Here is a 72089-nt window from a genome sequence, read left to right on the forward strand (position 1 = left end):
CATGTTAGCTCAAAGCTTGAATTGTATCAACACATTGTTTCTCCTCCCCTTGCTCTGAGCAAAAAGATTTTGCACTGGAGTTATTAATCTGTGTAATTTAATGTAGTTAACTTACCAAGGAGTCTGTGAATAAGTGTAAACTTTACCACATTAATTTCTCTAATTCATCTCTGACCTCCACCTACTCTCTCTAAGATTTGAGAAAATTAGAACACAACATGAGTCACGATAACCACAATCTTTCTGATTATAGACCACAGAGTTTTTCAGGGGTCATTAAAGCCCTGATTCCACTCTTTATGGAATCAGATAACTGCCAATAAGGGCACCTTTTGAATACACCAACTACTACAAAACCTTATAGTTAAAGTAGGCTTGGGGAAAAATTCACACGTGCCTTTTTGTACTCATTTTAAGAATATTTCAGTTAAAAAATTAAATAGTCGCAGGTACAATAAAGAATGCATAATAAGCAAATGTGCAATTATACTGAGGCCACAAGCTTTCTGGAAAACGTTAACTGGTATATGTCAGTAAAATGTAAGTTAGTAAGCATCCTTCTCAACTGCATGAAAGATGTTAAATCAGAACGCTGGATTTCTGTAAAGTATGCCTGTTGAATGACCACAAAAATATACTCCTTTTTCTGTAGCTAACTAGAGAAAGCAAGACACAGTCAGACAAAGGGGCTATTGACCATTAATTTTTGACTTCAAAGGGTTAGCTCCTCAAATGGAGGCTCAGAGATCTTTCTAAATGATGGACAGAAAATCATGTCTCTTGTCCAAAACCACACTACTAACATCCAAGCAAACAAGCATTCTTCTTACACTGTTTTGTGCATGAGTAAGATAAAGAGTATTTCTCAGCTTAAGGTGGTCAAGGCAGACTAGACAATTGTTATTTTAAAAAGCAGAAAGTACTAAAGGAAAAAGAAAATTAATTTGTAACAAAAGTCAACCGCAAACAATGAATGACTACACAAAAACTCTAGCTAATGAAAGATGTTTCCTTCTTTATTACTGTGTAATACTTCTTTCACAGAAACATGGTATTTACAAATATACACATATAGACCGCTGATCATAAAATGTTACTGAAGAATTAGTCAAAAAAATCAATTTACAAAAACCAAAAACTTTCCAAAGATATTCTGGCTGAAAAAGTTTAATGAAACTTCAAGGAGACGTTTCTGTACAGAAAGATAGGTTTTAGCTCCTCGAGTTCTGGTAATATTAGACAGGTTGTGAACCAAGTGAGCTAAGCTCAGCTGTACATTTGAGATGAGGCAGTTTTTTCTATATTGTTCTTTTTCACACAATTTCTTGATGGTCAGTTCAACAGGTCTCAGGAGGCACTAGTTTGTATGTTTTTGGAAGCCGCAAGCATTGCTCTCACTTTGGCCATAAGATCCTGTAGAAAATAAAAGAAAAATGATCAGACGTGCCTGGGCTTTGAACAGAGCTAAAGCATGTGACTGCAAAAACCTGCACAAAAGGGTTATCTTATCCTCCAGTCACACAGAATACTTAAGACTTGTGATCATCAGATATTAACAGTCCCTAGGATAAATGAGTGAAACAATCTGTAGAAAGTTCCTGTGACAGCAACTGAAGTCTGTTTTTACTACAACACTACAAAGTGCTCTGCATAAGTATTTAGAGCAGTTTCTATACAACAAAACACAGAAGCCACATTAACCAAAACGGAAAGAAACTATGACCGTATCTTTGCGAAAACTGTAATGAACACACACCTACTAACCACTGAAGGTTTATAAAAGAAAAGACAGAAAGCTGGTAAGAAGAGAGTGCTAACAACTACTCTGTAACAGAAAGCTTTTTTGGTTTGCTTTGTAAACGTGAACCAAAGATTTACAAAGCAACAGTATTTTTACATATGACAGTGACTGAAACATTAATGCTGCTGTGAAACCAAACAGCAATATTCAGTCTTGTCTGAGTATCCAGCAGGAACAGCATTAGGAAAGGAAATGAAATTTCATGTAAATGGCATCGAATAATTGGGTTGCAAAAATTGATCACAAAATAAAAAGTGTCTATCAGTAATGAATTAAAGTTACTTAAAACATTTCTTCACAAATGCAATATAAATGAATTAAAATCCTTAGTTCTTATAAATAATTTTTCATCTGAAGTTCTCAAAACACTTCATGAGGAATTCAGCATCATTATTCCACTCTACAGATGGGAGGATTTCAATGAGAAAAGATAGTTAATTGGTCAGGGTCAGCCAGCACACTGGCAGCAAAATAATCTTGCTAATAATTAGGTAAATTACATTTCTTTGGGCCCTTAAAGATAAAAAGATGCTAAACTAATATATGTTGGGAAATACCTCACAGATTCACAAAAACTTCACTCCTTTTTACTTTTTGCAAATAGTAACTAAGAACTGTATTCTAATTTAGTAATGTTTCCTCCTCTTACAGCTGCACTTCAGGCAAGCAGTCTAACATTAAACTAGCAAATGCTATGCCATAAGCAATATTCAACCCAAGAAATGCATGAACTAACTACCTGAAGGGTATATGTTTTTAAAGGGTGGAATGGAAAGTTTACTCTACTTTGAAGACCATGATGTAGTTCACATCTCATTTCTCAGACCAGAAATTTCCATGTATTTGTTTGGTAGTCTAAGAAGTGCTATGGCATTACTACTCCAGTTTCTTTCTCTGCTATTTTCTATTTTCCTGAATATTCTTGTTCCTTGTTTTCTCATAAAAAATGGATCAAATATGGTATGTAAGGTACTAGTCTACTAGTATTAATTCCCAACTACCACTGTTTCCCTAGTGGAACTAAATCTTTGAACAGTATTAATTTATTGAAACAATAATCTATCCATTGAAAAAAATGAGAATATAAGAAGCAACTCTGGTTTTATATTGTAAATTTTCCATAGCATAATTAAGAGCTATCCTCCTCTAAACTTGGCATATTCAATTGAAAGAAAGTTAAATATGCATGAAGACTCTAAGAGGATGAGTGAAATTAGAAATATTAAAGAGTGATACCATGCAGTAGCTTTTAAAAAAGGAATGGAATTATTTTGATGGAGGTTAGGTATCTTAAAACTGCGTTAGAGAAGCTGAATGTATTTAGATTATTGCATATAGAGGCACATACCTGATATGCCATGATTCACAGCAAACTTGAATATATCAACAAAATCATAACAACAATAGTTTGGATGTATAAACAGCAACAAGGGTGAGATACGTGAGTTGAAGATACTGCTTAATGCAAAGGATACACTTCAGTTTGCAAGAAGACATATTTTTCCTCTACTGCCAACACTACAAACTCAGCCTTTGCCAAGGTATTTCTCCTTCCTTCTTTCCTCCACAAAACTTGTTAAGAGCACTACATGGTAAGATGGGCTCTCAGCAATACCCGCTATTGGTAACCGAGGTATTGTAGCATAATGTGGACTTTCATACCTTAAAAGTGGATATACTGCAGCATAATGAATTTACCTTGATCTTTAGGGGCTTGATTAAACTTGAAAGGACAGTAGCTAGAGAAGCAACAAAATTGTTTTTCTCATAGGCAAACAGATTGACAATAAACATGTCTCTATGTCATACGCAAAGCTCAGAATTGTACAAGGTAGTAAGAGAAGAAAACAATATGATGGACACACTTTCTTAGGCAACATACTCTAAATTTGTTTATTTGTACCTGAGTGATTTTACTCTGCACTGAAGACACAATTGCTGAAGAGATTTGGCCATCTTTTTCCTGAGAAACTCCCCTAAAAATTAGAATTAGAAATTTATAGTAAATGTTTTAAAAATGCATTTCACTCACCATCACAGTTTTGGGTTTTATGTACAAGTCTCTCTTATCTTAGTCAACAGTTCTTTCATTGAACTAGAAGCCATGATAAGTCACAGTCAGAAGAGTCACTCATACAACTGAGACAGAGAAATCTGAGCAGCAGTCTAGGAATTTTTAATAGGACTGTTCTACATTCTGTAAAATAATTTAATTATGAATCTTGCACACACATTACAATTCAAACCACTCTATTAGAATTCTACTTCAGAGTTATCCCATTTAGTGAGAGTTTCCAATTTCTAACTTAGAATTAAGTTGCACAATTTTCTGCACCAGTTTCACTGTAAGAGTATGTCAAGATGTTTACTCCAGTAGGCAACAGAGAGCCAATGTCTTCATTAGACTGAAGCACGTAATGCTGTCCTCCCACTGTCTGCTACTTCTAACATGCACACATTACACACACACAGAGCTCCTCACCATACAAGTTGGGTCAAAAGACACAGTCAGGAGACATCAGTGGTGCAGTATTACAGTAAAAGAGCGTATTACCTGGAGCGTTCCTGGCTGGATTCTCTGCTCTCCACAGGAGAGACACTAGTTGAATGTACAGAATTTTTGTGTGTGGATGGTTTGCCTGGTGACATGGATGGTGAAGGAGACCTAGCTTTGGACTTGGTACGTGATCTAGACCGCCTCTTCTTCTTCTTTTCATGGGGACTTCTGCAAGAAGAAAATATTTTATTGAAAGATATTTAAAGCAGTATTGCATTAGCTCAGTTGAGGTTAATTTTCACACTTCTAAAACCTTATGTAGCCCTCTTCCACAGGATACTTCTCATGAATTCAGCAAGCATTAGAGTCTTACCCCAATACGTCACTTCTATGGCTGTGCAAAATGCTTCCTCAGAAGCTCTTTTTTAACATTATATTAGGTCCTCACATGGAATGTTGCTTCATGGATACACAGGAATTACTGGTCATTATTTGATAGTTTGAAGGATGACAATGAAAAGTCTTTCATTGGAGATTTGCAGAATAACATTGCCAGAGGGAAGTTCCTTCCCAAACAACATCAGACACTTAGAACATAATGAGAAATGTAAGAGTTTATATCCCTTACAATTTTCCTAGCTCATAAATGAACAAACCATGGAATCATAGCTATGCTAGAGATCGACAAGTCAAATCCATAGTTCGTTTGTTTGATTTTTAAAAGAAAATCTCCCCTTTCCTTGTGATCCAATCTATAGCAACAAACCCCAGGCTCAAAATTATAAACAAGCGCTTGCATGCCACTCAAACAAACATAGACCTAGCAACATGTTTTAAGTGCAAACTGTTTATGACTTGGAAATTAGATACACAAATGTTTGTCAGTATGAGAGCCGGAACAAAGGATTTACAGGTACCTGATGTGTTCATTATTGACAGAAGGGGAAAACAGAAGTAGCCTCCTCATATGCAATATTAAGCTCAAAGACAATTCAATTAGAAATATACTAGAGATAGAACTATCAGAAACTTTATATGTGGTTATGAATTTATACCTGTATGATTTACATACCAGTATCGATACTACTGTAATTAGAATTACTAGAGTAGTGCCTTAATTAGAGTTAGGCAATACCTCATTGTAGGCATCTCTCTCTAGCACGCACTGCTAGAAGTCTATTCAGAAGAATGTTGTTGAAGCTTCTAGAACATCTTAAAACACTGTAAAACTTTGAGCTATCTTTTAAGTATTAGATTATTGGTTCCTTTATTTTGATTTTCCTAAGAATTTGCTACTTTAAAAGCAGCTATAACAGATTAAATTCCCATATAAATTCTGTACACCTCTGATGCTTAGAATTTATCATACAAATATCTGATTTTTATATTCAAGACTTAAAATTGCAACATCTCCTTACACTTTTCTTGCATAAATAATCATTAAGTGACAGAAGAAAAACCCCACAGCTCTACTGGCCTCTTAACATTCTCATGACTATACAAAAAACATCAGCTACAAAGTCAGTTATTCCTTGACTAGCTAATTACGTACTGTAATTGCTCAGTTTCTTAAAACATCATAATGCAATCAAACTGTGAACATACTTCATACTTAACTCTTGAAAATCTCAGCAAACATTCATCAAGCAAGAATATTCTACTGTAAGTTTTCTGGTGTTTTTCATCTCAGATTATGATGAACAAACATCATTTAACAGCTGAATGAATGTGTCTATCAATTTTCTATTTTTAGAACAGTCCATTTGCTAAAACTAGGCTCATTTTTTAATATTTTTCTCGCTGCAAAAGCTAGTAGAAAAGAACTATGCATATTCTCTGTGGAAAGTAATTCACTACAGTCTGATTAAAACACTAATTTACATCAGACTTCTTTTTAAAGTGACTAGGATAGCAATTGAGGTACAGGATATCAGAAGAAAAAACAACTGTTATATTTATTCTGAAGTACACTTCATTCTACAAGCAGTGAGCCAGTAATTCCCAGAGAAGACAAAGTAAAGCATAGCTTCCTAGTTCTTACATATTTTCTTCTGGAAATATACCTAAAAATTTACAAGCAATGCTAGCTTTTCAGCATCACAACTGATATCACATTAATGCCCCGAGCAAGTTTAGAATTAATAAATACTGCAATGTTTTAATTTTCAGTCCTCTGACAGTACTGGATTCTAAAGCTTGCCTATTTCTTACTGTAACTATGGTTAATAAAAACCACTCAGCTGACTGCTGCCATGTGAGACTGAAACCTTCTCTCAGCTATCAGGCAAAATATACATTACTCACTCACAGAAAGCCCAAGTAAACTACTTAGCTTTTAACAGACTTTCAGCCGAAACCTTCCTTCCATTACACCACTGTGAAGAATCTACTCCATTACAGAAGATGAAAACTGGTCCATCACAACATCTACATTTTTACTTGAAAATTTAACATGTCAGTCCTAACAGGGCTGAAACAGTAGGCTTTCTGCAATCAGAGCTGCAAAATACCCTCATCTGTGTTTAATTACAATATTCTTTGTTCAGTCTACATTTTTTTTGCACTTCCACATTTTATCATGTAGTGTTTCATTTTCCTGTTTGAGGCCTAACAAAAGTTTACAATTTCTACCTATATAAACAAAATTGTTTAAAGAGGAATCTAGTTTGTTTCACAATTGTCATCATAATCTACCACTTGGAGTGGCCTCTAAAAATAATTTATAGCTTAAAACACTGAATGGTCAAGCAGCAGACACACCAACACTGCATTAAAAGTAGCACAGTGCTGTGAAAAAATTCTCACGTGTGTTCATAGGAAGAAAAACATTTTAAACTTCCGTATCTTTTCTGTTTAACCAAATTTGTATGCTGAATTCCACAGAAGCCTCTATTATCTCAAGTTGATGAATGCAAAAAACTAAATCAGCTGAAGTATAAGATGAAGTTCTCAATTATACATACCACACATCAATTAATTTGAGGCTGTCAAGAGAGGAAAGTTATCTTAAGAAACAATAGAAATTTTTTAATAATCATGAAGTTGAAAGTGATCTCTGCTTCTTATTTCACAAGAGATATGGAGAAGCAGGTTAAAGCCTATATCTTCACCCACAAGAAGAAAAATTCTGTATGCTCAGTTTAGTAACTTCAATGTTTTGTCTATACTTTAGTGTACATATACAAGCATGAAAAAATTTCCACTTCCTTGCATGCTGAAGACACAACATGCTGCAAAACATTAGACACAAAACATTTCAAAGCCCTCTGGGCACACACTTTGCAGATGCTTTTCTTCTGCAAATGGTGAGCTGAAATAATGGTTGGTATGCCGTTTTGATTATAATAGGTTCAGAGAGACTTGATTCCTATTTCACATCCCACTCTGCCAGTAAAATAATTGCTAAATGTAAAGCACACTATTTGCTAAACCAGAGTTTTCTTTTATTTGTGCAGGTATGATATCTGTGCAGGTCAAGCAATACTTGTAGGAATAACATAATACTGCCATGTGACCTCTGCACAGAGGTCACACATATAGCTTGCACAAGCACAGCGTGAGAAAATGTCCCAACAAGAAGCAAATATGAAAGTCCAAAAAAAAATCTGAACTCTCACAGCTAGGAGATAGTAGTGTATTAACGTTCACTGATTTGGTTGTACATTTAGTGTTCAAATATATGCAAGAATGGGGGAAGAACAACAAGTGCTTCTATTATTTTTTTTTCTCCACAGTAGTATTTATCTATTAAAATAAAGGTCCAGAACTTAAAAAACGTTAAGTTCTACCCGGGGAAAATACAACACATCAGGCAATGTTTAAAGTCTCTTATGATGCCAGGACATATCCTTCTCCAGGACCGGGTATACTTACTTGGAACGTGGGCGTTTCCTACTATTTCCAGGACTATTACTGATGCGATAAGCTGTCGGAACACTTCTTTCATCTCTCCGCCTTTCAGGCGTGTGAGCCCTTCTCCTAGGTGACCTTGATCGTGACCTGAGCAGGAAAACAAACATCCAAAAGTTTGCTTTTTGTTACTTATTTCATGACTTTTATTTCAGTGGAATTGTGCTGTCACCAAACGCAAATATAACACCTTTCAAATGCCTATTTATACCAACATGGGGTGTTTAGTCTCCAAGACTTGTCAGTTGCATAAAAATTTCTTACCCATGCATGACATTTAGGATGTAGTTATCCATTGCTTTTCGCTCCCAACAGGGGGGAAAAAAAAGCAATTATTTTTTGGTATTGTGTGCTATTGTCAACTTCTGGATTAGTAGGCGGGAAAGGTTTACTTTGGTCCAGTCACCTTTTGTGGCAACAGTTTACTAACACTGGTATGCAGAAGTCCAATTTGGCTCAAAGCCTGGGATTGTCAGGCTTGACCTTGCCTTCTCAAATTAGTGGTAAGTTTTCAGAACTGCTGCATCACAGGGGTAAATACAAGTTGTTGTTTTCAGCGCATCTCCAACACTGACAAGTCCAGGAAATTTTGTCCCTTGATGCTGCAGAATAATCCTAGCACAGCCAATATTTTCACCTGTGCGAGTGACCAACAACCCCTGATCGGTGTTGTTTGGCACTAGCACTTTGACTTATTTTTCCTAGAAAAGTGAGAAAGCGAAAGAGAAAGAGATCAAGAGGGAAAAAAGAGAGTATGCCCAGTTAAGATCAGAGATCAATTTAAGAGCTTAACTCTTTTTCTCTATAATTCAGAATTGAGTGGATGTGCAAGTAAAACCTGCGTATTTCTTGATAACAAAATAAATGGAATGAGGAAAGTCCTCAGAGATGGAGGGGAGGGGGAAAGATGAAGAAGAGGGCAATTCAGGAACCCAGCTTGGAAAAAGAAAGAAAAAACCAAACCCCAAATCCACCCAAAATTCCTGAGAGTAACAGTTAGTTTTGTCCTCACTAAAATATATAGTTCTAATAATTTTACTTTTATTTGCTTATTTATTTTAAAGCCTATCTTATTTATTTACTATAGGTATGTCATTCCATGTATATCAAAAATTCATGTTCTTGAAAATACCTAATTTGCAGTGACTAAAAGACAAGCCATTTGTGAAATCACTGATCTTCTGCAGACTCACACCATATAATACATATACACACACACTCCTGAGCCATTTCTCTTACACCTACAACAAAAGAGATAACTGAAAATGAAAAAAAGTAATCACAATGGCAGTTAAGTGTTGCAAATTAACTGCTTTGTCACTTAGAAATCTGATCTTTACCAGGCCATTCAGAAGGATTAAAAAAGGAAAAAAAACAACAGATTATAAAGTTTGGGGTCAGTCAGACACCTTGACATTTTACCAGGATTTCCCTCAAAAGAGCTCCAGCAGTCAAATCTTTTCGTTGTCGAAGTTGCCTGATAATTTTCCCGCTCTGTTGCTGCTGCCACTGATGAGCTGCTCAGACTCGGCTCCATGCTCAGTGTCCCTGTGGATGCTGTGAGTCTGTGATACGGAGGCACACACTTCACATTCAGAATAAAATGTCCTAGTTTTGGTATTAACTAGAATCCTGCAAAGGCTCAGTCCCTTAACCAAAAGCTGAACCTTAGTGAAACATGCCTATATGGACCAGCCTAAAAAAAGTCCAAACAATCAGAAAGAAAAAGTCATTAGCTTCATTTTTATGAACTGATGTTTGTGGTTCTACAACATTCTTCCAATCACCAAATGTTAAGAACTTTGGCTACTAGCTTCAAATAATTAAAAACAGCTTAACAGTTTTACTGAAATACATAAATTACTACTTTCATTAGACTGTTATTTCAAAAGGCACTCTATTCCTTTAAAGTTGGTATCACTTGTGTTTAGTAGGGTCCCAAAAGTTTAAGGAGTTAAAAAGCTTGGCATGTCTCATTACAAAATAGGAATGAAAACTATGTGAATAGACACTGCCTCACCAATAATGAGAAAACAATTTTGGAAGGAGAAAAAAAAACCCCACAAACCCAAACAACCTTTTTTTACAAAGAACAGCTACTTGCAATTCTCTTTAATTCCTAACATTGAGGCAAAAAGTCTCACACAAACACACAGGTGTACTCTAATCAAACTTACTGAAACGTAACCTGTTAATACAGTATGCCACTACTAATTGCTGTTTATAACTCATTAACTGGATAAGTGGCTTAGTACTACTCTGTTACTAGACAGTATAAAGAAAAACGATCAATATCAAAGAGAAATTCAGACTTTCCATCTCTACTCCAGTTCAAAATGAACATCCAAATTTCATCTAACCAAATCCCTAAATCATTCAGTATGCACTGAGTGGCTCTGCTTCCCTTCCCCTCCTCTCACATACACACAGAAACCACACTCACACACACAAACACATCATTAGCTTAGATCATGTACTACAAAGGTCTATTGGTAGAAAACTGAGATTCAGATGAACATGGTCATTATTTACATCTACTGCCAACCAGCTGTGAAACCCAGCTTCTCAGCTAGAACAGCACTCTGAAAACTCCAGAGACTGACAACCTACACTTCTTTAAAGAGCCCCACTGGCAGGTACATTTCACAGCAAACTTCTTAATGGTGCTTTGAAGTCAATTAGAAAATAAGACACCGATGAAGCATTTGCTACAGATGACCGAAAGATACCAAAGGCTGTTTTCCAAGACAGATTTAACAAATATGCCCCATCTTTGACATTAAGTACTTATTTGTAATAACTAATTATCTTTTGGGGACTAACAGCTCCAAAGCAATTCATGCTGCAATACCTTACAGCACTTCTGGACAAGGTTTACTATTTCTATGACTTTTGTTTAAGTTTAATCTATCACGTTGGTCTAGAATTAACACTGTACAATACCAGGAGCTTTACGGGACTAATTTTGTTCCAGAAATTTTGTTCCAGAAAATAACATGCATTTATACTGAGAATTGCTGTTAGCACACTATATGCACAATTAAGCCATTATATCTGGGTTCCTTAGGTAGCTACAACTTTTTAAACTTGTTTCTGTAAAATAGGTTTGGTTGTGCTACCCAGAAAAATGAATATTCAAAACATGCTTTGAATCAACTTCATCTTATTTGAACAGAATTTTTCAACTGTAATACTGCTGAAGATGCATTAGAAAACATAAAAAATTGCAACACTACAAAAATTGTATCTTAACACTAAGGACTATTTTAAAATGGAGCAGAGCCTGTAGACCTCTAACAACTCAAAAATAAATGATAAACAAGTGATATAAAATGGTATACAGAGAAGTATATTGCAGAGTTCGTCTGTAGGATTTCTAAGCACAATATACATTTTGGAAAAAAAATAAAGATACTCAAATCAAAAAGGAAGAGCTTGAAAAGTATACTGAACAACACTTGAATAAAGAACAAAGAAAATTACTTCAAATTTCTGTGTTTAACTTCACTTCCCATGACTTATTCCCTATTAACTTGTCACAGTAAGTTATATGGTAAAAGCGATTTTTAATCTTACTTTTTGAAACAACTTATACCTTAAATAGCAACTATTCAATGTGTTTTTAAACAGAAGCTCAACTAACATCTATATGGAAACCTCACAAAACTTAAGGCTTTACGACTGCTCCCCAAATACCACTGCATGTGTTGAGTGGTCATTATTACAGTTTAGAGATTACAATTCACTATCAACTGAATGCAATACAGCCCAACGAAAAATTGTGAAACAAGCACAGCTCCTCTTTTGGCTGTCACAGTTAACTTAAATATAATAGTTTAAAGAACTTCAAATCCAAAATACTTATTTTCACTGTGCAGATAGGTCAAACCTAATAAGCTACTCTACGAAAGTTACGAAAGTTTATTAAGAAAAAGATCTTGCTTGTTATTCTAAATTACTTGATTAACAGGAACTGAAGCAGTAATTACTACAGAAACAGAAAATTCCAGCTCTTTTCAGTCCACACTTGAGGTAAAATAAAGCATCAATAATCACTTTATATTGAGATTTGTAGGTTAGAATACACATTTTGAACAGATTAAAATAAGGCAACAAAATCTCAAACGCATAATATCAGATTGAGACATTCAAATAAAGCAGTTACTCAAAATAGGGATGTTCCAGTATAATTTAGCATTGATGTCTACACAATAAAGACTATCTCTAAGCACCATCCACTTAATACAAGATGAACACATTAACCTCTACAAATAAATAGTTTACACTTTATCCCAGGAGGGTATGACTCTTTCTATCACTACTCATTCAGTAGTAAGCTGTAACATCCAATGTTTTTGGGAATCTAGGAAAAAAATACTGTTCTAAATGAAGCACTGGGAAAACTGAAGAGCAAAGAGATGTGAAAGGTGCCATGTTTTGAATGAGACAAGACAATTCATGAAAAGAATTTTCTCTGAATCAACACTAGATATATAAATAAATCTTAAAAAGAGAAAGAAAAAGTACTCCTATTTTCTAACTAGGCAACAACATTTGCCCTTTTCTGGCAATCACTAAGACAAGGCATTGTTTTTACCTAAACATTTGAGAGACAAAACACATCAGTATCTGACTGGGTTATGAATCAGCCTCCCACTCTTCATTACTCTACAAATTTTCCAGTTTCAGGAGCAAGAGCTTTAATTTTGGAAATACAGTGAGTATGTTAAGGCATAGCAAACACCTTCAATAAAGCAAACCTTCAATCAACACTATTTCTTGTATAACGTGAGACCACATGGACCCTAATTAGAAAGGCAGGGCTAGAAAAGACTTCAAGAAATAAGAATATTCAGTGTTCTCCAAACTATAATTCTTGATACAGAAACTTCCCAAAATGGAGTGTTCATAAGCTGTATTAACTACCTTTACCACTGAGACACTATGAAAAGCTTTCTAGTCTGTTATCATTTTAAACCCATTACTTATTGTCCACACCCCAAGGACTGAAGAAGAATGTTCTATTCCCTCTTTTTTGGTGTACATGAAGACTCATTTCATCTTCCTTCAGTCTTCTGAAATAGTCATTCCAACTATCTCCTTTTTTTAAATTCTGAAAATTTTTGATGATTCCCTCTAGACTTCCTCCAGCTGGTCTAATTTCTTCTAAAGGATGCACAAAACTGGACACAGTACTCTAGCTGAGGCCAAACAGAACATCTTCCAGACAAGGAGACACTTGATGCATCCTGCATAAGACTTGCTTATCTTTACTGACTATGTTAAAAGTAAACTAATACATTCACTATATTAAGTATCAGCTGCAGGAGAAAGGTATGCATTACAGTTGAATTACAAGAGGTCCTTGGGCAGAAGTTTAGATTTAGCCATATTTTTGTGAAATGGTAAAGATAGGAAGGTACATTCAGATTTCCAACAGGTCTCCCATGTGATATAATTGCCACTAAAAGCATTTCATATGGCCTGCGAAAAGCTCAAAGGGAATGGGCACCCACTCAGCACTGATGATACTGCCTTAAGTTCTCAGAAACTTTCTGAATGGGAAGCCCTGTACTGTTCAGCTCTAACTTCTGTCAAGTATTATAATGTGCAAAATGTTTTCAGTGCAAGACATGGTGCAGTTGTTCTGAAACAATTTTAAAATTCAGCCAGCCAGCATCAATCTTACTGGACTTTTCAGGTTGTAGAATTCAACAGCTGATCTAGGAAATCCAACCAGATTTAATCAGGTGTTGATTCATGATGTTAAAGCTTTTATGTGTCTGTTATTTGATTTGTGCCAGGAGGCACACTCCAGATGGCACACAAAGATTAGCTCCAGTAGATTAACTGTTCTTGGTGATTTTTGTGTAATTTCTCCATCACCTGAACTATGGCCACCAAAAAAACCCAACAACCAAAATATGAGACTATCCACTATGTATGTGGTAGACTGTTGCTTTTCTTTTCACCAGCAGAACCAAATGCAGACCAACTGGTGGAAGTATTCAAGCCTCTATAAAGGATCAGTTATCCTTCTGAAGTCACTGAAGACATATCAAACTGAACTTGCAAGTTCCCATTAATCTGGTTACTGCCCGATGCAAACTCATGCAACATGCAGGATTATCTTTATTCTATATTGAGTAGCATACCCAAGTACTGGCAAGGATCTTCTCAGATGATTCTTTGTCCTTTTCAAGGTACCACAGAAGATGATTTAATTTTTTTTAGCATTACTACAATGTTTCTCTTTGGTTTTACCACATACCAATAAAATAATGCATAAATATATGGAATCCAGCTTGGATGAAGTGACATGAGAGGTTCAAGTGAAGATATGGCTTGACAGGGAGTTGAAAAGATGAATGATTCACCTGAGGAGACTTTTCTCCAAGATATTTTTAACTCTGAGAAGACTTGTATTCACTTCTTAAGCAAGGAAAGCTTCATCCAGCATCATTCCCTTTATGCGCTGGTAAGCACAGACAAGGAATGGCACACCGTATTTTGGAATGGGCCTCATAACACAGAGCATCATGACTGCCTGTTGTCAAATAAGCAGCATGTCAGACTGATCATTTCAGCCCAAGTTACGTTAATTTAACTCCTTGCATCTTTGAACAGCAAAGATGTCTTCAGCAAAGTATCATATTTAACCTTAAAAATCTAGTATAAAATAAAAAGCTGTAATGTGTTAACACTTATATTAGTGTAGTTAGACATTTTGTTAAACAAACAAAAAAATGGACAAGGAAAATATATGATAAGAAGTTTTGTCACACCACCATAAAGGCCTAGAAGCTGCTTTTCAGGAAGAAGCATATGTCATAGGCACGGCCACAAAGGTAAAGAAATGTATGATTTTGCATGCATCACATACATATATAGCTGTGGTACTACTTATACACACACTTCATTTGAACTACAAGTCACTTAAACACTGTTCTGAAGCATGATCCACAGAATGCAACTTGAAGACACCCTTCCTGCTGACCACAATAACTGCTATATGGCAGCGCATTCAGATATGACAAATTTTACAGACCATAAACTTTAAAAGTGCCTAGACCCAAATGCCTTAGATGTAATTAACAGTATTAACACTATATATATCATCTTATAGCTGGATAATTAATATAGTGAATTTAATCTCATTAATGATTAGCATTAACTGCACTGGGCTACATTCTTCTATGGTCTCCCTTCCTCATCAACTCTGTTTTCACCCTTCCTGGATTCATGTTATATCTCTCCTGACACCATATTTTTTCACATACTACCCAACTGCTTTCTCCCCTGGGCTTTGTTGTTCAACCACCAGGTTCTCTACCTCCATTTTTTATCTTAATATTGTCTGGTTACTTTGCTCCATCAACAGCCACAGACTTATTAGCAAGTTTGCTTCCTGCTATAATCACATTCCTACGTATTATCACCAGGTATTTTACAGACTGGAGTGAAAAAGCACTTACTGTTACAAATTTTGCACTACTATGTAATTAGAAATTAACAATTCATTATTTCATTCAAACTATTTTCAAAAGACCTTCCACATTTGATGACATTTATTTACTATTCTCAAGGTTACTATAGCCTTTGTAATGGATACGAAGACGCTTACGTAATGGAAGAAGTGCAGAAATGTTTTAAATGTTAGCCCACACAGAACTCTAAAGATTATGTTTGGTTTCCAAACCCACCTTGAATGTCTGACAGTTCTATAGGCAGTGGGAAGTGAGTGCTTTGCTTTTGAATGTGATCTAGATCTGGACTTAGATGATGAATGATACTTGAATGGTGATCGAGATCTTGTCCGAGATCTTTTCTTGTGTTTTTTTCTTTTCTTTTCTTTTTCTTCATCCCTAGGGAGATCTCTGCTTTTGCTTGAAGGCCTTTCTGCTTGTTTAACTTCTAAGGTGGGTAAAGTTCTGACTGCGGTCACAGGACATGGTATACTATTGACACTCTGAAATCAAAGGTAAACAAAAGAACAGTGTTAAGTTTTCAAAGTTGCATGCAAATTTTTAATTTGAGAAAGTCTTGTAAGTGTGGTCAACATGTAAACATCTCTAGTTCTTTATACTAAACAGAGGGCTACATCTACTCTTGTGCGTACATGTGCATGTACATACATGCACACTCTGGCAAAGAAACTTAAGATATCCTGCTCGGTAGTCTTGCCAATATACAATATAGTTTTTTTTGCAGAAATGCTGGATAATGAGTACAACAGCAAGGCAAATAATAAGTAACAATCACCTTACCTTTTTTGACTCATGAAAGTGTCTGAGAAATACATCCATCTTAAGAAAGTAGTTGTTAAATCAATAACAATCTAACCTCCCACGAAACCTCACAGTGCTGAATATTATGTAAAGTGTGTGTAAGTAAGGCTGACATCTTCAAAAACATGCATCTAGTAGTATTTAATGGAGGCATACACAGTTCCCCAAAGATACACATTCAAGTTGGGATATGCATGCTAAGACTGTCAGCCTAACTAGGACATAGTCCTGAAGTTTTCATCTTTAGTTTTTAGAAGAAATGTGTCCTAAAAAATCGGTATTATCAGATATATTTCCATCTATTTATTTCTTTTATTTAAAAAAGGATGAACCTGAAAATACAATCAGGAACTACTGACATTCAAAGTTAAGTTTTAGTGTCACTTTCATCCCTGAACTGCATTGTTTAGATTACAACATCAAGGAAAACAGTAAAATGAATTAGTGCCAATACAAATTATTTCTGTACTTTGCAAAATAAATGTTTTGCATGTAATGGGTTGGGAAGATCACAAAAATTATTAATCTCTAAAATAGAACAGGTCCATGCACAATTCATGTTCAGTGAGTAATTCTGACTGCAGTCAGTTAAGCAAAACATACCATACTCCAAGAAATTTTCAAATTATCTCTTATACCTGAGAGAATTCTGCTCAATACCTTATTTAGAATAATTCAAGTTGGGCACTATAGATACGCTCCTCATTTCAAAGCCTGTCATTCCCCCAGATGCCATTCCAAGGCAACTGGAGAAATCTGTTTCCCTCTGTCATAATTTCTGCTCCACCTGGTCTGACACTTCCACTGTTTGATAGAAGAATGCTTATCGTGGTTGGAATAAAAAGTAATACATTAAAACCTGAAATATTCAAGTTTGAAACAGCTGATCTTTCCCTTTCTTTTTACCCTTCTCCTACTGTGAACATGTCAAGGCAATAATTGACCAGATTTGAATAATTGTAAATCCAGCTTTGCTTCAAGTTAGAGAGCCACAACACTTTTCTGAGCTTTAACTGGTAACTGCTATCACAATATTTACAAAAACAGCAATAAAGCAGCACTAAAGTAGTTTGCTTCAAGGATTATAAACATTTTATGGCATGATCATTTGAGTGACTGGTTTACCAGAGGCCCATTTGCAATTTCACTAACTTCACAATCCACGTGTAATTGCAGGCACCTCATCTCCAAACTTCAGAGTTTCCTAAGAGACCGCCACAGCTGACTTTTGTTCCTTGACAATGTTATTCATTTCTTTATACAGTATCTCAGTCTTCGCTTTGAACACTACTGAATATGTAATAGACTGGTTTGCCTTGAAGTAGGCACCTCTAATAGCTTGAAACGAAATAGCTGTAGGCAAAGTAGAATTAAGAGGAAAACAAGAGAGGGAAGAAAAAACCAACGCTTTTCTGAACCCAAGTTCACTTGGCTGCATAAAACATCATACCACTGCCAAAAAAGAAATTAATAAATGAATGACACATTTATTTTTAGCTGACACATCCAAGATTGGTCAGAAGAACCCCACAATGCTAAGCACCCCTGTATATCCACCAAAAGCATCAGATGCTGAAACCATGGGCTCTCCTTGACTTTCAGGACACCTACACTAGAGTGACAGCACTGTCCAGGTATCTCTGAGAAAAGTACAGCTGCGAGCTGGCTGGCTGGAGATTCAGACACCACTGCTTCAGGTTACTAATGAATCATATTTGGAAAGCCATGCACAAGTAACTTTACCTACCCTCAGGTGAATATGTAGGTTCTGGAGTGCAAGACAACAGCTAACAGACAGGGAGAAGTCACCTACCCCTCCAAACCTACACAACACAGCACTGCAACCAGGCGCTCACGGGACAGTTGTCAGGTCACAACAGCATGATCAACTGTGAACAAATCTGCTGATTCCCTCCGTGGCAACTCTGGTTGCCACTCAAGAAAAAAAATCACCAGAAAAATGACCTGAATTCACCATCAGAGTAGAACATAGAGCTCACTGAAAGAACATCAGCAAGTTGCCAGGCCACAAAGAAAAATTCTAGGTGTATAAATAATGCTGCTGAATAAAAATATTTGGAAAAAAATAAACTTAGTGTCCAGCAAATAGAAGAAGCTGTCAGTACTTTGTGTTTTCATCAGCGAAAGCTCATCTAGGTAAATTAAGGTAATGGGAACTAAAATTGGAGGCATGAACGCAGGGGGAAAAAAAAAAAAATAAAAATCTCAAAGCAAGCACAGATACTAGGAGATTATTAAGCATTTCCAAAAGGCAGAAACACTGTTTTACTGACCAGACTGCAAATCTGCAGGCCAGTAGAGCACAGATTTGTAAAGCTTGGCAACAAACTGGCTACCTGATGCGTTTTATTATGCATCCTGAGGGCTGAGAGATTTGAATTTTTTGAGAGCTCTTCTAAGAAGTTACACTGCAAATATTCAGATAGCATTCACTGAATCTCACTTCTTTGTCCATTTTGGGTAACATCACATTTTTTTAGCCCTTATTAAACACTATCGTTTCAGACAATTTCACTGGTAGAGTTGTTCTTCAGCATTTTATTTGCATGACTGAAGCAAATCCAACTAAAATAACGCTTTTTACAGTAAACACTTGCTATAAAAAATGTTTCAGAGATACCTTTTGGGAAAACAAAGATGATTCAACAACTCTTGTTTAGCAGGAATGGGTTAGGAAAGAGGTCTGTACCAGGAAGAATTTATAGCTATATGAGAACAGAAATGAGCACTTCAGTTCATTACAAGACATTTGCATATTTGCAGTATTCATAAGACCAGAATACACATTAGTTATTCTGGGGTTACACTACTTAATCAACACACAAAGCCAACATCAGCAGTGAACCGAAAGGTGCTTATTGCAACAGAACAAAACACTAGCATTGCTCCTGCTATAAACAAAATCAACTGGTAAAGAACATTATCAATAACGTTACTAACACTTTTACAACTGGCTAATATTTTTTCCTGTTCTAAACAGCTGAATTTTGCACTAATTTGAATCCTGTGTTACATCAAAATTGGAAAGAGTGAAGAATGTCAGAACTGTGCAGAGTTAAGCCACAATTCTTTTACTTCATTCTTTTCTACCACCATACCTTTTTTTTACCACAGGTTTCCCAAAGCTCATGGTGAAGTATTCCCTGACTAAGAATAAGCAACTGTCTACCAGCAATGGAAGTGTATGATTGCTCTGTGCATCGAAGAGAGCAGCTACTGCTTTTAGAAGTTTGCCAGTCCTAGCCTCAATAAATTGACCCAAAATGATTAAATAGAAGTGATAAAAACATTTCCTATAGAACAAATTAAATACTCAATACTCAAAGACTCAACAGTTTCATCAGGGTTTAGCTGCTGCACTGAAATACAGCTATTAACAGTACACTGACCATGGTAAGTTCTTCAAAAAGAGACAGAAATTTGCATTCTCAGTTTTGAAGGGCCAACTGTAAAGAAATTAGTGGCTGTGAATCTCTTTGCCGTATGGATCAATATGCCTTTGTATCTTAAGTACTGTGAAGACTAAAGATCAAGGCATAGAACATTCTTAGCTCCCTCACCTGTCTTAATTAAGTTAGCAGCTCCTGATATTTACCTTTTTTCACCTATCAAATATCAATTAAAGTATTTACAGTATGAAGAATTGCAACTCTCATGTAGTTTTCAATAGCAGGGTTCTTACAATAAAAGTTCCAAATGCCAGCAAGCTATCTACCCCCCAAATTCCATATTAGTATATAACATTTTGTTTTATGTTTTAATTTATCCTTTTGAAAAGGCAACATTCCCTTCCATGCTAAACAGAAGATAAAGATATCTATATTCTGAAAAAAAAAAATAAAGAAAGAAATGAATGGCCCTGAAAGAATTTTTTCTTTAAACACTTATTGGATGGATTTAATTAGACAATTACATTTTGCTCACAAATTAACAGTAAGAAAATATGCTAGGATAAAATTATATGTTATTATTCCAAAGAGGTATGTACTAATATCTACAGTCCAAAAGAAGTAGGATCAACTACGGCAGTAAGTGTGAAAGATAGACACTATCCACAGTTGTTGATAACCCTGTTATGCTTGGCAAAACTTGAATAGCATCTTATTTTTAAACATGGCACACTTCTATTTCACTTGTAAACAGACTACTTTCCATGGAAAAACACAAAAATAAAATTGTTACATACAGGACAAAAGGACAAGCCATCTAAAGAAACAAACGATGAAACAGGGCTTCAAAACAGGGAAGATGAAAGAGTCAGAAAAAGTCAAGTTTTGCTTTGTACTATAGAATCTTTATATTCAGAGGCACAATGGCAGATGACATTTGAGACAAAGCCATTAAAATAGAGTTACTTTCAAATCATGTGATTGTCTGGTTTTGCAGCATTATGACTGTAGATTTCTCTCCTTGTTTAAATCTAAGGTTTATACAGGTAACAGTTTGGGTATAACCAACTGTCTTTTACGTGCATATCAAAGTACTACCACCCCTAAAGCATTTCAGACATAGGATAAAATATGAGAGATTAGCAGAATGTTCTGTATTAGAAAGCCACCAGGCACACTATTGGTTAAATCATGACCTGCAGACAAAAATCAATGAACAATGCTGCTCAGATGGACAGGGTTAGGGAAAACATTTGCAAACAACATTTTAACCCCTGAAAAAGGTGACAAAAATGTTACAGGCCTAATATACCAAGTGTACCGTACCAAGGCCCTAGTAGCAAGGGTGAACTTGTATTCAGAATTCAACTTGTGCCAATGGCCAGCACATTTGCTTTATTAAGCTGGAAGAAAAAAAAAAAAGGAAAACAAAACAAACATACCATCTTAATGTGAGCTCTTCCAATGCCTAATCTACTTAATTCAGGTTTTGGTAAATATATATAGGAATGCATACAACTAGCCTTTATTCTACTTATATATAAACATATAAAAATATAAATGTCATCTTAATTTTTAAAATTTAAATTAATTTTAATAATTTGGAAGAAGGTTTGCATTTCAGATTATGGAAGACCTTACTTTGCTTAAAAATAAAAAGAGCACTTCAATGTAGCACTCCAGATAACCTGGCATACTCCAGCTCTGCACATCTAGAAGAACTGCAGTTGTTAAAACTACAGGTTGCCTGCTGGTGTAGGTCAAAGAACCTGCCTACGTTCATGGCAGAATGATGGCAACTTCCCTTCACTGGCACTACCTGACAGATGTGCCCGTTGGACTGATTTTCTTGTTACAAAGTGTCTAGAAATTATACATGTAAACACAAGAAGTGGGATGCCACCCAGCTACTGTTTACCCATAGCCTAAAAATGGGCAAAGACTTCACTAGCTACAACATTATTGAAAGCAGATCAGTTGGAAACTGAGCTAAGTTACATGTTTTCCAAGTACCAGTTGGAGGAAATATTATCCATAACTGTACTGTTGTAATGCATGCAAGAATGGTGAGAAGCCATTTGTGAAAAGCTGTGTTGCTTCATTGCTCAAGCTCATTTTTTCAGCCTTTTGTTCCTCTTGCTTGATTTCACTTTAAGGAAAAACAGGAAACCATATGAAAGAAATAATTCAGCTATGGAAAAAGTAGATCGGACTATTTTTAAGATTCAGCTGAAGCAAAAAAAGCTTAAAAGTGCTATGTTCTGTGGTATTGACTGTCCTATACATGCAGTTAGTAGAATCAATTTTGTTCAAAAATATATTCTCAGTACCAGCATTTCTTTCAAGAAATACTAGGTACCAGGAAAACCTGACAGAGGTCAAAAAAGCTTTGCTCATTTAATGCATTTCTATACAGTGTGATAAGCAGGTTTTCAGCACAAACGTACACCGTGTATACAAATAAATAGCATTACTAGTTTTTATACAGTTATTAGGCAGGGGCAATCTCATGAGAATTATGCATTTCCCATGGACATTCTCAACTCCACTTCATGCTTTATTATACATCTCAGTCACTACTCGGTTATTTTGAGACACATTTTTAGCTACAAAAATCATTCCACTACATTAACTCTATGACCACTGCATATCAACCTTTGTTTCCTGGATTCCTCACTGGATCCGCCTTCCCCCAAAACAGGAGATGAAATATATTAAGTGATATTTTTGGTGTACTTAATTTTTTTCCTTTGATTTCTGAAATTTCCCCAATTAGTTCCACTGTCCAAACTACAAAACTAATTTTACAGATTTCTTGACATTTTTTATACCCCTTTTTTTTTTTTTTAAGTTACAGCCACTGTAGTTAGTTCTTGCTACTTTTGCAATCAGTGTTTTTAAATGCATCTTTCAGTTTCTGAAACATGACTGAAAAAGCTTAAAAAACCCAGGTACTACGTATTTATTTATAAACTAATTTAGACATCATGATGCAGCTTACTGGATTCTCAGTGTATATACAACAAAGGTTAACAACTTCGCAATACGATTTCGCTTATCTTTCTCCAGTAAAAGTTCTTGAATCAAATGGGATGTTATGAACAGGCAAACCAGGCAAGTAGAGCAAAAGGCAGATTAAGCATTGGAACGAACATAGATGGAAGCTTTTTCAAATATGCCAAATGGAAAGACAACAGCTTGAAAGACATTCATACTTCAAACATTTATATGCAAAATTCTATACGCATCTATCTATATAAATATATATGTGTGTCAATAAGCAAATTACACTTAGGTGGAATATTACTTCCAAAGACATTATGGCATTTTAGACTGTTCATTTACACAGTACTAGCATTCCTAACACAAGAGTCAATTTTATTTCAAAAAGCAAGGTCACGTCAGCAACATTTAAATATATATTTGAAATTCTAAATACACCCTATTATAAAGAAAGCACCTCCAAACCATTTCTAGTGGTAAGAAGCAGGGAAACTGGTTACTTTACAATTCTTAAATACAGTGGATTTTTTACGTGAGAAGAAGACATGCCTTCTCTGAAACTGTACTTATGTGGGAGAAGGAAAAATGTTTTTAGCAAATCAGTTTACTGAGAAGTGGGTTTTTCTTGAAAAGTTCACTTGCAATATAATTCCAAAACCAGGAAACTGAGGTTTCACTTCCCAACAATATCTGTATTTGTGATGTGCATGAAAGGTCTGACCACAGCATATACAGACAAACAAAAGAATTTCAATCTGGCTTGTGAAGGATCCTGCAACAATACACCAAGATGCATAAATTTCCAGCCCTATTTAGGTTAAGTTTCAAGAAACTACATAGTCTACACCAAATCCTATTCCTGATTTCTCCCCACAGCTCTTTAGAGCTATTGCAGTGAAGACATAAGTCTAAGGTGACTTTGTTGAAAATGGATTTTGATAATTTTTCTTCCATTATGAAAAGAGATTGTTTGGGCTTGTTGGAGGCATCCGTACAGGTGCTGGAAACACAGACTCCCCCATCTTTTAGCAAGCACGCATCAGATCATACTGGATTGGGATGCACTTACGATAAAATGCTTAGGTTGAATAAAAATGAGTAACGCTCCTGAAAGTAAAATTATCACTTCTTAAGTTAGGACAAGCACTATAGTGGCATAAAGAGAGAGCAGCTCAGTGAAAAAGCTGGAAAAGGGGAAAAGAAAAAAGAAAGAACAGAAACCAAGTAGGAAAATAGCCTATTATCCTCTTTGGATGAAGTTAAGCAATTAGGAACTTAAATGGAAAATACACTATGTAAATGGGAAACTGACTCTTCGATAAAAAACCTGCAGACAGAGAGAAAACCTGCCAAAACCTGCAGATTGAGAGAAAAGCTTCAGGACAGCACTACGATGCATGAACAAATGAATACCTGAAGGATTTTCCTGTAAAATAAATTCAACTCCCTCATGTAGGCTTTTAAAATTGTAGTTACTTTATTGAGATCAGAAATGGTTTATGTAAAACACCTTATTTCTTTGGTATTTTAAACAGCATTTTCTGTTTATTAGTAGGAAAAAAAGCAAATGTGTGGCTTTGATCAACACAGGTTTTTAGAGTTTCGTTTTAAATTTCATTAATGAAGTTTCATTACTAAAGTCTTTTGGCCGAAGATTCCTCTTTAACTTTGCTTACTCAAAAATTCTTATACAACCGATTTCTAGAGGCTCTACCCAAATGATGTTTTTATCATAACTACTCATCATCAGACTGACTAGTTATAGTTCTGTTCACTGCAGAAGATAATGCCAACTAACTGATTAGCAATTAATTCTGCATGATAAATCCTCTTTGTGATAAATTCTAGTAATCCAATGTATGGCCATGAGAAATTAGCTTTTAATTTCCTTTGGAAACAACAGCCCAAACAGCCAAATGGCAAGAGACCTTACTAGCAATTTTATTGTGTTCTTAAAACCTAGTAAGTCATCAGTACCCAGGTTACTCTTAGATTTGGCCTAAGAGTGCAATATCATGATGACCTACTCAAACCAGAGCTTCTGAAAGCCCTCAAACTGACATTACCCTAGTATTACCTATTGTGGTTGACTGTCCAAACCACGAAAATGGGTATAAATGGACAAGAGAATTACAAGGCAGAAGGAAGATGGAAAGCAGTCTGCCTCTGCCACATGACTGTTTTCTAGTAGTTTTCTAGAAAGAAGCAGAGGGTTCAAATTTCTAACACAACTATCAAAAATCTTTCTTTGAAAGAAAGTACAGGAGTAATAACACTACAATTTTATTTGCTACAGAAAGATACTTGCTTCTACTCTCCAAAATAAGAGATTCTGCCATGGTCATTTCATGATCAAATAGGCACAGGCAGTGTGCCTACTTCCAGTTCTCTGGAAGACAGCTAGCAGAATAATTAGCCCCTCAATTATTTCACAGTGAGTTTTTTCAATTATTTCACCGTGAGTTTTTTGTTTTGACTCTTCATTGACTATGTTTAGTGAATAGCATGCATACATATATTTGTTTGAATTTTGTGCCACTATCTGCAAATTTACCTTATTTTAAAAAATCACACCCTCATAATAAAACAAAATCTTTTATAACTGCCATACTAAACTTGGGCCTAAAAATCAAACAACAAAACCCAGCAGAACAGGTGCAAAGTAAACCTTAAAGTAAGCTCAGTTGCCTGTGAATCATTTCTGAATTTGAAGATGTTTACTCACTTCAGAATACACATTAAATATCACAATAGATACCCAAACACTCTTGAAAGGTAAGCATTCTAATTCATGGACCACTAGTACAGAGTTAAACTTGCAGGCTCATTTTCCTTTCTGTAACTGGCTAACTGACCTTTGAATTATGCATCATATTTCTCTACCAGTTCTTTAATGACAGATGAGACTCATACGTAACATAAATTAAAAATATTATCAGTGTTTAAAATTCAAATTTCTCCCCATTTAGAAAAGCTTCTATCTCTTCAGGCAACTTCATAACATACCCTCGGATTCACACTCTATAGGTAAGTTTTCTGCTAGCTTTATGGTAAAGAGAAATTAGTTTCCGGCTTACCTCATTACTGAAGGAATTCTCTTCAATTTTCTCTGTTTCTGCCTCTGCCAGAGGGTTTTTCAGTGTCTGTAAGAACAGTGCAGCTTTCCTTTTGCGCTCTGCTTGTAGCTGCTTTTCTTTCGATTCTTTGGAGGCCTGTGCAAGCTTCTCTCTTGCTGCAGCTGCTAATCTGTCCTCTAGTTTCTGCTTTGCTAAGAAAGACAATTAAGCATAGAGTGAGTCACGCTTGGGGAACTTATGTTTCCTTGAAACAAACACACACCCCCCAACACAAACAACCAAACAGCCTACCCAACCATTCTCAAACCTCTCTAATAAGTCCATTCAAAGACATAATAAGGACATACCAGCTTGAAATTATGAAATTCCAAGCATCTTAATTCATAGAAATACCATTTGCTTGATGAAAAGCAGTACAGGTGAAGTAAAAATTTTTAAGCTTAAAGAAAATTACATAAAAATCCAATCCTGAAAATCCAGGTCACTTGTCCTTTCCTATTTACAAAAGCTATCTAAAAAAGTAGTACTGTAAATTCAGAAGCTTTTTCTTGTTAAAGTGATGCAAACTCCATTTTGATCTTTTCACAGATTCGATCTTTACCTTACGTTTTCCAGCCCTATTTACTTACATCTTAAAATGTTTACACAAAAGGCTGCTTCAGAATTTTCAGAAACTGTTTTACCATTGTAACACCCAACAGTTACCGTTATGTGACTACAGAAAGAGAATAAACCAGTTTATGCATCTAACGGATATTTTGTCTAACCTTTCTCATCTTACACTTCCACTTTTGTGTTCTGTGCATGTACACGAGAACTGGGTTTTTTTGGTCGATTTCACAGTTTTTCCAACACTTAACTTTTTCCAAACATGTTTTACGCTTAATTTTTATTATCATACAAAGTATTTCATATTTGCTTTAGATATGTATCACCATAGCATACCCTGTGCTACTGAAGTTTACAAAGGAACTGATACTTAAGAGCAAAAAAAAGCATTTTGAAAATGAAAAATTGAATTCCTGTGGCATACTCATAGTTGTAAGAGAAATATTAAGTTTTTAAGCTGGTAAACACTGACAGCATCTCCACTTTATTAAACATTTTCTGCTGTAAAACAGCCTTGGGGAGGAATGGGGGAAATTTGATCCCTTTAAAAGATCATTTCATTCCAATTCACATGGCATACACTTCTGCCCTTACGTACATAAACACAGTAACAGGAAAAACCCATACAAAGACTTAATGGCATTGCATTGTAAGAGTAACAAAACATCAACAAGGTGATATTAGTCTATATGGGAGTGCTATATAACTGAAAAATAGCTTGAAGCGTTTCATTGTTCTCTGAAGAAAATGAGGAACGGACATGCCTTTTTCTGGGCTCTGTTAATGCAATCTGGAAACTACAGGTTTAGTATTTTACCTGGAGATTGTAATGGAAAAACAAAATAAAATTCAGAAAGATCATGCATTAGGGCAAAGTACTCAGCTCCAGTGTGATAAAATTTGATTTTAGCTGGGCAACCAATGAAGATTTCATTCTTAATAAGAAGCAGGAAACTGTGAGAAAAGAACTCTGATTCCTGTTAACATGACATAGTAAAGATTGAAAATACCTAAAATGCCATACTTATAGTTTGCCTGAAGGACTCAATCTTTCTTTTTGTTTTCAGTGTAACATGGGATACCTTGTTTAGCTTCCAACTCCTCCTGTGTAAGTTGAGGTTTTTTCTCTTCAGCAGCAGTACAAGGAGTGGCAACAGCTGGAGAATGGTTTGAAGCACTATTAGCATTCTCTTGGCCTTCCTTGCCCTCTTCTTCCTCCTCATCACTGTCATCATCTAATTTCACACGGTTTTTCTCCAAAGGAAGAAGGTCATTTTCTTTGGCCTTGATTGCAAAGCTTATTGGAGCAAACGATGCTGTGAATGAACGGTAAGATTTTACATATCATTAGACTACAGTAGAAAGCAAGTTGAATTTCTTGACTTTATCCATTACTCACGCAGACTACACCACAAAAAAAAGAAACTTCTATCATCCTTATGCTAATTATTTTTGGGAAAATGACAACACAATCCTTTTTTTTTTTTAAACAAATGTTGGAAACTTCATTTGCCTTGTAAAGATGTTTCTCAAAGTCTTTTTCTAACACTTTAGTAGCAGCAGGGAAAAAAGAAAGATACTTTAAACCATCTCAGGAATTAAGTTTCCTGAGACAAGATAAATATCTCAAATTCTGTCCCAAATAGATTTTATTTTCGGTACTATTTCTTTTCCCAAATGAACAATCTACTCTTCCAGGCTTAAGATGAAAACGCCCTGTGCTCAGGCTCCTATCTGACACGCTACAGTACGATACGGTCCCTTATGCTTCCTTCACACTAAATTGGTGGTTTGCACAACAATAGCATTTGGCAGGCTCACAGAACAGTACTTAAAGACTTATTTCCATCTATATGAAAATTAATTACTTTGGGGAGTTAACAACATTTCATTACAGGAGATATAAATGCAAAAGCTAAGTACTTTTCCCCAAATGTCTTAGCTAGTCTTGCTGTAGCAAGATTGGTGGTCAACTATTCCTTTCAAGCAGCCCCTGCTACTCCAACACAAGAGGACAGCACAACACACTCATGCCAGCACACTCAAAGGAAAAAGAATGCCTGTAAAAAAACATAGAATACCACAATAAAAAGGAAATTGTGGATCATTTCAAGCTAGGTTGTATTAATGGATCTTCAAAAAATATTAAGAATAGCTAATATATAAGTCTGAACTAATCCTTTTCCCTCACAGAATTTTCCTTGGAACATTTTTTGAGAACCATTTTCTGAAAAAAAAAAAATACAGAATTTATCTCTAAACCATTTGTCCAAAATGCAGCTTCTAAGAGTAAAGACTGAAATTTCTCACACATTTCAGCAAAGCAACCTACTACGATACGGTCTGCTGCAATATTTATCTTTCTCAGGATGCCTTTTGCATATATATTCTATCGAATTTCAATCAGGGAAATTTAAATACAATAATTAAATTACATACCAAGGTTCATAAAATATAAACTTTGCATCTTGTAATTCCAGGTTAAGGAAACAGGCTCAGAAATAAAGAACTTAAGAATTCCAAGAGAAGAGATATTATAATAGTGATTTTCCAACTTTTTCGTCTGACAGAACAAATCCTAAAATGGGGTTTTACTCGCTCAGAGGCAGAAGAAAAATCTAGTGGTGGATGTTACGTCTGTCTTGCAACCAAGCAGTGTATTTAGATTACAAGAAAGTGGGATTTGTATCATATTAGAGGAAATGAAAATAAGTTTATAGGAACAGGATTGTCATGAAATGACTCACTGGTTACACTCCATCATCTAAATTTGAGCAGATTATTATTACTAAAGCATGGGGTCCAGTTTGCCATTTATTAATAATACAACAACAAGCAACAGTATCATTTTCTGTTGTATATTACATTCTCTTAATAGTGCATCTTTGAAGGCAGGGAAGATTGCTTCTTCCCTGCGGAAGCTACTCAATCTGCCCAGAGAAGAAACTGCAGAGCATGGACAGCCTGGAAACTATGCCAAACAGTCTGGAGCTTGCAGCCCGTGGATAGGGAAAGAAATTGTAGAGAGGAGCAGAAAGAGAGAAGAATTTCCAGGGACCACAAGGAGTAGATAAACTTATCAGCAATTAAGAAAGCCACTGAAGTGGCAGGAAGGCAGTACCCATCCATAGGACCACAGGTAAGAGTGTTTTTCCTGGTGGGTTGGTTTTTTTTTTGTTGTTGTTGTTTTTTGTTGTTGGTTTTTTTTGGTTTTTTTTGTTGTGGTTTTTTTTGTTGTTGTTTTTTTTTGTTGTTGTTGGTTTTTTTGGTTGTGTTTTTTTGTTGTTGTTTTTTTTTGTTGTTGTTGTTTTTTTTGGTTTTTTTTGGTTGTGTTTTTTTGTTGTTTTTTTTGTTGTTGTTTTTTTGTTTGGGTTTTTTTGTTTGTTTTGGGTTTTTTTGTTTTTTTTTTTTTTAATCAGTGGCTTTCAGTTCTAGTTAATAGATTTAACTTTCTAGTTTTAACTGAAAAGAAGAAATTTTAAGATAACTTTTCCCAATAGGCAGGGAAATTAGTTCCCAGGTATAAATCATTGCTTCTCCAACTCAGGACACTAATAGTGTGTTAGCTGACTTTGTTTGACTGGCTTCCAAGAGATCCTCCCATTTTGTCTCTCTGCTGGTATGACTGCAAGAGGAAAAACATTCCAGGGTCTTTTTTTCCATTATGACTAACGTCTAACACAGGAAGACTGAGCAGCTAAGTAATAAGCCTAGCGCACTTCCTCCATATGCATAGTTTCAAATAAGACTACTGCATTTATTCAGAAGGAATAACTTCTTTCTTGCACAGAGCTTGTAACTGTCAAGTTTAAAACGACAAAAACGAGATTCTGCTGGGGTCACTGATGAAAGCCTTCAACTTTGCACAAAACTGAAATAAACCCATTTATACTGTCAGACCATAAATACCTGATAGTTGGATAATAAAGAAATATGAAAGTAATCAAATTACTTATTTCAGTCCTTTTTTGATGCTTTCAGTGAAAATATTTTCTGCATTACATTCTTTTCCCTACTTTCCCCCTGCCTCTTTTTTTCCCTCAACTATACTCAACAAATATTTTCACGCCCAACAAACCACGCTAACATACCTTTCACCAATTTACCATCACTGACAGCTTTAGAGGGAGGAACATCCTTTTTAGTTCCTGGAACTCCCTTAGCACTTGGCTCAGATGCATCTTCAGGTGCATGTTCATCTGCAAATTGAGTCTCGCTTGGTGTATCACCGGCAGTATCTGCTGGAACATCTTCAGATGAAGATACTCCCTTTTCAAAAGAAATGTGCAATCTTAATAACTAGGTAGTTCATGAAAGAATTAAAGCAGTGTCTGTGGAGCTGAAATTTTGCCAGCCATTTCAAAAATCAGCTAATCACATATCAGATAATTTTACATCAATAAGCACTCATGACCAAAAGTCTGCTTCTTATAAATAATGTACTACCTCATGTAAATCCACAAGCTGCAAAAACTACAGACCTACAGCGAGAATGTGTTGTTATTTTACAGTGAAGAGAATGTTCTTCAGCCGGTACACTTCCGCCAACAACTGTTTTAAAAACTATGTTTTTAAAATTAGACCCTAAAAGCATATACTTTTTTCCCAAAGTATATTTTTTTAGTTCTTGATTTCCAGGGTCTGGGACAAAATCCATTAAAGTTAATTCACAGGAACAGAATAAAAGCTTATGACATTTTTTCCTAATGTACAATTGCACGATACCTTCTTTACAAAGCCAAGTTTTACAGGGATCAGAGGTTAATGTGCTTGATTTGTTCCAACATTTTGCTGAAGAACATTGGGCCTATCAATGTTTTTTGTGGCATTAAATTGATACAGTACTGTGCGGAGATTCGAATTTCAAGACATTAAAGAATTACTGGTTCTACTATTACATGACTTGCATCATTCAAGATGATCTCTAAACTCACAGTATAAAAATTTTAAGTTGTATACTGTAGAAAATTAAAAATATGTACATGGTGAGTCAGGTGATGACATTAAGTAATTTAACACTTAAATGAGCCTCTCTCAATAGTTTGGTTGTTTTCCACCAGCTGCTGTTAAGTATACCTAATGTTGAAATGCCAGGTATTGAAGAGATCCTTTCATTGCTCCCTGCAGCCATTCCCTGACCAACAGAACTAATTTCTGAAAATTCTCAAAGGGGAAAAACACAAGGAAATCAAGGACTTAATTCTGTATTTACTGAAGCCAGTAGTACAATTTCTTATTAACTTTAATGGCCAAAAGGAGAACAATCAGTTGCATTAGTTGCCTATATGTACATTACTAAAGCATAAAGATAATATTGAAATCATTATTCTAAAAAATTAAAGAGAATGACATTATCTACAAAACCATGCAGTAGGAAAATATGCACTGCTACATGTGACCTCAAGGGACTTAAACCAGTTTCTGCTTGCTTCTTAGCAGTACTCATTTGAACATTTAAAATGTATCCTTTATTATTATACTTTGGCTAGTGTACAATTTCCCCCCAAAATAAATGTTAACAAGTGCTTATTAATTATGTAAGTATTATGAATTCAACCCACTGGTTTGCAAGTAAGAAATTCTAGAATAACAGTCAGCATTGTGGTACAGGACAATTTTGCATGTAATTTATCAGCTGAATAAGATCGTATTTACCACAGCTTATCTTTAAAACTATTAAAACAAAATATTAGACACAAGTGTTTCAAACAGCAACTAGTATTGAATTTCTTCATTTTCCACAAAGCGATTTTGAGGAGTTTACCCACAGGCCTACCTTCTTCAGTTTAAGGCTCCCCAATCTAAGCCTTGAGATGACAAATGACATAGGGCCTAAAAAAAAAATAGCTCTTTCCCATGAAAAGTTAACATCAGATAATGTATTTCTGATACTATTTGCAATTTTCTTTTCAATACGAGAACAATCTAATGAGATTAGCTAACATGAGAATAGTTAAAAACAAGGATGCCAAGTCTGGGTATCATCTTCTAATAACATGAACTAGGAGAAGCAAAGCAAGTAGGAAGCTGATGTGAGATTCTGAAGCTCCGGTATTGTTTCAGTCAATCATGACAGGACTCTTCTTTAGAACAACCTCCCTCAGAAAAAAGCATGTCAGAAAAGTAGCCTAGCTACTGTGCTATTGTTCTACAAAGAACCATGAGGCATATGAGAAGGTATGGCTGTTAAAAAGTTATACCTAACCTTTCTGACAGCAGAACACTAATCCCAATCCTACAAAGCTCGAAACCTTCACAAAGCACATATTTCCTTGTATAGAAAGCTGAAAGATTTTCAGGTTGCTATTTTATATTAAAACCACACTGAGTGGCTGCTTATACTAAAAAGCAAGAACTAAATATCACACCACTTCACATAGCCTTCTTTAAATGCTATACAAAACTAAAAAGCAACAAAAAAAGCATTCACATCCTTTGCTGAACAACCATAATTCAGTGTTCCATTTCTAAAATGTCTCATGGTAACACAACAGATAAGCAAGTCCCCTTTCTCACTTACGCTGCATTTTTAATATACACAAACACACATGTACCTGACAGCTGTCACTGCTCTCTTTTTGAAGGAAGAACTGTTTTTTAAATTCATAATAAGCATTATACTGGTGCCACGGTTGCAGGAACTCAAATCTGTTAAAAGAAAAATGAATATGTGAAAATGCACAGAAACATAGTAAATACCAACAATCCTTTGTCACCTAATTTTCTCTAGCAAATGGAATGCCATTTGATGTTTGGAAGCACTGTAACTTATGCCTAAACTTACAGAGGATACACATTCAGAGCATGCTTTCTAGAGACACTTTGTTAGGTTGGTTGTTTTGAGGATTTGGGCAATAATGCTTTGGCATTACCTTTAAGACAGTCCCTGAATTTCAATTTAAAAAAATTATAGCACTTCTCTTCTTAAGATCCGCATGTCCTGGTAATATATTTAAAAATGAAAACCTCAACTTTTAAAATAGAAGTTAAAATAACGTTTTCTCTTACCTGAGATCATTCTTTGCACGAACACTGGTTTCAAATTTTATTCCATTCCTAGCAACATACTCAGCTAGCTTATCAATAACAGGCTGGATATCGGGGGGTGGAGGTATAATGGCAACCACTGGAGCAATTGTGCTGAAAACATTAAAAGTACATTATTTTTATAAATAGAACATACATATCTTTCAGACTCTTGCTTTAATAAAAAAAACCCAAAACATTACATAGAGGCTTGCTCTCTGGGTTCATTCTGCAGTTAAAACAACTTGATTTTCCATCATGCAAAAACTTCATAGTAGCTAAGTAAGAATAACCACGTACAGTGTCAAAGACCAAAGTGGTGGTAATCAAAGCTGTATAAACACTGGTGAATGCTACTGACGATCACCAACAACACAACCCTTACTAAAAACTTCATACTGAAGTGCAGGAAAGAGACCCCTCCAACAAACAAGCAAACGTATATGTGGTACCTTGTAGATGTTGTGGTAGAAGTCAACCCACTGCTGCTATCGGTTGTGTCTGGGGGAGGTGGAGGTGTAGTACCAGGGGGTGGAGGAACTGTTGCTACCCCTGTAGTGCTTGATACAGTCACCCCTGCAGGCAACGCATTGTAGTAGGTGGCAACATCTATTCCTGGAGGTGGAGGCGCGAGGCAATAGGTTCCATCGGGTAGCATATAGTAACTATAATACATGGCTGCCACAGTTGCTATAAAAAGACATATTTAAGAACAAAGTTCTAATTAGAAGAAAAATACCCAATTAAAAAAACCCCAACATTATTGCATCAGTACAAACACATTGAGAATCCAGATTCACACAACACGCTAGAAATGGTATTTAATTTATTGTGTAAATAAAACAAAACAAAAAAAAAAGAAGGCTCCTATTAACATGCTTAGGATGAATAAGAAATATGCAGATTAAGAGGCAGAATCAGAATGTATAGAAGGTCAGTTGGAAGCCAAATAGGCACGAATGGAGAAGTGAACCAGAGAAGACCTATTAAAAAATTAGCTAATATGAAATAATTCTTCCTAATCTAATTCACCTCTGGCAGTTTAACTCAGTTAAAACTATGTATGCATTAAGAAAAAAATGTGCATATATTCAAAACTAACATAGAGAAATTAAACCACTAGTATCACTATATAATATATATTAAACCACTGTTATTGTTAAATATATACACACCTACTAACTAAAACCTCAAAAAGTAGACAGGTTTTGCAATTTAACACCAATACAATGAACAACCGATGTGAGCAAGTTTTCTACACTAGAGGCTTCTACAATTCTAAATATTTGTTTCTTGAGAGTGTAAAGGCTTATGGCTTGCTTTCGTTAAGAACAATATTTGATAATGCTTTAATTAGCATAACACTTTTAAAAGGCAGTTACTTCCTGTAAATCTAAAGAATTTCTGCAGAAAGGCAAATAAACAGAAAGTATTCAGGTAAAATATCTCAAAGTATTTACAGTAAGAGTTTGCATTTCCGGAGGCAAAGTTTAATCAATTTATTATAATGAATTATCCTTTTAAAAGGTTCATAAACATTCCTGTGTGGCAGCATTTACTTTCTGCAAAGAATAAGTTTATAAGGAGAGCAGAATAAAGATCTGTTAAGTTTTAAAGGCAGGGAGTGGAGTTGCAAACTTAACTTGTATTGCTACTAAATTATAATCTCCCAGTTTGCATCGTATACATTCAGATTCAAGCCTGACATGAAAGTAGTTGGAAAAGTGACGAGTGTTATTCTACAGAGATACTTATTCTGATTTTAGTCTTTCTTGAAATAACCAGTAATTTTCAATTTCTCCACAGAAATCTTATTTCAGCTTTATTAAGATTCTCTTCAGGTACAGTTTTAAATAAAAATTACTTTCATGCATATTCCTCTCCATATATTACACTGACACCACCTGTAATCCTTTGGGGGGTTCTGAACTCAGATAATCACGGTGATACTTATTTGCAACAACTTTACTAAAAAAACCAAGAACTTCATCACCACCACCACCCTGAAGTAACACTACTCATTACCTACAAATTTATAATACCATGAAACCCTACTGTAGTGAATGTTGCAATATAATTTCTTCTATCTCAGTAGTGTCAAATGGTAAGTCCCATAAATGAAAAAGTTTCATTTCTGTATTTCTATATAATCAAGGGGTTTCAGAATTCTGAAATTTCAAAATAATTAGAGGCACATAACCCCAATCAAGTTTGACTTCAACTTTTTGAGTGTCAGAATTTACAAAATTTCCAAGAGCTTATACAAGGCCTGCATTAAGTAGCTTTAAAGATAATGGAAACCAGACACATCCAGAGAAGTTAAGATAATGTTGCTAAAAATTTCATAGCAAAGTTTATTCTTAAAAGAGGTTAGAGACAGGATAGTATTTACTTTTATCTGAAATGGTTCAAGAAAAATCTAAGATTAAAGATTTAATAATAATTTGGAGGTAGGAGAAAGTCTTGGTTCTTCAATATCAGGCACAGAAAAAGCAGTTGAGCACACAACTTTCCACACTGCTCACTTATAATTCAAATATATCATTGCTTTTGTTGTTCCTTTGAGAAAAAAAAATAAAATAGGGTATCCTTTATTAAAGAATGCCCTCTGGAGCTATGGAACTTAAAAGTTAGTACTCCCTCTCAGATATTGTAATGAGAAATACACTTTAAAAGATCAGTTTTTAACCTTGAATCTTGCATATTCATGAATTTTATTCTCTACATAACATTGCACCAGCGCTCAGAATAATGGTAAAATAATGAAAAATTATATGAATTGACTGTATAATGAAAAACTTATTTATTTACCATAAAACTACTTCCAAACTTAGAACAGAATGTTGTACTAAAACCTGGTTTTATCACTTCAGTGGGATCCTTCAATTTACATGATTTTACCTTTCCAGATTTTTCTTAGTGTTAGACATTCCAGCAAAACTGTTCAAAGTAAATTTACCATCTGCATTTTGCTTAATTCAGTAAGCTTTTTTTAATGGGAATCTCATGAATTACTGTATAGGACAATTTTATATTCAACAGTGAAGGCCCTCATTAGGCTTCATTAATAGAAATTAATGGAAGTTATCAAAAAACATGGAGGATATTGTGCTAACCATACTCATAGACTAGAGACTTGGCCTCCTGCCTGCCCACCCCCTCCACCCCATTTCTGTTTTCCCTAAGCAGCTAACAATTCCACAGACACTCAGTGGATGAATGTACCTTCAAAGACTCAGGAGATGGAAAAAGAATAAATATCAGTTACGAATGATCAAGTATGAAGCTAACGTATTTTCTTTCCACCAGCATCCACATACAATTCATCAAGACACACCACCAGCTGTCTAATCACAATGCACTTACAATCAGAAGAATATTCTGCTTGTGATGTCTGTACAGCTGCCCCATCTGTTGACTGTGGTGTAGATGAGTTATTATCTGATTGGGCTTTGCGCACCAGTGCTGCAAGTGGATGATCAGGGTCTACTACCTTCAAAGGCTGAAAAGATTTTAAGAATAGAAACAAAATTAAAATTTGAAGCACATATTTAAATCATGATAGTATCAACCTAATTTGGAAAGCAAATCTACGTTAATAATTATCAGTAATATTGTCTAAACAATGAAGTTACTGTTTTTGTAACTCTCACATCAGAATCAACTTCTTTTTTGAAAATTAGTGGAAAACAAAACAAAAAAATACTTTAATGTGGACAGAAATCCACGACATAAAAAAAGCAGGTATTACTCATTTACTGATGAGGCTGCGATAAAACACAGAACCTGACTTATCTAAGTATCAGACACTACCATTCTTCTGAAAGCCTCAAATGTGTACAACCATTTCTCATTCCCATTGTTCTGTCACTGATCATACTCAGAAAACAAAAATAACTAACATACCCCACAAAATTTTCATTAAACTAGTAGTACATTCTGCTGAAATATTATTTGCTGAAACTATTATTCACGTCAACATTTTATCTACTAAAATCTAAAACCAAAACATTCTTTCTCATCCTATATACAGAAGGCATTAAATATCTTAATCCTTCCAGTTTCAATACAGGTTCTGTGGGATAAACCCTTCAGTGATGCCCTCAATACCACAGGACATCAAAACCAAAGATATAATTCCTTACAAATGGAAAAATAACAACTTATGTACTAGATTAAATGTAGCTTGAAAGCTTACCAAAACAGACTTAAATTACTAAGACACAGTCTAGGGGGGGGGAAAAAAAAAATAAATCTTTGTTAACAGATGATCTTAACACCTGCATATTACAATTTTTGTGCCCATGAATCAGATGGTTTACAAGGTAGGAAGTAATTTTAATAGGGTCAATTACCTTCATGAGTTCTTCAAGCCTACTGCATTTTTTAGACGCAAAGAGACTCGGATGCAAATAATTTCCATCATCATCATCGTCGTCATCATCTTCTTCCTCAGATTTGACTCTCGAGTCTAAATAGAAGCAATGTCTGAATTTTATTTGGGTTTGTATTGGGAGAGAAAGATGATACAGGACATACGTGTTCTTAAACTACCATTTACATAAATCTGCTTATACAGGAAGATATTGCTAGCCATCAATAAAACAAAAACCTAAGCGCACAGACCAGCTTTCCATGGGACTAGAGATATATAAGTATTCCTAAAAGCTCCAAGATCATAGCAGCTCTTGTATTTGAAAGTTTCACAAAACAATCTTTCCTTTTAAAAATCTCCCCCAATTTAAGCAAAATTTTGAATCATCACATCAATCTCAGCTGCAGGATAACAGTATTGCCATTGCAACACACCAACAAAATGCAGCTATTTTGCCAAAAAAGACCAGCGGATGTTTCAGTGATTCACATCATGAAGCTATCCATTTGACAAGCAACAACTTACGTTTTTTCTCGTCCGCTTTATTTTCAGAAGGAGCAGCATATCTTCCCTCTTTCATAGCCTTCTGAATGAATTTGTAGTAGGGATTGAGGTAGTGATCAAATCGCAAGAAGTCAAACTGGGAGTTGCGTGCTTGCTTGGCTTTTAGCATGATCTCAAACTGTGCTCCCTGCTTGCAGACAAAGTTTGCAGTTCGTTCTATAATTGCATGCATTTTTGCTGTTGGTGGCTGTGGGAGTAAAATAACATATATTTGTATTCTCAGAAGCAGCTGGTAAAGTGTGTTAGAACTCCAGAGGGAATTAGAAAGAGCAGTAGTTCCCTGCCCCTCAGCTTTCTCTAGCAACTCAGTTTCATAATCACTTCTAACTAGTGAAAGAATATCAGCACTAAAAAAAAAAAAACAGTCCCGATCTTCCCTAGCTGCTCATTAATTTCCTTTTGCAAGATCCACTCCTTCTATCAGCACAACTATTTTTGCCATTGCACACCAAATTGAAGAGGGGAACAAATCCTGGTTGACTTTGATGTAGCAAAAGAATTCTCCTAAGCCAGGTACATTCCACAGCCAGACAGACAGTTTGCTGGCCCAAGAGAGGAGACAGGTCTGTTTCTTGACACAGCAGTGCCAACTTAAAGTGGCCCTCTCTTACAATACCTCAAGGCACTCTGAAGACTCAACATGTAAGGTCTTCCCAACAGCTGTCCTTTATTCTGTTATCATTGAATGTGCAAATATTGTTCCCTGATAGAAAAGCTTGTTACTATGCACTTGCTTGGAAGGAACATGTTGCACCATAAGACCAACGTAAGAACTGCAATTGCTATGTGCTGTCACATTCCCATGAAGAGTCATTTAAGTCATTAAGCAGCATCCATACATTTCCACTCCTGAAATCCCATCTAAGGAGCACTGCCATATCAAACCCAAGAGGTGAAAAGAACAAGAATATAGTTAAAGAATGAATGAACTTCACCATTCACTGTCTTTAATTTCATACTCAGATAGCTCTGTTTTGTCTTGTGCTCAATAAACTGTAGAAATACATATTCTGTGTGCCTATAAAAAATGAAGTGTCACATTAATGATTTGGTTTAGCTTTGCATTTTTATTGGTCTAGATATAGAAGTATGTTGTGAACATCAGAAAATCTTTTTCAGAAGACTGGAAGCACGTGAGACAGTGGTGTTCTATTTAGGGAAAAAAGTCTGAATGTGATCAAACAGCACATTTTTAGAAATTATTTTCAGCCGATTGGATCTTTTACTAGAACAACATGTTCAATATCAAAAATAATTAGTTGTGTCAAGTTTTACTTATCCCTCTAAAACACTACCAAAGATTACTTTAATTAGAGGCAATGAAGTTCTCAACAAGCTGATAACATTTTATGCATTGCCAGTTTCACTGTTTAATCATACATGAAGTTTCTCTATTTCTGCGGTTCTTAACAGAAATACAAAATACACTTAAGGCTGAGAGACTCATAAACAAAGCTGCAAATCAGCAAGGAAGCTCAAGAACTATTTTATCTGAAATTACTATCTGGTCTTGAATTTGAAACTGATACCACTATAAGCTCTGGAATACAGGCACTATGCATATTAATATGCTTTTAATTGACTTCTAAGATTACTAACACCACTGATCTACAAAACCTTAGAAACTTTATAAAGTGAAAAACACTGAATGGCAAACAGAGATGCAGCTGTCATAGATACGTTCTAGTTTGGTATTACATTTAATAAAAACACTAAACATTTAAACTGAGAAGAACTGTTATAACTTCTGAAATTCGAGAATACTTGCCAGAGCTGAGAAAAAATCCTTCTGAAAAATACTCCAATGCCATAAATGCTATCAGGTAGTCAGATAGTCTGTTCTAATCTTTAATTATTATTGTAATTAAAAGCTTTTCATGAACGAGTCTCCCTTACTGCTAGTTAAGCAACTATCCTCCAATCTTCAGTAAGCCTGCAAAATAATTTTAAGTCTTATGTTGCCTCTCAGTACTCTCATCCGGAGAAAAAGCAATTTGCAATCTCTCCTCGTAACTTTAACTGATAACTTCCTCTTGCAGCCCACTTCCAGAGCAACCATGCACTTCTTAAAATGCAACAGGCAAGAACAGTCACCTTTGCCCATAACCCTGACATCAACAGTTTTAACCAGTGCAAGACCTCCTGCATCCTCAAGCCAACTCTCCTATTTGAAGTTCCAGAATGACATTGCTGCTGCAGTTGGAGCTGCCATACACTGAACATTCAACAGCCCACTACAGCCTCTGGATCTTTTTTGCAGTAATGCTGCCTAACTATTTAGTCTGCATTTAACATCTGCACTTTGGACTGCTCTGTATTACAAGAACTATTTTACATTTGTCTTTATTGAACTGCACCTTGCAGATTGTGAACAAAGTCTCCAAGTTAGCAAGCTGATTCTCGAATTTCATCTTATTTCCAAGCACTACAGTTTCCTCCCCAAAATGATTCAAAGTTTACAAGTGTCCTCCCCCTGCCATAACCATCTACAAGTGCCATGTCTTTTAACTTGAATGTTAATTAGCAGTAAACTCAGGAATGACCTAGAACATTTCTACAAATCAGCAATATAGCTGTACACCTTTTCCAATCACTTGTGGATCGACATAATGGCAATAGAATTTATCAAGTATTTATCTCTGTCTCTTTAAAAATAGGAACAAGGTAGAGTAAGAAGTATTTTTTAAAGATGCCTGTAAAACCCCATCAATAATTTACCAGTCTTCTATCCTTCACAGCAATTAAATTAAAAAATATGGAATAAAAACATTCAGTGGTAAAAGTGAGTGACTTGATTAGAACAACAATAAGAAATTATCAAGGCTTACAAAAAAAAAGTTCTCACAATTCCCGATCCAAGGTCAAATATACATTGTTTTCAGAGCTGCGGTCTAGACATTTTGCATTTTTTTTAAAATTCAAAAGTAAATATGCCAACATTTGCTTTCTGTTAATTTGAATATACTAGAGTTCTACAGATGACTGACAAATTACTTCCGTAAGCCCCATACTGCAATCTGCAACTTACATGTAAAATGTATCTTAAGTTTCAGAACAAAATTCAAGCAAAGCAGTGATCTAAACCAGCAAGTACTCTTTTACCAGCAGTTACTTTTTGGAAACAGCATCCAAACGCTAAATAAGCAGCTTCTCACTGAGAACTCAATATTCTTATTCTCAGATTAAAGTATAACTCATAATTTAAAGGCAATAACGTATAAAAATCTTCCCTGAAGTCAGAAGTAGGTTTGTAAGCACTTCACTAATGAAATGTATTATAAGATTGTAAAGAAAAGTAGAGAAAGTAAAATTAGAACAAGTGAAGTTGCACATTAGATTTGTTAAATAGCTCTTATTTCATATAAAAAACAGAGCAGGATAAAAATTTTCAATTAAAAGGTAATGAAGTAGAAACACACTCTTACATAAATACCCTGTGTTCACCATTAGTTATTCTCAGAGTGCTTTGAATCTTTACTGGCCAAAGTTATCAAGTTGAGAAGGCAGCCCAAATATAAATTAACACTTTCATGACACTGTCCCACATGACACACTTGTCTTTAAATTGAAGAGACATGAATGTGACAGATGGACCACTCGGTGGATGAGGAACTGGCTGGATGGTCAACTCAAAGAGTAGCGGCCAACGGCTCGATGTACAGGTGGAGAGCAGTGACGAGTGGCATCCTCACGGGTGGGTGTTGGGACTGGTGCTGTTTAACATCTTTGTGGGCGACACGGACAGTGGGACTGAGTGCACCCTCAGCCAGTTTGCCAACGACACCGAGCTGTGTGGTGCAGTCAACACGCTGGAGGGAAGGGATGGGCCATCCAGAGGGACCTGGACAGGCTGGAGAGGTGGGAACGTGCAAACCTCATGAAGTTCAACAAGGCCAAGGGCAAGGTCCTGCACATGGGTTGGGGCAATCCCAAGCACAAACACAGGCTGGGTGACGAAGGCTCTGGGGAGACCTTAGAGCAGCCTTTCGGTACTTAAAGGGGGCTACAGGAAAGGTGGGGAGGGACTCTTTATCAGTGGGTGTAGGGATAGGATGAGGGGTAATGGTTTTAAACTGAAAGAGAGTGGATTTAGATTAGATGTAAGGAAGAAATTCTTTCCTGTGAGGGTGGTGAGGCACTGGAACAGGCTGCCCAGAGAAGCTGTGGCTGCCCCCTCCCTGGCAGTGTTCAAGGCCAGGTTGGACGGGGCTTTGAGCAACCTGGTCTAGTGGAAGGTGTCCCTGCCCATGGCAGGGGGTTGGAACTAGACGACCTTTAAGGTCCCTTCCAACCCAAACCATTCTGTGATTCTATGATATAGGAGAAAGAATATTATTTGACTTCCCAGATCTTTTATGAAACTTGAAATAAATTGAAAATCCTCATGGTTGCAACTCTACTCAAGCTGGCAACTATTCGGCTCCCTTCCCGGGAAAAATACACAAGTTGCAATTAAGTTAACAGTTTACTATGTAGCAAATTCTGGTAACATCACATGAGCTTCTATATCACTTCCAAGTTATTTCAGAATTTGCTACAAATAATCTATGGCTTTTCTCCTTGAATAGGCTAGTCTTAAACACAGCCTTTGTATTTGATCTCTTCCTACGCTCTTCAGATTGTGACTCAATTAAAAAGAATCCAGAAAAAAATATTTTGAACAGAAGCAATCTTTTGGTTTAATGGTCCTTGATATTTGGAATGTCAGCCCTGACATCTCAGTAAGTATCCATTCGAAGAACAACTGCCCTTTAGTGACACAAAATGCACTTACCATAAGCACTGCAATAAATTCAGTATGAAAAAGAAGATTCAAGAGAGTTGACAGAATTCAAAAACTCAAGAAAGAATTAAGCTACCACTCCAGAATAATTTAAAAAGGTACCACACTAAAGTTAATGGGGGAAAAAACCAAAACAGTAAAGCACCATAAACTCCTTGAAAATTGACAGAAATGTAGGATGCGTTAAATGTATACACATACCAGTTCCACATCAGAAGGTACGTTCAGTCCTGGAGGGGCAACAAAAGGTTCTTCATTTTCTTCTACATTTTCTGTCTGAGCTGTTTCTACAAGAAATGACAGAATAAAATACTATAGGACAAAACATGTCAAAGTACCCAAATGTTAACAAAAAGTTATTAAAATAAAGTATATCTTACACAATGTGCAATCAAGGAATTTACCAAATGAAACCATAACCAGCATTTGCACTGAAAAGATTTAAAGACAGTTCCTCTCCCTGGTGTTACATGTAGTTTAGCTAAGATTGCATAAATGATGTCTTAACAGAGGTATTAAGAAGAATAAAACTCTATAAACCTTAGCCCTGGCTACAGTGCTGAAGACAAACAAGTGTCAAATCAAATAGAACACACATATTTTCATGAATATTACTCCTTGTTTTAACAAGAAACCCCATGCAAAATTAAGGGGAACCATTTCCAATGCACTGGGTGAATCCTTTCCTAACAATGATTAAAATATTACAGCTATCCAATATCTCTAAAGCTGCTAAGATGCATACATCTGGTCTACCTGTATTATGTTCTCTGTTAATCGACCATTTCAGCCTATGCAAACAAACCTAAGTACTTTCATCAGCTTCCTAACCCTAAGGAAAGTTGTACGGGAATGCAATAGGGAGGCTAAAATCCACTTCCATCATGTACAAAGATAAACCAGTAGCTGCCTTAATAATTGATTAAAATAAATGTTGCCATTCATCTGTGAGTTCAGTCTGAAGTTGGTATGGTTCCTTTAAATCAAGTTTAACATATCCAAATATTTAACAGATTTATCACATGAACTACTCATTTAAAATCGTTCTTTTATAAAGGCCAATTTGTATTACATTCTGTTATTTGGTATACCAGAATCCTCTGAAAATATTTTCCTTTACAAATATTTATAATAATTGAAGTGGAAAGCTTACTTTTTAAAGTATTATCTATTTTATTATTATCTATTCTACTAGCTTTAAGAGAAAATGTATTCCAGTTTTATCCTAATGAATGAGACAGCACAAATTGCATGAAAACCTGGCTATGGGAACTATGGCCACAGACAGGAGAACAGCCTAATCATGCATGAGATGTCAGAGCAATTACTGCATACAAGCTCTTACCCATGCAAGAGAGTTAACTTTTTTGTTGCTGTCTGGTGGGTTGAGTTTTTTTAAATGAACTCAAATAGTTTAACTCCACAAAGGCACACAGAAATTTTAGCATCAAGGAAAGAAGGAAGAAGCAGAATAGGACTGCTTCTTTTGGCAGCAGCTCCAGCTAACACTTGAAGTGTTCACAGAACTACAGCCTGTAATTCACGTTACTGTTATCTTCATCTTCCAATACTGGATTTTACTCTGACTTATAATAAATGAACGTTAAGAATTTATAGTATGGTATTATTGGAAATTGTTACCATATTACCATTTTACCATCTATTAAAAGTCTGTACAGTTCAACTACAGCAAAACATAATACCAATGTTTCTGTCTCACTTTTGCCCCAAGTACTTTTTCCCCAAGTGTTACCATAAAATGTCCCTTTGTTATCTATCATTACTAAAAATTTTCTAGAAGATAAAGAGTTTGGTAAGAAAGCTCACAACTGAGACAATGTTCCAATGACCTGCTATGAGGATCTCTACTTCTCAGCAGCAGCACTGAGAATTCTCACATTACACCGCAAGATTTTGTAATAGCTTAGCATGACACTTCAATGATGTATCAAATGTTAATTAACTAAATATTAACTTTTTTAAAGACTGAGTAGTTATATCTCTCTTTGCCAATGACTAAGTAGTCACATTTTAGCATTATTCCTAACAAAATTACTTCATTAAGGCTGAAATACATTATTCTAGATATCATGCTAGGAAAGAAACCCAGACACAACTTGAACTCACAACAGCTCTCTTATCAAATGAAATTGGAATTTTTATTTATTCCTTACATACTTGATCAAAGGTAGATTGTGTAACATTATGGCACATTTTCATGCAGTTTTGCTAAGGCCTCCTCCAATACAGACACCCTATAACGTTCAGCAGATTGCCTTTTTATTTAGACTAATACACAGAGGGCATTCACCTTTTTAATCTCTATGCAGTAGAGAAAGATGGGGGAGCCAAACTACAAACATGCTCTTCCCTATCACCTCTAATTTTTCAGTAGGCTTATCCCTATCCCAGACCCACACCATATGAAAAACACCCCTATGACAAGAAGCACTTAAAAACTGTATGTAAAGAGAACTTAGAAACTATTTGGTTACAGAATCTACCAGACAAATGGGAAGAAAACAAATGAAACAAACCCCAGAAAAGATAATGCAGTTCAGCATCAAGACTGAAGAGTACAGGCAAAACCCTTGGTAGAATGCAAGCAGCATGGACACTGCCCTGACACAACCTCTCACACGCAGCAGCAAAGAGCACTAAAAAAGCTTTAGCACCTAGAATGATCCTGCATTCTAGACACACCTTGGTAAAAAAAAGCACGTCATACAACAGTAACCCATCAATATGCAGTTAGACAACCCAACTGTTAATTAAACAATCCCAAATTTATCGAGACAGAGTTCAATAACACTTGAAAGTTTCCTTAAGACTTCATGTTAACAATGCAAAGTTATCGTAATTAAAGACAGGAACATGAGAACCTGAATTCTGCATTTTTTAAGATCACAGAGAGGGGCACACTATGTTGAAGACAGACTCGTTTATAATAATTAAGATGACAAAATCTAAACTTAAAAAAATACATATTCTCGTTAGTTACTATTCTATGTTCGTAATGATTTTTTCCTTCTTGACCAAGAAACATGGTGTTAACAGACTGCCATGTGATGAATTACTATTTTTTTCTGAATAAGAATCTGCAAGACGGCAGAATTAAACTTCCTATCCTGACTGTAGTATTGACTGTGCCACAGAAGGAAAACATTAAGCACATCAGTAACACAGTTCCATAAAAACTTTTTTGAAATGCTTTGAGATTTTTTACTTGCATTTTAATGAAACACACATTTTCAACCTTCAACTCTAAGTGAGAGACATAGAGGTGCCATGTTCTTCATCTCAATTAACCCTTGCTATTTTTACCCCTTACCTCTTTGTTTTGCAGGCTGATGCTCCTCTTCCTCAGTGGGTTCTGAAGGGTCATAATAATCACTGCCATAACGGAATCCCACTGCATTATAGGTACCATCCTCTGCCAAAGCTTCACTCAGTCTTTTATATTCCTCCTCTTGAACAAAAATGCAATTACCAATCATTAGAATATATTTAAAAGCTTATTTCTTAAAAAAAAAAAGGTAATATTTCTTACTTTAGTAAAAAAAAAAAGTAATATTTCTTACTTCAGTTTTTAAATGAGAAGGTTTCACATAATCATTTTAGCTTTCATTAAAAACTGAATAGAAAAACACAGCATGTACATATGCTGACTGTTTATTTCTTCCTGAAGAGATAAAGGCTGCGGGTTAAAACACTGTAATGTAATTACGTATACAAAAGCACAGAATTGCATTTATACAACACTGAAAATGTAGCAGAATGTGTTTATTTGGGTTTTTTTGGGTCTGAAATCCCAGTCTGCCCTCAGAATCTGGGCAATTTCTGTGTGGATCTATATTTAAACTATCCTGAGGTCCTCTCACATACGCAAAGACTCCCGTTTTTCGAATCCACTGGGTACTGTCAAGATAACATCAGAAAAAGAGAGTATAAAATTAGGAGTAAATTTAATTTCATAATTATTTATTTAAACATGTGCTAAACTCAGGAAGTTTCCTTGAGCAATACCTTGCCTCGCCTCCTCCTCAAGCAAGTCCGTATGCAAGGCTAAATACCTCTCTTCATCACAGAGGGCTTCTATTCTAGCTTCCTCTTCAGACAATTGATAATCTCTGTTCCACGTGGAATATTCAGCATCATATTCAGAAAGGTCATGTAGGTGACCACGCCCATCATACCTGCAAGATGAAACAGCTGGTCAATGCAAAAAACTTAGGGCTTGGGTTTATGCGACTACTTAAATACTTACCCATTAAAAATGAAAAAAAAAATACTTATACGTTAAAGCATATTTCCTTTTAGAAGTTACGTTTAATTTTGCTAATCATTTGTCACCAACTATTGAAAATTTGTTTAATAGTCTAAATTCCTCTCAAAGAAACTAATAAATTATTACAATTAAAGGCAAAGGTATCCTTTAATAGTTTAAGTGGGATCCATTTCCTTAACAGCTCTTACCGTACGTGCTTCAACCAACCAATCAATGTCACTTGCAAAATACGTTTTTCTGGAAAGTCAAATAGCTTACATTCACACAAACCCGAATACATAAATACCTATCCGTAAGAACCAAACGGTCGAAATTTCCTCGCTTCTTTCTGCTAGTCCCGAACTCTCAGGAGATATCTTCACCATAGAAACTTGCGTCCATTGGAGGTAAAATCATGGCTAGGCTCGGCCCCTAGCCATTTGGCTGAGGAAATAAGTTCTGGGTTATGTGATAGAGAGACACACATACATAGGAACAGTAACATATACATGCAATTTAAGGAGGTTCACCGTAAAAACGGCAAAGATCAATGACGTACAGTTCCTTTCTACTAAGCAAAAATAATTTTATTTGCAGGAAAAGCACTGCATTGGGATAATGTTTATGCATCAGTAAGAGAAACTGATTGAAAAGTAAAGTGACAGTAAACTCGACTCCGCTGAGGTGTCTTCCCACACACAACTCTTGACTTGTGCCAACTTGCTAGACCAAAAACAAGGAAAGTAAATATTCTTATAGCAGAAAGTTAATGAAACACGTAGGTCTGGTTAATCAAGCTCTGTCCACAGGCAAACTTCAACCCTTGTCTTCTCATAGCAATGTGCTTTTCTTAAAATGGTGAAAATGAAGACTTCCTGCTGCTGGAGATAAAAAGAATCTAAGCTTCCAAAGGAGTTTATAAGATTAGTAATTGCAAGCTACCTTAACTTACAAATGTATGTTATTTAGATTTTTTCAGTATTATATGTACATACATGCACATACTTAGTTTTTGCTCCCAACAATTTCTGTAACGCCTGTAAATAGCGTTACTGTTGCACAAGACCACAAAAATGGCCTCTACCTACTAATGAAATCTGTCACAAAAGTGATCTGGACTAGAAGTGTGCATCATAACACTTCTATTCCTATGTAAGTAAGAATTAAACATAGCTACATTTATGGCTGATTTTTCATATCTTCGTGTTTATTCCAATTTAACAAATTAATTTACCCAGTCTTATGGAAGGAAATTAAAAGATCTTCCCTTACTGATATTTTTCCAAGCCAAATATGGTTGTTAAATCAAACCAAGAAAAATCATGTATAGCACCAAAGCAATGATGAAATTGAGGGAACAAATATCTATAGTATGCCATGTGATCCTTTTCAAACCAAAATCCTTCCATCTTTCCCACTGAGGTTTTCAGGGTCAGCCACAACTCTTAAAATGTACTTTCAGTGCTCCACTCAAATATATCCAACCTGACCTCCCATTTTTCCTCTCTCCAGGAAAATATTCAGAAAATTCATTCTGAATGAATTTATTTCTAAATCCCACCCTGCACTGCTGAAACAACTTATGAGACCAGAAGAAACATCAAAGTAGATTCTATTACTCTCTCTGGCCATGAACCTGTACCTACTGCAAAACAACCAAAAAAAGCCACCCCTGACATAGAATTTGAAAAGCAAGCATCCAAAATCAAAGCCATTCTGCCTAACACAGTGAATCATAGCACAAGGAAAAAGTAATTAGGCCAAGAACTGCTTTTGGGGTTATCCCACCAACAGCCTGCAGCCAGATTATGTAGGAGAAATAAGAAAACCCTATTTCCCCATAGGTGGATAAATACCTTTCCACTCCCCACACTGCAGCCTTCTCGCTTAGAAACTATATAAAGTGCCTAATAAGCATTCCCATGCAATAAGGCTCCCTTGGTTTCCAAGTGAGAAAAGATGATGTTTGTGGTTTGCATTGAAAAGGAACAGATCATTCCCACTCTCCACTCCACCCTGTAAACCCTACCCTAACAAGTGGAGCAGACAGACCCGAGGCACACTGAGTGTCAGAAGGAGGGGAACGTCCCAGCACTGCCAGAGCGGGGAACCCCACGTTCCCGCTGCCGGGGGGACGGCCCTGCAGCGTTACAACAGCAGCACTCGAAGCACTCTACCAGGAGGAGCTGCCCTCCGACTCTGCCAGTGAAGAAGATCCCCACACGTCTGCCAGTGAGCCCTTTGTTCATCCCCCGCCCTCACTTGCCCACAGCATAAGGGGAGGAACAGAAAGAGGCTATAACAGGAGATCTCGCAGCAGAGTCTGGGGGTTGTGTTACACCGACCTATCGATCATGATCTTGGGGTCTCCCATCCAAGGAATAAGGTGTCGCCCCTGCTCCTGGTACTGAGCCTTCTCATCATCTCGAAACAGCTTGCAGGCATAGCCGAACACCAGCAGCTCCACACGGCTATTCCCACCTCCACCTCCTCCTCCACCTCCTCCGGGGGGCCCGGGGACCGCTCCCCCGCCTGACAACAACATTAGGGGCGGCGGGCCTGCTTCTTCTGCAGTCCGTCGAGAACCTCCGACCCCTCCGTACATCACCAGGGGATGCAGCGAGGAGGAGGAAACTCGCAGTAACAACGACTGTCCGAGAAGCGAGTCCCCCAGAAGGCCGGGCCCGCACTAAACTCCCCAGCTCCAGAGCACTACAGTCGCCATCACCCGAAACAAAATGGCGACCCTTCCGCTTCCGCTGGCAGAGTGGAGGCTGCGCTGGCTTCCGGCAGCCCGCAGATTCGCCATCGATTTTAGCGGCCCGAGGGCGAAATCGAAGAAAAACGCGGCGCGGCGGGGCGAAGCTCCGCGCTACCCGTGGGGCGGGGCCGCGCCTGGCGCCCGCGCCCGGTTGCCAGGCGGGGACTGCGGAGGAACGAGCGCGGCGAAAGTGCGGATCCAAGGGAAGGGGAGGGCGGGGCCAGGCGGCCCCTCTGCGGCGCTCGGCGCGCTTGAGGGGGCTGCTCGGGTCCTGCCGCGGCCCGGCCGCTAGTGCCGAGGGCTGGGCTCGTTCGTGGCGCATCTCAGCTGAAACGTGTCCACAGAGCTTAACAAGAGAAGGAGGGAGGTCGGGGAGGCTCTGCGCAGGGAGGGAGGCCGTGTCTCCTGTCGCCCCGCGGAGGAGCCCCACGGAGGACTGAGGAGTCACCGGCGAGATGGGCAGCGGCAGAGCCCAAGGAAATGGAGAGGCTGAGGGTTACGGGGCTGGGCAGAAATGTGTGCCAGGGAGGGTGGCTCTGGCAGGGGGAGCGGTGGGAAGGCGAAGCACAAAGCGGGGAGTCGCCTCAGGCCGCTGTGGGAAGGCCCGGGGGAGAGTGGGCCTGGGAGCCAAGGCGGGAAGCGGAGAGGCTGTGGCGCTGAGGAAGGTTTTTCAAAAAACCCGATAAATTAGACTATTTTTGCTAGAGTTGTGTAATTTGGGCTGAAATTTTCAATATTGTTTACCTCAGGATTATTATTTTCATCGTGCTTCAAGAAGTATGAAGACACTGTTTTAAATATTTTAGAATAAAATTTTGTAAGGAAGCACAGTGTGTTTGGCAATTCACAATGGGAGTTAATCCATAGCCTTTGTTACCAGAGATTCTGGATGCCCATAAATACAGGCAGAGCTGCTGGGGCTTTCCTGGGTGAGCAATTACTGACATCATTGTAGACAAAGGAATGGAATATGTAAAATCGTGCGAGAAAAGCCATGCATGAGCACTGGAAAAGAGATGGGTGGCTTGTGTCAGCATTTAGAAATACCTGCTACCATGTAAACTTACTGAAGGAGGAATCTAGAAACTTCCTTGGACACTTCTTTATTCATCTGGAGTCAGGAGATTGAAAACATTAATACATGGAGTTTCTACAGTATCTTTCAAAGTGAACTACAAAATCTGAGTAAACTTTACAACGTTCTTTTAGGTAATTGTGATGCATATACAGTTCTGCCTGCCAGTCCATGTCCTAGAAAAGATGGTTAAAAATCTACTAATGTTAACATCTGTATCCTTTGCAATGAGTATGTGGAAATTACCAGAAATTATATGATACTTCAAAGCTATCAGTGAAAAAATCTGCTAAAGGTAGATGCTTCAGACATATCTTACTGTTTTATAAAAGTAATGACTGGGTTGTTTTAATGAAGAGAGAAGTTCTAAGTGTAACACTTCCCTCTGACAGACCTGAACACCAAGGAGACAGGTGGGAACATGCTTGAACATTGTGCAACAATTTTATACCAGCTGGGAAACATTTGGAGTAAAGGAAAGAGCAGGAGAAAACAGTAGAACTCCAAGGAAAAAAATAAACAGTTTTTGATGGGGACTGTAGGAAAGCAGTATGTGGTGAGGATTTTGTGACTTCCATAAGTCTTCTGGTAATGCAAATGATTCAGCAAAAAGATAGTATGGCACAAAAATGGCTCTGTGTGCTTGAAGTGGCGGTGTGCAAAGATAACTTCAGACTGTTTCACTGGGATATCAGCATCTGAGACAAGGACGTGAACTGTGCATGAGTCAGATAAAGGACAAAGATGGAAATCTTAGTTACAAAGAATGCAATTACAGAAAGATGGAGGGAGTATTTTAATGATCTCTTTAATGGTGAAATGGATAAAGGCAAACAAACAGCAATTTTCCAGCCAGCTGAGCTATTTGTAGAACCAAGAGGTGACCAGAACACCCAGGAACAATAAAGCACCAGGTGTTGATAGTGTTCCCACTGAATTATTAAGAACAGGAGGGGATAACACTTTAAAAACTAATTTGTGTTAGTTTGGTGGTTTGAAAATAATGTAAAGAAATGAAAAAGAGGAACCACATGTCTATTTTTGAGAAGGAACAAAATGAAACCCGAGGCCTGGGGCAGCATCTTGCTGTTTATTACAGCATGTGGTGTTCTAGGCTATTTGTTCACATGTAATTAGCCTGTAAACAGAAGAGAGATTAGGAGAGGTTTCTGGAAGAACAGGACTAGAGCACAACAGGTATTTTCAGATTATTGAGTACCTGAGGAAAAGAAGTAGGAATGTGAGCAGACTACATAAAGGGATTTTTAATGTATTTAAGAAAGCACACCATACTGCATTATGAATTTGCATTGTAATAAAAAAGCATCCATCCCTTCTTTTTTTCCCAGTATGTGTAAAAAAGAAACTTTTTTCCATTTTTTTGGTGTTTTTTACTGTACATCATCATTGGGAAGGAAACTATGATAATCATATAGAATATGCTTTTTCACCACATTTAAGGACACATCCAACTTCAATATCTACTAGTAAGAAAAAATACTCTGAAATTACTGTAGACTTCTGTTTTAAAGTCTTAATGTGGTAGGATGCCCATGTTACTTCATTCAGACCCTTGATTAGTCCCAGCTGTCCTGGCTGTGATGAAGAAAGGCTAGCTGTAACAGGAAAAATTTACAAAATTAATCTCTCTTCCTATCCCTCTTTCTATTTTCATTTTGCTTTAGGTAGGAAAGCAAGAATAAAACAAGTGAAAACAAGCCTTTCTTTCCTAGGCTGATAGCAGTTGTTTTTTGCCTCTGTCTTAGGGAAGTGTAGTCATCTAGTATTGTTTTGCAGTTTATCTTTAGCTAAAGGTGTATAATAACACATTATTCTTTAGTTCTGAAGTAGGTTTAAAATAAAAGTGTGTTGTGCTGATTCTAAAGAAAAATATCATTTAGATCACATTTCAGCAATATAAAGGAATTTTCAGCATACCAAAAGAATGCATCAAATGTTATTCCAAGCACATGGGAGATATGAAATCTGAAGCTCTGGAGTTAGATACCTTGCAGAAAACAAAAGCACAGGGTGGGTAAGCAGTTCAGTACAGAAACACATGCAATTTTGCAGTCATTGAGAAGCTATAATTTGAGAGGGATTTGATATAAATTCAAAGAACAGGCTTGTAGCCTTCTATATTGGTTATAAGGGGACAAAACTGTATATGAGAGGGCTACCATAAAGGATTTTGTTGATCAACACAAGCACAATTTTTTATAGTAAAAATAGAAAGCTTGTGGATCACTATATCAGTTGACATTGGCACTCTCAAAATATTGAAGTAGTTTTGTTATTTTTGTAGAAAATGCTCTGTTTAGTCAGGCTGGAGCCAAGATCTAAGTTTTTTTTTCCTTGGTCATCATTCGTTCATCATGGAACTTGGCATGAACCCGCACTGCTGTCAGACTTCTTTATTCTGTCTCAGTGGTTGTTGTAACAAAAGAGCTGCTGTGTTCTGTAGGGAAGGATGCACAGAACCTGCGAGGTTTCCTTGAACACTGAAATTGTACGTAATTATTCTCTTAAATAAGATATTCTCTAAATTATCATGACTTTTTGAGCAGATTTTATTGTTACTTCTGCCATTACTGTAGCATCCACATATAAAACATATGGTAATTCCAATCCAATTGAATTGGAATCACATTTTAAATACAGAATTGCTGTATAACAGTAGCTAGGTAAACAATTTATGGGTATGTTAATGACTGCAGTATGTAACTGGCTGCATTAATGACTGGGTGCAGAGTAGTGGTTAAGGATTTCCAGCTCTTCTTAATTATAAGCTTGCTGTAATTCATAGCTTAGTTGCTCACTTTATATCCAGCGAGTTACTTACCTTTTGTATGAATTGTATAAAGATCCCCTGGCTGAACAGGGAGCTTTGGCTGCAACTCAGGGAGAAAAGGAGAGTTTATGGCCTTTGGAAGAAGGGGCTAGCCACTCACAAAGATTACAAAGATGCTGTGAGGCTATGCAGGGCGGAAATTAGGACGTCTAAAGCCCAGCTAGAAATTAATCTGGCTTCGGCAATCAAGGATAACAAGAAATGTTTCTCTAAGTACGTCAACAGCAAAAGAAAGACCAGGGAGAGCCTCCATCCCCTGCTAGACGCAGGAGGAGACATGGCAATGAGTGATGAGGAAAAGGCTGAGGTGCTTAATGCCTTCTTTGCCTCAATCTTTAATAGCAAGACTAGTTGTACTGAGGGAATCCAGCCTCCTCAGCCAGAAGACAGAGACTGGGAGAACAAACCCCGGCAATCCAGAATTTAGTCAGTGACCTACTGCATCACATAGACATACACAAGTCTGTGAGACTGGATGGGATACACCCGAGGGTGCTGAAGGAACTGGCTGGGGTGCTCATCAAGCTGCTTTCCAGCATTTACCAGCAGTCCTGGCTGACCGGGGAGGTCCCGGCAGATTGGAAATTGGCCAATGTGATGCCCATCTATAAAAAGGGTCAGAAGGATGATCCGGGAAATTACAGGCCTGTCAGCTTGACTTCGGTGCCCGGGAAGCTGATGGAGCAGCTCATCCTGAGTACCATCTTACAACACATGCGGGACAACCAGATGATCAGGCCCAGTCAGCATGGGTTTATGAAAGGCAGGTCCTGCTTGACAAACCTGATCTCCTTCTATGACAGGGCGACCTGCTTATTGGATGAGGGAAAGGCTGTGGATGTAGTTTACCTTGACTTCAGTAAGGCCTTTGACACCGTTTCTCACCGCTTTCTCCTGGCAAAACTGGCTGCTCGCAGCTTGGATGGGCACACGCTTTGCTGGGTAAAAAACTGGCTGGATGGCCAGACCCAAAGAGTGGTGGTGAACGGAGTTAAATCCAGTTGGTGGCCGGTCACGAGTGGTGACCCCAGGGCTCGGTTTAACATCTTTATTGATGATCTTGATGAGGGGATCAAATGCACCCTCAGTAAGTTTGCAGATGATACCAAGTTGGGTGGGAGTGTTGATCTGCTCGAGGGTAGGGAGGCTCTGCAGAGGGATCTGGACAGGCTGGAGTGATGGGCTAAGGCCAACTGTATGACCTTCAATAAGGCCAAATGCCGGGTGCTGCCCTTGGGCCACAACAACCCCCAGCAGCGCTACAGGCTTGGGGAGGAGTGGCTGGAGAGCTGCTAGTCAGAGAGGGACCCGGGGGTGTTGATTGACAGCTGGCTGAACAGGAGCCAGCAGTGTGCCCAGGTGGCCAAGAAGGCCAATGGTATCCTGGCTTGTATCAGCAATAGCGTGGCCGGCAGGGACAGGGAAGTGATCTTACCCCTGTACTCAGCACTGGTGAGGTTGCACCTCAATTACTGTGTTCAGTTTTGGGCCCCTCACTACAAAAAGGACATTGAATTACTCGAGTGTGTCCAAAGAAGGGCAACAAAGCTGGGGAAGGGTCTGGAGCACATGTCGTACGAGGAGCGGCTGAGGGAACTGGGGTTTTTTAGTCTGGAGAAGAGGAGGCTGAGGGGAGACCTCATCGCCCTCTACAACTACCTGAAAGGAGGTTGCAGAGAGCTGGGGATGAGTCTCTTTAACCAAGTAATAAGTGATAGGACAAGAGGTAATGGCCTCAAGTTGTGCCAGGGAAGGGTTAGACTGGATATTAGGAAGTATTTCTTTCCAGAACGGGTTGTTGGGCGTTGGAATGGGCTGCCCAGGCAGTGGTGGAGTCCCCATCCCTGGAGGGGTTTAAGAGTTGCGTTGACATCGTGCTTAGGGATACGGTGGAGTTGAGAACGGTCAGTGTGAGGTTAATGGTTGGACTGGATGATCTTCAAGGTCTTTTCTGACCTAGACGATTCTGTGATTCTGATTCTGTTTACTTCTTTCTCTTAAAAAAATGAAGTAAATCCCCCTCTCTTCTTTTTAGCACAGTGTTTATCTATTGACCACCTTTCTTATTCTGTCAAATTACACAGACAGGCCATGTATCCTTTGGAAGGTTTTTTTTCTTTTGTTTTGTTTTGGGTTTGTGTGTGTATTTCACAGCCTGCCAATTTCTATGACTAATTTATTTGGTTACTGTCTTTAGACCAGAGGACTCCTTTCTTGAGGGTGGTTGTAAGAAGCAAAGATGCACTTAAATATAAACAGAAACCAATACACAACGCTTGTCCCTTTTCCCTTCCCTTTGCTTTCTTTTTTCTTAAAACGATCTTCACTGTTGTATTTTATAAGGTGTTTTATTACTGTGTGCTTGAAAAGGGTAAATTAAAAAGCTTGTTGTGTAGCACTAACAATCAATGTTGGATTTGCTCTTGAATTCTCTTATAGCAGTACCTTTGTCTTCTTACCATTTTTTCAAAAAAAAGTGCTTGTGTATGAGACATTTCCAGTTAAAGTGTGCAACAAGCAATTTATGTTACTGTACAAAAGATTCGTAGAGAAAATGAAATAGTTTTAAAATATAATAAGTTTATAATTAACCAAATTCTTTACATTCAGCTTTCATCATAGATTTGCTTTTGTTGTTACTGTGGAAACCCATGACACAACTTCTGTAAGGAATGTGTTGTGGTATTGTTTGCAAAGCATACTATCACTGGATAGTAACTTACATTGTTTTGGTTTTGTTTTTTAAGTAATTTTTAAGTAATGTTCTATATTGCAGATAGACAAAGTAAACAAAATGACCTGCTGTTTTGTACACAGCACTGATGTGTTTAAGAACACCCTTCAAAGTTGATAATGTATCTGTCTTATGGTAGGAAGGTTTCAGACTAAATTCTTAGTGGCACAAAGTAGCTAACCTTGTGTTACAGTCTGGCCGATTGTATTTAATCGTCTCTTAGCCCGTAAGAGGAATCCTCTCTGCCAAAGAGGTCATAGCTGAGCAAGTTTACTGCATACAGGAAAAAAAATTATTTTTCCTATGAGTGATACCACTTGTCTAACGGTGTGATAGCATTCCTAACTAAACCTTGACAATCATTGATCTGCTGCTTGAAGAGAATCCCACTTGATACAAAAATAAATAAATGCTGTCTTCTTTTTTTGTACATCATTGGGAATATACAGATATCAAAAGGTCAAAGTCTGCCCTTGTGTAACCCTGTATTAAATCCACTGTTATTTAGTTATAACAGTTGCATGCTTAAAGAACCCAAGACAGAGTCATTAGCTTTAATGGATTGTAAGGCCATATTTATTACTAATAACAACAAGGAAATATGGGTTATTAATGACTGTCATTTTATATGATAAAATGAATGTAGCAGCTAGGGAAAAGCTTACTTGCAAACTTCATGGATCTGGCAATTTGGGGTTTTTTGTTGGTGTTTTGGTTTTGGTTTTTTGTGGTTTGTTTTTTTGTGGTTTGTGGTTTTTGTTTGTTTGTTTGTTTGTTTCTTGTTTTTAAATATAAATGAAGTAAATGTTGTTCTTCAACAGCCACTGCTTTTTTTGAGGCTTCTCTTTCAAATGATGCTAAAGCACTCCTGGTCCTCTGTGTGCTTTAGAGAAATCAATACTGCACTCCTGTGTGGAAATAATTACTAAAGATTTGGGCTGGGTAGACTACTAATCCTTCCTAGAGGAAAAAGGTGGAGCAGCAGCAGCAGTTTGTATTGTTTATTAGCTTCTTTAATGTTCTGTGATCTTCCGTTCTACAGAGTATTTTTTGAAGGTTTTAATTTTATTTGCACTTAATTTTTAAACGCTTTACCAAAGATTAGTCATTCAAGATAATATGTTGAAAAGTTTCACATTCAATATAACATGTTGAAAAGTTCACAAAGGAGGCGTGAGAGGAGCTCTTAAGCCTCTCATGGTGGGGGTTATACTGGGTGGTGATCTTGTTTTGTTTAATGCTGGTAGAACTGTCAATAAATTTAGTTCATTGGTTCCTTTAATCCATAAGATTAGATAAAACATGGGATTATGTAAAAAGATAAAATAAACTACCAAAAATTATTTATCCCTCCTTTGTCATACTATTTGTGAACAGATTGAAGTACATTTTACTATCTTTTCGTTTTGATTTTCTATTTTTTTGCCTCACAATTACTTTCTAATTCCTGTGAATGTTCACAAATAGCAACTTCTTAAGTCTATTAATCCATCTGTGCAGCGAGTCATCTGCTTGCTAGACTGCCATTCACATCACTGGGGGTTTTGTTGATTCATAATTAGAACATTCATTCCATACTGTAGGGTGTGAGCCTTGAATACAGTTATGATTTGCTTAGGTTTGATGGAAAATTAACTTAAAGTTTGACTAGGTTGAACTGTAATGTTGATTGTTATCAAATAGAAATCAACATTACAGCACCTTTGTGTGTGGGTGAAGAGGAGAGAAGTTGTCTTCTGAAAGGTTCACGTTCAGAGTTGCTGATGGAGTCCATCTGGATTGCAAGAACAACAAGTACATGGACAGTTTGCTTAACAAGCCTGTGAAAGGGCTAAACCAATGAATTTCTGATTAAGACTAAACTGTGATGCATGTAAGTTTTGCTTGTGTTTGTTTCCCAAGGACTCCTCAACTGTTTTCCCCAGACCTCTTTGTCTGTCTAGACAAAAGTAAAATGCTTCTTATATAACTCACTGATAGCAGCCTCAAAGCCTTCAGTGGGCACTTGGGCAAACTAAGATAAGGGAGAACTTGAACAAAAGGACACAGAGATACAATCCAGGGAGGATGATCTCGCTGATTTAGGAAGAAGACACCTGGACTTTACCTCACAGCCCGTGCTCTGGAAAGAGCAGACACCATGAAGAAGACCACGTACTTCTTCCCTCGACCACTGAAGACCCTCACTCTATTTTTACTACGCATGCTTGGACTATGTAAATGAATTCTGGGAACTCATTATCATAAGACACCCCTTTCCAGGAAATCTAATAAATATGTATGATTTGTGTGTATGTAAACTGATGTCCCTTGCTAGTTCGTGGGAGCCCTTATGGTGGAGAATCCCCAGGGCAACCCCAGCGCTGCTAATAAAGAGAACTTGCTTAACAGTTAGATTGGATTCTGACTGTTGAGTGAATTTCTTTGTTTCACCTGTAGGAAGAAATGTTGCTATCAAGCCATTGATAGCGTGCATGAAATGATGTAATCATATGGATTTAGGAGTAAAAATTCGTTTGTGTGAGGTTCTTAATAAGCGACTGCTGTAACTGTGGTATTTCATACATGCTTTTCTATTAGATCTTCCTGCGGCAAAATTTGTAAGTCTAAAGCATTTGAAAAATGCTTCTTGAAATAAACATTTCTTTGAGTCAGAATGTAACTTTAAAAAATGGTAACTTTTGGGTAGACAGCTTACAAATCAAAGCAGACTACAATTGACCTATCTGTTATATAGCTGAGTAATAGCTTGTCAGGAGTGTGAAAGCAGTCACTGATAGACACATTAACCCAGTGCCAGATGGCACAGTGGGACAATAGACTGCATGCTGTTGCTTATGGCTCTCTGCAACTTGAAGTTGACTATCAACACTGTCTTTTGTAAGGCTACATGATTCACAGAGATGCCAAATAAGAAGGCTGAAGTGCCTCCATATTGACATTGCCAGTTTGAGTAATCAAATCCAGTTAATTCTTCCCTCTAAGGCTTCAAATTTTCTTGGATGAAAAATCCTTAAAGTTTCTCTTTCAGTGTTCTGTGTTTGACTTCCAAATGTCTCGCAGTGTCAAGTGTTTTATACTCAACAGCTGGTGCTTTCAGAGTGTGCTACACACTGCGCCTTCAAATCAGTCAGTGTAAAGCCATATGTAATTTTGCCACGTGTTTTTTCTCTAGCGCAACTTGCCACCATCCCTTGCAAAACCCTTGTCTTTCCCATTCACATTGACTGGGATCAAGTGAGGAACATGGGAAGCCAGTGGAGCTGTTGTCCCTTCATGGTGGATCTGCTGGGTATAAATTAGTAGTGTTTCCATAATGGCAATATCTAAGACTTGAATCCAAAATTTAAAAAAGCTCACTGCCACTGTTGATTGAAGTGTGCTTAAATACCTTAGCCTCTGCTATATAGGGTTGAGATAACATCCATTTCTGAAGGTGGATGAAGCTGGAAAAGATACCTGTACTTAAAGGCGTGTGCTTGGATCCAGTGTTTTATTTCAAATACTTCAATCTGACACACATCTGAGTAGAAAATGTTAATTAAGTGATGGAAGAGACATCCTATATCAGAATTTGTTATTCTAAACTTCATTGACTTTTTTCCAAAGTTGTGCCTGTCATGCAGTCCTCCTCTATTGGTGTCAATTCCCACAGCTTCTTCCTTTTTTGATGCTGCTTTTCATAATACATAATTCTATATGCAAGGCTCAGAACATCATTGCTCTGAGGGGAAAAACCTGAGCTACCAAATCTGAAAGAAAACTGCTCCAAGATGTCTTGATGCTTCATAAAGATGCCTCTCTGCTTAGTGCAATGGTTATGGTTTTCTTAGCTTGAAAGACTGAACTCCATAAGACATTTCAGTTGACATGACTTGCCTGTACAGGAGAAGCCAAAGCAAATGCTTCATAGCGCTGTGTAAGTTAATAAAATCTGTTTTGATTAGTAAAGACGCACAGACAAGGCGTATTTGCCATCTCCGTACTGTGTGCAGTTTTGACATAAAAGGAAAGTACACACAGTAAGGAGACAGTATTGATCAGCATGGCAAGCTGAAGTCTCAGCACACAGCAATCCAAACCTTGTGATGTTTTTCCTATTTTTGTAGGCTTTATAATATAGAAAAACTTCAAAGACAAAGATCTCAGCCTAGTATCTGCCTCTATGGAGCCAAAATAATCTGTCTACCAGTACAGTTTCTCAGGGATGTCTGCGTGCCTGTGCTGATCCAGTGGTAGGATTGACTTTTAATAATGTTGGCTTGCTATTGTTTGCAATCCTAAATCTTTATGCATTCACATTTTGTATGGGAGCACACTTGTGTTGAAGAGATTAAATCATACCTCAGAATAACTCGATTACACTGGCATTGTGGTTCTTGAATAATCTGATGAGTCAAAGAAAAATCTTACAAGCAATATGTGTGTTAAAGATCACTTTGTGTCAACTTCTTCAGGAAGCTCAAGGGTTTCTACTGCTATGGACCTGAGGCAGAAAGACTCAATAATTATCATTGTATGGCTTCTGTTCTGATCTGCACAATCTTGGTCATATCTTGTTGTGTTAAATAGGTGTCAGATTAAAGGAGAGCACACCTAAATGTGTTAACATGGAAAGGAAATAAATGCTGCTCAGCAGTCAGTTGTTCCTGAAGTTTCTTCCAGCAGAAGCAATTTATGTTCAATACCTTGGTGGCTTCTGTTTAAGAGCTTAAGGGTTTGAAATATTGAATCAGACAGCTGGTTCATGTTTCAAAGGAAAATAAAGCAATAACATCATATAGGTGTTTGATATGTCTTAGGAAATACAATTAATGTCTTAGAGATCTAATTTATGGCATAAGCAGCAATATAGTGGTGACAGGAACTCAAGTTAGGATGGACAACAATAACATGCAAACTGAAATGAGAATGTTAATTATGCACATAACACACTGTATTGTGAAACTACTTTATACCTTTGTCCTAATGATAAAAGCAAGGAAAAATAGAATCAGCTACACACAATGATCCCTAAAATCTGGAGTAATGAACTCCCCCCTGAGGCTCAGGGTTGGTATTTCATAGCAAACTTCTTGTTTTCCAGGGCATTTACAGTCAAGTTGATTTTTTTCCAAGCTTCACTTCATGCAGTTTCCACAAATTCAGTTTCTGGAAGGGGAGATATCTTCAGATAAAAAAATCTGAAAGATGTATGATACTCAGCTCAAGAGTTTGACTTAAGCCTCGAGTAACCTGGTCTGACTTCATAGCAACCCTGATTCAAACAGGAGGTTGGACTGATGACCCCTCCCGAGGTCTGTTCTAATCTGAATGATCCTGTGAATCCTACATCTCTTCCACTGACATGTACTCAGTGTGAGGAATACATGATCTCAATAATTTCAGGAGGAACGGTCTCTCCTTTAGGGATGCAGGCACTGTTGGATAGGTGGTGGGGACTATGCTGCTGTAAAACCAAAATGTAGATTTTGTTAATTTTTAAGTTTTCCTCTGTAGCCACCTTTCCACTTGTTCTCCAGCATTTTGGCTTGGGTTGTGTTGCTCTTTATTACCAAGGCTTCTTAAATTACATGTTGTGCAGGAAGCTGCCACTGCTGAAGGGTCTTCATTTCTTTCCATCTTTTCAGTGTAGTTTGTTACTCTTTCCCTGTTGCGTTTCCTGAGAACTCACGCTTACCAGCAGACAAGATGACAATCTTCAAAAGACTCTTGGTATTTCATTGAGCAAGACAGACAGTAATGCAGCTGTGTGAATCACATTTGTACTCTTCTGCCAAGAAGTGGATCAATAAAAAGCTTATAATTTTAAATAGCATGTATGGGTGTGTACCTGTGTGTACATGAGGGTGTGACTGCCTTGCTAGCAACAGGAGAATAAAGAGCACTTACTTCCTTGAATTTCTGGTCCTGTGTCATAATCTAAGAGCAGATTTAAAGGGTCTTGACAAGATGTGCTAGAGGAAGGCTGTCAGAGATTACCCTGTATTGATAATCGCCTGTGTTTGACTTGTGAAAATTGATTACTGCACTTCTGTTTGAGTGTGGAGACTAGAGAACAGAGCAAGTTTGAGCTGAATGAACATCAGATGGTCTTGATCATTGAACCGAGGGTTAGAGGCACAAAGCAGGTGCAGCACAGAACTACTAGATGTAAACTTTAAGTAAGATGCAAACATTAAGCTGAAGACAGATTTTTTTTTTTTTTTTTTTTTTAAAACACAGAGGCTGGCTAAGAAGCTTTGAAAGCCTTTGTGGGAGAACTTTGACAGCAGAGTAGGTGTCTCAAACATAAGTTTATATCAATTTTTGTAAACAGAACATCAGAATTAGAGAAATCCTAGAACTCACCCAAAGGTAATTGCATTTTGAGCTCAGACACCAGCGAACTCACACCAGAAAAAGACCTTAAAGCTGTCAGAGCTAGCGTCTTCTTAGCAAAGCTGGAGGAACCAAATTTACTGTGCTCGAAAAAGCTACACGATTTAACAGAGATGGAGTGGGATCATCTTTGTACTGCAGCAGGGCACAGACATTTCTTACTTTTTTGGTTGTTATCTGGGTGACTCCTGACAACCTGCTGTCTTTACAAGATTTGTTTCTGGATCATGCTACATGAATTAATTATTGGCCTGATTGTATCTGCAAAATGTCATTGTTCTTTTGGAATGTGTTCTAGGAATGGAGTGCTTTGTTTGCAGTGTTAGTCCTCACAGCTACAAAAAATCTATAGGTGACTCTCTTGTTCCTACCTTGCTACTGCTGGTTTGTTTGGAAAAAGAAACAGTGCTTGGTAAAAGAAAATCAGACTTTCAACCATGTCAGAAATACTCACTTGGAGCACTTTGGTGTTGTTTTTCTTGTTGTTTACCATGGGCACTGTTACTGCAGTAAGAAACTTGAGAAGGTCTAGCACAGTGTTTCAGAAAAGCAAGAAGAAATTACCATTGTGTTCTCAGATGGATAGTTGTCTGCAGAAACACTTTATCTAAGAAACCACTGCACAGAGTTTTGCCATTAGGCAGGATCTGACCACACAAGCCTTTCCCAAATGCATACTCTGAGCAGGGTTATTTAAGGCTGACTTTCTCCTGGGATGCTTCTGTCATGGCAGGCTAGTGAAGAAGCACTCTCCTTTCTCCCACAACAACCTGTTCTTGATGTAACTTCCCCAAAGTTCACTTCGTTGTTTTTATTGATAATTTTATTAGGTTTTTTTTGAAGGTTTATGCTCAGAAAAAAAGTAGGTTTTGTTATCCCAAAGGAAGACTTTTTTCTGTTATGAGTCTTAAAATTCAGTCTGCCAGAAATGTAATGCCAGAAATGACTCTGCTCTGAGTCCTTCCTCTTGTGTGATAATCTGCTCTAACCACTTTTTTGAAGTCTGGTAAGTTTATTCTTTCTTTGAGACCTGATCATCTCACAAGACACAGAAAATTATAATCTTTTCATCCCCCCTTCAACATCAGTTCCACATTGCAGCTGATCTTAGTCTTTCTTTATAAGCAAAAAAATATAAACATCTTAAAATATGTCTTTCCTTTGCTGGTCTTTGTGTTGTTCTACTATAAACCCAGTACAACCCACTTACTCCCATAAGAATATATGTTGCTCAGATGTAATGCTGCCCACTCACAATAAATAAAAATAAAATTTCCAAATGATTCTTGTATTGAGCAAGTAAAGTGTGACTACCTAGTGTGAGACTGTAGTATAGGGCTTAATTATTTTCTATGCAAATATTCTGGCATTTTTACCTGGCTCTTCATTAGGCAAAAATCTCTGATGTTATTGAGGTATTGCTGAGAGAAGCCTGAGTATAATATGAGTATAAATAACTTCAGATCTGGCCAAAATTGCAAAACAATTTAAAAAAGTGTTAAACTGGCCTTGTAGCTTTTGTTTTAAGGATGTCTAAAAATCTCTCCTGAAAAATAATTTTTGGCTTCGAAAACTGTAACATTATCAAGCTTTACGTGTTGGACATGAAATTTTCCTGTCCTGCATAAATGTTCAGCCTGAATCTTTGTTACCAGAAAAGTTGTTTAGATAAGGGCATGGGTCATGTTTTGGAAAGTTGGGGTTTTTTTAAATTAAAATTTTTTCTTGGGTTGTAATACCCCTAGGTTTTGGAAGAAGCACAATTTAGAGATTGGCAGGGGTGTTTGAAAATGGGAAAATGTTTTGCTGTGAGAGTCATCTGTTCTTGCTGCTAGAAGACTTTGAAAAGCACCTATTGGCAAAAGCACCTGTTGGCAAAATTGCCTGAATATCCTGTGAGTCTCTACCATGTGCCGATGCCTCACTCCAGGCTAAAGGGAAAATAAACTCCCTGATACTTCATTTGGCTGACTTTAAGAAAAGGGCAGCGGAGCTCAGTGATGTCAGAAGGACTGAACAGCTCAGTGAAGTCCTGTAATTGGAATATATTGCTCATTTAAATCTGTTACAGAGTAATTTGATGCTGGACAATAGTCAGGGCTAACAGCACAAGCTAATGAGAAGATCAATGGCACTGATGCTTTCATGTTCCGTGCAGTGATGGTAGAAGGAAAAATCTGTCTTCTAAGACTATGGAAAAGGGATTATCCTCCATCATAGTTTCCTATGTGTTCAAAAGCATAATTTAGTTCTAAGCTATTTTTCACATGCTATGTGCCCAGAAAGTTCTGCCGGTCAGGACAGCAGGCTGCAATATTCCTGAGACTTTGTTTATGCCTCCTTGGCAAATGGCCTCTTAGCAGTCAAACTGAATTCATGTATACATTGCACATTGACTGTGGGATTTTCACTCCTCTTTCCTGAGTCAAGGGCAGAAGTTAGACATTTGGGAAGATGAAAAAACATATGGAATTTGAAAGCTAACCTGTGAGTTTGAATCTTTAAGACGTTTCTCAAAATTTCACTGTATTTAGCAGTGCCTCGTTCTTTCAAAGTTCTCTGGGAAACTGCTCAGTAATTAGTTAAACAAAAAGAAGTTTAAACTTTCAAATTGATTATCTACATTTCTCATGTGAAACAAATACTCAGTTATTCTCTGTGTTTAGCATAGAAATCCTAAGAATGTTTGTTTCTTCCTAAGTGTTTGGTAATACAGCTTTATAGCATGATAGCTTTAATCCCCTGCATGGAGAGGAGGAAAACTTGGCTGGATTTCCAGAAAAAAGGGAAGCTGTGTACAGTAGCTGCCAACTGTTAACAGATTTTTTTCCCTCAAATCATTACGTTAGAGAAATGCTGCTGTAATTTAGTAGTACCTTATGTGGGGTTATTTACAGAAGAAGTCAGTATTTCTTCATTTTAGCCTTGGTTTAAAAGGCCATTGAAAAGTTATGCTTAACAGCAGAAAACAAAACAAAACAAAACAGCCAAATTTGTTTACTAAACTCTGCCATTTAAAAAGAATATTCAACCTATTGTCCTTTTTTGATAACTTTCCATGTTACATCTGATTGCTTAAGTCCTTCTCCTCAGCTGCCTTTGCCAAAAGCCTAGGTCTGAAAAGTATTTTGTCAGCTTCAATAAGAGAAGACTCCAGATGTATTTTTTTCTCATATTATCTCAGAAGAAAGGCAAAAGCCCTAGAAAAAATTAAAGATTAGAATTTTTTCCCCTTCTCTTTCTTTCTTTGTTTCCCAGGTGAAAGGTATTCAACTTTTAAAAGAGTGGCAGTTTCTGTGTAACAAAGAGTAATATTGTCGTCTTCAGTATAAAGAAAATATTGCTAGCAGAGTGTTTTCTCTGTATCAAGGAATCAGTTGCTACTTAGATTTCTTTTTAACTGTTAAAAGAATAAAGCTGTTGAGTAGCACCCATTCACCTCTCTAGAATGTGACAGTAACTCTCACTGCAGAAGGAGGAAAGCTATTAAAGAAACGTTTTCTTTGTGTCACAAGGTTAAGTATATAAGAGCTTGCCATTGTTTTTCTGGTTTGGTGGAGTTTTGAACAGCCTGCTTGATTTCTGGGCTATGTAGGCTCTTTATATCCTCTTCTCCAGCCCTTAGATATCCAGAAATGTCCAAAACCTTTTTCTTCTGAAATCATCAGCTTTTTTTGGATGTGGAGAAAGCTGCTAACTCAGAGGGTTAAAATAGTCTGCATTGACTGCTGGCTGATAACTGATGCTTGAGGGAAGAAAAAGCACCAGTTTGATCCAAATTCCCTGTTCCCGGAGCATGCAGCTGTTTTAAAAACCTTTTGTGCAATCAACTCTGTAAGATAATGGACAGCATTGGTCAGGACTGCACCAAAAGTTTAAAAAAACCTCCAAACACAAAAACCTCAAACCAGGCAAAAACCCCCAAACAAACAAACAAAACCCCAAAACTAACCCAAGAAATGCACAGAAAATGCCAGGAAAGTAACTTAATTTACAGCATTTTACTGCTCACTTAAAGGATCCTGTGTTTCTCTGCCCAGTTCTGTTAGCTATTTGGGTAGGTCCCAAACAACATGTGTCCCTGTAATTAGTTACTTCATTCTTTGATGTGTTTTCCATTAAATGTAAATTTAAGGACATAGCCAGCTGTGTTTTTAAACAAATTAACATTTGTATAGCAAATATTTTCACGATTGTACTTTAATGTATGCATATTGTAGAGTCAATTTTCTGCTTAAAAAAATCTTAAAACACCAGGTAAAAGTTCCCAACTAGGAAGAAGTAGTTCATTAGCCAGTCTGATTTTGGATGAATAGAACTGAATTTCATCTAAGTTTAATTACAGAACTGTCCTGTAATTAAATTCTTGTTCCTGTTTGAGCAATAGAAAAGCCTTAACTAAAAAGGCAGAACCTCTCTCTTGACAGTGTGATGTAAAAAGCTTCTATTGTTGAGGAATACTCCCTTTTAAATGCAATATGTGAAAATTACTCTTCCTTGTCTTTCCAAAAGCCACCTTTTTACTGTCAGCTAGCTATGGAAGCACTGACCATTACGCAGAGATTCAATACAGAGCTTCGAGACACGAGAGGGTTTACATGCCCCATCGCTGGGAGCTGTTGCTTATGACTTGAGACCTGACCTCACACGCGCTTGTGTTCAGCACCTACCAGATTGCTGAAAGTGGCCCTCTCTGGTGGGTGGTCTGTAGTGTTCTGCCCCCCTCTCTCCATGGGACAAAAGATCTCCCTTCAAAATACATCTAATGTGCTCTTACTGCCCCTGGATGTTTGTCAATGAAAAAGAGTGGACTCATGAGGAGTTATTTTGAAACCACTCTGTCTTTGTCTCTGCTTTAAACATACCAAAAGAATTGGTTATTCTGAAATTTCCACCAGTGTCTGCCAGACCGGTAAATGCTGCCGATCAGCACCATCCCTGTCATGATCTGTAAAGACAACTATCAGCTCTAGGCAGGATCTGGTCAATCAGACACTCCCCAGTTAGTGCCCTTTTATCTCCAATCACAAGAGTAACTGTTGGAAAGTTGCAGCGAATGCTCCTGAGCATCAGTTGAAACCTTATTGTTTGGGGAAATTAAAGCAAAAAACCACGTATTTGTATAATCCCAATTTGGGGCAGGTGGATGGTTTGGAAATGTGCATAGCCAAGATTGCAAGTGTAACTGAAAATGGGCTGAGCTTTTCAATTTTTAGTGTATGTAGTTATTATAGAGATTGAGAGAGATTTCAATTACAATGAAGTAGTATTTCCATGGGAAAAGACATATTGGGTCCTAAATAGTGTTTTTGTAAGAATCAACAGATGGAAACTGAAGCCAGACATATGCCAATTAAAAAAGATTAGACATACATCACCACTGCTGCAATAAATCCATAGTCCTCTGCCCTGAAATGTCTTTGAGCTAAGTTTAAGTATCTTTTTGGAAGATTAACTTTAGCAAAATATGCATTAAGCTTTAGTCAAATGTAAATAATTGCACTACGTCTGAGAGCAATACTTTTTCATAAAGCCATTTGATTAGACCTTCTGGGTAGCTGGCTCAGGGTGGAGTGCGACTGCCTCCAAGGGGACTGCGAGTGGAAGTGAGGGGTTGTGGTGTTAGGCATACGCACGATGTGGAACAAAGAGCAAGTTTTGTATTAGATTTGAGTAAAATGTGAATGGAAAATTGTGATGGGCCCCAGGACAGTATAGTGCCTGTGGAAACAGCTAATCGAGGAGCATTTTGGGGAGGCTGAGCAACATACATATTGCACACCATGCAGAAATAGTGTTAGTACAGCTACCAGGCTAATAACCTACTGTGAAAACATCTTGAACATGATGGGAGATGGGAACATTGCAGCTTCACACTTGTGTAAGCTAATGCAGTCTCCAGAACAGGATGTTTCCCCATCAGCCGTTAATGATGAAGAGGGATCGTACTGTTCTAGGGACTCCTTTTCCCTTTACGAGTGGTGGTAATTGAACGGCAGGCATTCGGAAGATGCATAAGGAATTTTTACAGATTTATCTGTGAACCAGAGCCTTTGCTCAACTCTTAGCTTCCGCTGGTTATGTGTTCAGGCTGATTCAGAGTATACTTATGATTCACCTCAGTAATAGGGCGTAACCTCTGCTACCTCTTCACAGACTTTGATTTGTCTTACGTGTCCATAGATCCAAATGTGTCAAATATATTGCTGAACACTATTCACTGACAATTTATTGGTCTTCGTTCTCAAAGCTGTGCTCAAGAAACCAACAGCATAAATGTAATAAAGGATCTTAGGGTGTCCACTGGGGCAATTCAAATGCTTCTATGCTCACATATAGCAGATAAGGAGCTGTGCCAACACCCATTGTTTTGTTTTTATAAAAATGTATTCTTGTGCTCTGAGCTACTTGTTATTGTCTTCAGTGCTGATAGCACAGGGAAAGAATGGCACATTTACTATAAATCAGCACATGGTGCTGGCTTTCTGTTGAGAGAAATATTGTTTATTAGAGCAGCAGTTGGCAGCACTTAGTGGGAACTTTCCTCATCTATTTAAGTGATAGATAGTAGCAGCCTTACTGCATGGCCAGATGCATCTTTGGTCGTGTGCTGTTTTGTTCTTCATATAGGAATAATGTATGGTTTGAGCCACTTATGAATGTGTTGTAGTCTTCTGTAAAAATCAAATTTTCCAACAGTTTAAGCATATAATTTCTTTTAAGGTTTGTTTCATTGATACCACTCAGCTTGTGGGGATTAAGACCTTGTAAAAAAATGTACTGATGCTTTGTACAGAGAAATCTGATTGTACCGTGAAAATACAAAAAGGCAAATATATTATCTTGGATAACTCCCACCTACTTACTATTAGTTTGCACCAAGTGAAGAGAGTTCTTGTTCTGCAGAAACAGGGCAGGGTCTAACTAGGTGAAAGGAGACTTTTGGTGTCTTCCTTGGTCAGAAGATGGTGTTTGGCAATGCATGAAGAGTACAGCAAAACTGAGGACCAGCTACAGATTTTCAGTCCTAGACCAGTGATTGTAGCCTAGGCCCAAGTTTTTAAACTATTCAAAGCTAGCTGTCCCTCAGTGGAGTCCACATACATGTTTTGCCCTAGGAAGTTTTTGAAACTGAGCTACATCGGTTACTACCAAATTTAAGAATATGTCAAATACCTAATTTCCTGAAGAAGGTCCACAGAAAGTATTAATGTAACTGTGAGCTGAAGCTGAGTGATAAAATTTGCATCCTGGTCAAAGCTAAATTATACGCAAAAGTGTTTTACGATTATTTTGGCCTGATCCTTTAGTGCAGTGAAAGGCTAGTCACAAGCTTGACCACAAAGCTGGACCTGGATGTCCTCTCTCACATAAATCTTGAGCCTAGTTATCATTCCTATTTCAAACCATAGTGGTGTCTTGGACTTTCTGTGTGACAGTTGAATTCCCTACTGAGAACACCCACGAGTCAAGAGCTCTCCAGCTCATCTGCTGGGAGGCAGATCAGTTATAACTGCTTTACCAAGTAAACAATGGTTAGTTGTGAAGAACAGATTGCTGTATTCACTTGAGTCTTACTCCAGTAATCATTAATGATTCTGGTCATTATTTAGCTTAGACAGTAAATCAGGGATAGGTCTTACGGGATAGTGTTCTGCCTTAGAGGCTTCCTGTTCCTTGGGCAGTATATGCTGCAGAACTGAGGAACAGCATCTCTGCAGGTCTTCAGGGCAAAAGAAGCAGGTGCTGTATGATTTCCAGCCTAATGGCACTGAGGTCCAGGCCTGTTCTTAGGTATGTCAGCAGTAACTAATAAATGCAGGACAGAGGTATCCAATTATCTCCTATTTATTGTATTGCCTTAGTGTCCTTAGCTAAAGCAATAAAACAAAACCAACTCTTGACAGCAGCAAGTAGTAGTGTTGTGGGAAAAAAAGCATAAATATATGCCGCAAACAAGCATAGGATTTTGTTCAAATGAGGAAAAAAAAAGAAGGAAGCTTGTTATTCTTCCACCAAGCAGCTGCTGTGATTGGTAATTAGGGAAAGAAATGAAAAGCCGTCAGTTCGTTTCTGCACTTTGTTGTTAATGCACCAGTGGAGGAGCAGACACTCCAGAGCCTGTGAGAGACTTTTTTGCTTGATCTTCAAAGGGCAGGGGAGTTCTCTGCTGAGCAAGGTAATGCTGCTTCTAATAACAGGTGTGAACCTTGAAAATCTATTGAGAACTTACTTATTTTCTCTTTAAGTTATCTAGTTTTGGGGTTCCCCCAAAACAAGTAAATTTAAAAGCTAGTCTACTCACCTCACTCTCCTTCATCCTGCAACATACACATGTGAGCATCAGGCATGCTTGACATTATTGTGAGTTTACTCAAAATGAGGCACTCATTGAACTCAGTGATTTGTAGAACTGAGATTACAAGGCTCTTCTGAGGGACAGAATAATACATAATCTCTCTAGCCATTGAACACAGGCACACATACCCACTTCTCTCAGTCTGTACTGCTAGGCAACTGTATAGATGCTTGCATATTGCAACTAAAAGGATAGCATAATCTGTGACTAAATCACAGGACTGGAGGTCAAAAGTCTGATGACTTCACCTACTTGTGCCATCACTGCTGTTTGTAACCATGTCTTGCTTTACATCAACCACTCAGTACAACATGGTGGC

General features: G+C 37.2%; 1 protein-coding gene across 7 annotated transcripts; it reads right to left on the minus strand.

Annotated features, from left to right (window-relative positions):
- Window positions 1-995: 995 nt before the first annotated feature.
- SFSWAP (splicing factor SWAP) lies at window positions 996-50362 on the minus strand. Of its 7 annotated transcripts, none has more exons than XM_074887724.1 (19): window positions 49955-50362; window positions 47369-47538; window positions 46674-46811; window positions 43544-43629; window positions 38521-38746; window positions 37976-38091; window positions 36987-37122; window positions 34073-34310; window positions 33603-33734; window positions 33149-33242; window positions 30686-30863; window positions 27677-27910; window positions 25986-26176; window positions 15911-16176; window positions 9630-9772; window positions 8172-8297; window positions 4356-4526; window positions 3705-3777; window positions 996-1413 (listed from the first exon to the last, which is right to left on the minus strand). In XM_074887724.1, exons 1-19 carry the CDS (start codon window positions 50212-50214, stop codon window positions 1395-1397), a joined length of 2997 nt encoding a protein of 998 aa, XP_074743825.1. In that variant the 5' UTR covers window positions 50215-50362; the 3' UTR covers window positions 996-1394. The 7 variants fall into 7 exon arrangements, with proteins under 7 accessions (XP_074743825.1, XP_074743824.1, XP_074743827.1 ...); XM_074887723.1 differs by having other exon boundaries at window positions 9617-9772; XM_074887726.1 differs by having other exon boundaries at window positions 9617-9772; window positions 47416-47538; window positions 47917-50087.
- Window positions 50363-72089: the final 21727 nt, after the last annotated feature.

The sequence above is a fragment of the Strix uralensis genome, chromosome 17, assembly GCF_047716275.1.
Source record: "Strix uralensis isolate ZFMK-TIS-50842 chromosome 17, bStrUra1, whole genome shotgun sequence".
Lineage (NCBI taxonomy): Eukaryota > Metazoa > Chordata > Aves > Strigiformes > Strigidae > Strix > Strix uralensis.

Coding starts and splice junctions, on each gene's coding strand:
- SFSWAP (XM_074887723.1), bottom strand. CDS start 50,214: ATGTACGGAGGGGTCGGAGGTTCTCGACGGACTGCAGAAGAAGCAGGC. Junction 46,812..47,368: donor TGAGGAGGAGGCGAGGCAAG/GTATTGCTCAAG, acceptor TTTTTGTTCAAG/AGGAGGAATATAAAAGACTG. Junction 34,311..36,986: donor AGCAGAATATTCTTCTGATT/GTAAGTGCATTG, acceptor GTCTTTTTATAG/CAACTGTGGCAGCCATGTAT.